The 72,089-nt window shown below is 37.6% G+C and overlaps 1 protein-coding gene and 1 long non-coding RNA gene across 6 annotated transcripts; both read right to left on the bottom strand.

Annotated features, from left to right (window-relative positions):
- Positions 1 to 7,888: 7,888 nt before the first annotated feature.
- LOC107759458 (uncharacterized) lies at positions 7,889 to 20,850 on the bottom strand. The gene is made up of 3 exons (XR_001642198.2): positions 20,649 to 20,850; positions 8,208 to 8,278; positions 7,889 to 8,116 (listed from the first exon to the last, which is right to left on the bottom strand). It is a non-coding gene; the product is annotated as an uncharacterized LOC107759458 (long non-coding RNA).
- Positions 20,851 to 33,815: 12,965 nt separating this feature from the next.
- On the bottom strand, positions 33,816 to 41,709 carry LOC107759455 (transmembrane 9 superfamily member 3). Of its 5 annotated transcripts, none has more exons than XM_016577396.2 (8): positions 41,500 to 41,709; positions 38,823 to 38,981; positions 38,237 to 38,277; positions 37,472 to 38,060; positions 37,241 to 37,378; positions 36,983 to 37,139; positions 36,396 to 36,880; positions 33,816 to 34,441 (listed from the first exon to the last, which is right to left on the bottom strand). In XM_016577396.2, the coding sequence occupies exons 2-8, from the start codon at positions 38,969 to 38,971 to the stop codon at positions 34,222 to 34,224; spliced, it is 1,779 nt and encodes a 592-aa protein (XP_016432882.2). In that variant the 5' UTR covers positions 38,972 to 38,981; positions 41,500 to 41,709; the 3' UTR covers positions 33,816 to 34,221. The 5 variants fall into 5 exon arrangements, with proteins under 5 accessions (XP_016432882.2, XP_016432883.2, XP_075108220.1 ...); XM_016577397.2 differs by having other exon boundaries at positions 38,823 to 39,037; positions 41,500 to 41,639; XM_075252119.1 differs by having other exon boundaries at positions 38,846 to 38,981; positions 41,500 to 41,637.
- Positions 41,710 to 72,089: the final 30,380 nt, after the last annotated feature.

Raw genomic sequence — 72,089 nt, 5'->3', positions numbered from 1 at the left:
TACCTTAAACAATTCAACTTTGCTCATGGAAGCTTAGATATTATAGTTGTGGATACAGAATTGTATGAGGTAAACCACTTGTTTCTTTTATCTATTTAATTGGCTTTCTGTGCCTGTTAGCATTATTGGTGTCTCTGAGAATTATAAATTAACTGCATTTTTTCTTTCTATTTTGTTGCTTTGGTATCTTTACTCGACCACTAATTGATTGCATTATCGAACAGACATATGGTTTCCACTAACTGATAGTATTTGCAAATGCGATTCCTTGTCATGTGAATAGTATGCACTTTCAACTTCTTTGTCGCTTATCCGTCAAACTAGTATAAGGTTATTGAATAATACTTTCAATACAACAGTTAAGAGTTTCAACACCAATATATCAGATAACTTCTGAAATCTGAGCTCGCCTCATATTTGATAGTCATATTAACTTTGCCAAATTTTGGATTGTGTTAGATTTGATAATGTTACAAGTAATTTCGGATGAAAAGGGGGTTGTGATGCCTCCTACCATGGCAGTTAGCAGGGTTCTATAAGCACTTTCGACTGTCTTCTTTGACGTTATTTGGCTTTTATATTTTCACTTGGCATTATACATACAGCCAGGAATTCCCTCATATTCAAATTCAGGATATTAACTTTTTAGTCAACGTTGAACATTAATGTGAATTTGCGAAATGGATAAATATAGAAGAATGAAGATGTTTGTAAACTGCTACAATTATGAGTGCAGAAATGGCTTATGACCTATTGTGTACCATAGCTACCTCATTTCCTGGATTCTGTTTCAGCCTCTCCCCCAGCTGATTCTTTGTCTTGCTTCATTTTTTCTTGTTGGATTGGAATTTGGTTTTCGAGAAAATAAAAATGGATCTTCAAGAAAACTGCTTTTATCATGCCTATATTTAACAAGGCTGGTAAGTTGGTTAGCCTTTTGCTGTCGAGCTTTCTACAGTAAACTTTTAATTTTATTTTTCTTCTTGCTAGGTTACTTTAAATGGTGCTGAAGATAGGCAATCACAATTGTTAAAAGACACACTTGAAAAAAGTGAAAGCAAATGGTACCTTCAAGCTGCATTATTTTACTCCAAAGAGAAAATATGATAATGCATTTTGTGACCTGACCTCCGTATGTGACTAAGTGGTATCGCGTAAATGTATGTGCATTACTATCGGAATTCATCCATTGGTAGCTTGCGAAGAAGATAATACTCTAACAGAACTAAAACATAAATTACAGTATTTACATGGTGTATTCCTGAAATATGGAGTGGTAAGTCAAAGTATTAATGCTAATAGTCCATATCCCCAAGAAGCTAAGGAATACCTAATAACGGATACCATTTTCATCTGCAAATCTGTTTCTCAATATCCACAAAATCTAAACATAGCCCGAGGGCTTTGATTTTGTAGTAAGAGCGCAACAAATGGTGTACGCCACGGGTTCGAATCTTGCCGAAGATAAAAGCTCAAATTTTAAGGGAAAAAGGGTAGAGGGACAAGCACATTATCTAATGAGGTTCGAGCCGTGCGCCACTGACCATCGAAAATTTCTTGTTTATAAAAGAAATTTAATTTACCTATATAACAACTACTACTTCTGGTATACCCTTCTTGGCTCTATCTCTCACCATTTTCGAACACCAGCAACAATAATCCACAATCTAAAACCTCCAAATGCACACAATTGCTTAGCTCTAATCTGGTTCTGATTATATCCAAATTAAGGAACAATTCGGAGTTGAAGTTGCCAGAATTGACAATTTTGTTGAAGTTGTGGGTGGTAAATTCTTGAGAAATCTCCTCAAAGCGCGTTGATTTTTGGGTTGGTGGAATCCATTAGGTCTTTGTATTTGAGCCGTATTTTCTAGGGTTTTGTTCATTTCACCGTGTGCTCAAGAGCCTCTCTATTTGGTCTTTTCTGATTGGTTGTCAGGCAACCTTCTCATAGTTTATCTTCTGTGTACTACTTGCACCATCACCACCAGCCATATTTTCGTTAACTTCAAGGGCTGCAATTCAGGTTCTATTGTTCCTCTCTTGTCTTGATATTTTAGCAAAATTGTATCTCCTTGCCTGCCTATCTTGTTCTTGAATCCTTAGTTAGTATTTGCCATAGCACTGCCAAATTAATTGCATTAGTGATAGCTTTGCCTACTTATTTATATTGTTAGCTACCTATTTACTTCTTTATTTTGAATCTTTATTTCATATATCCCCTAGTAGTTACTGTTCTAGTTTTGCACATTTTCTTTTTGACCTTTAGTTATAGATTATAGCCCACTTTAGCTCTTTTATTGTATTTCTTCACCTATTTTTCTGTTCTTTAGTTGTAGAATATAGTTTCATTTAGTTCCTTTATTTTATTTCTTCACATGTTTTTCTGACCTTTATTGTAGATTATAGTTCCCGTTAGTTCCTTTATTCTTTTTCTTCACCTATTTTGCGACCTTTAGTGGTAGATTATATTTAGGTAATTCATTTTATTTTTGTCGCTTAATTTCGGGATAGTGCTTGCGTAGTGACTCCTAGATTATAGTGGCTTTGGTGAACGATGGTAGGGTAAGGTCTTGTCCTCGGGGGTGTCAGCACGGGGGAGAGGGTGCAGGGATAAGAGGGCAAGAGAGCTACAAGGCTAAGAGTGGGGTCTTGGAACATAAGAATTTTGACTAGAAAATTTGTAGAGTTAGCGATGATTCTCGAGAAAAGAAAGATTAATATAGCTTGTGTACAAGAGACTAGTTGGGTAGGAGATAAGGCGCATGATATGGACAGGTTCAAACTATGGTATTTTGGGAGGGTGAGGGCAGGAATGGGGTATGTATCTTGGTTGATAATGACCTCCGTGAACTAGTGGTGGAGGTTAGGAGGGTGAATGACAGGCTGATGACTATTAAGGTAGTTGTTGGAGGTTTTAATTTGAACATAATCAGTGCGTACGCACCCCAAAAAGGCTTGGATGAGGAAGTCAATAAGCGCTTATGGGAGGATTTGGATGAGATGGTGCATGGTATCCCGCATACTGAGCATCTTTTCATAGGAGGATATTTCAATAGCTACATTGGAGCGACGTCTGTGGGCTATGATGATGTGCATGGTGGCTTTGATTTTGGAGATAGAAACGGAGGAGGAACGTCTCTGTTGGACTTTACTGGAGCATTTGATTTGGTGATAACAAACTCGAGTTTCCCGAAGAAGAGGGAGTACTTAGTCACCTTTCGGAGTTTGGTGACCGAGACGCAGATTAATTATTTACTCTGCAGGAAGTCCGATAGAGGTTTTTGCACGGATTGCAAGGTCATCCCGAGTGAGAACCTCTCGACCCTTCATAGGCTCCTGGTTATGGATCTTGAGATCACGAGGAAGAGGAGGAGAATGGCGATGTATAGCCAACATAGGATCAAGTGGGGAGCCTTGACGGAAGCTAAGGCGCAGGAGTTAAGGGTCAAGCTGTTGACTATGGGGGCATGAAGGAGTAGTGGGGACGCAAGCGCTATGTAGACCACGGCTGCGCAGTGCATTAGGGAAGCCGCAAGAGAGGTATTAGGGGTCTCAAAGGGTTATTCTGGTGGTCACAACGGAGACTGGTGGTGGAATGGAGATGTCCAAGAAAAAGTGAAAACCAAGAAAGCAGCTTATCTGAAGCTAGTGAAAAGTCTAGACGAGGAGGAGAAGATGGCGAATAGGGAGCATTATAAGTTGGCTAATAAAGAGGCAAAGCTAGCAGTTACGGCAGCCAAGACTACAACTTTTAGTCGTTTGTACGAGGAACTCAAGGGCCGAGGTGGGGAAAGAGGTTGTTCAGGTTCGCCAAGGCGCGAGAAAGGTAGGCGCGTGACTTGGACCAAGTGAAGTGCATCAAAGACGGAGAAGGTAAAGTTTTGTTGGATGAGGGGCATATCCGTCGGAGATGACAGACCTACTTCCATAGTCTCTCGAACGAGGAGGGGCACATGAACATTGTACTGGGTGATTTGGAACTCTTCGGGAGTCATTGTAACTTTGGGTATTGTAGACGGATTAGAGTTGATGAAGTTGAGGGGGCTATGCGTAAGATGAGCAGGGGAAAAGCAACCGGGCTGGATGAAATTCCGATGGAGTTTTGGAAGAGTGCGGGCAAGGAAGGCTTGGAGTGGATCACTAGGTTATTTAATGTCACTATTAGAACGAATAAGATACCCGAAGAGTGGAGGTGGAGAACGATGGTTCCTATATAGAACGAAGAAGATGCCCGTAGAATTGCAATAACTATCGGGGTATCAAGCTGCTTAGCCATACTATGAAAGTCTGGGAGAGAGTGATAGAGCTAAGGGTGAGGAGAAGTGTGTATATTTCTGAGAACCAATTTGGGTTTATGCCAGGGTGTTCGACTACAGAAGTCATCCACCTTGTAAGGAGATTGATGGAGCAGTATATGGAGAGAAAGAAGGACTTGCATATGGTGTTCATCGACTTAGAAAAGGCGTACGATAAAGTTCCGAGAGAGGTTTTGTAGAGATGTTTGGATGCTAGAGGTGTACATGTTGCCTACGTTAGGTTGATTAAAGACATGTATAATGGAGCAAAGACCCGAGTGAGGACGGTGGGTGGGGACTCAGACCATTTTTCGGTTATGATGGGGTTGCATCAGGGTTCGGCACTTGGACCTTTTTTGTTTGCTCTGGCAATAGACGTATTGACGCGCCACATGCAAGGGGAGGTGTCGTGGTGCATGCTATTTGCAGATGATATTGTATTGATTGACGAGACGCGAGACAGTGTGAACGTGCAATTAGAGGTATGGAGGCAGACCCTGGAGTCTAAAGTTTTCAAGTTGAGCAGGATCAAGACATAATACTTGGAGTGTAAGTTCAGTAGCGAGACTCAAGTAGGGGAATGAGATGTGAGGTTGGACTCACAGGTCATCCCTAGGAGAGTAAGTTTTAAGTACCTTGGGTCTATTATTCAGGGGGATGGGGAGATTATGTCACACATCGTATTGGGGCGGGATGGATGAAATGGAGACTCGTTTATGGTGTTTTGTGTGACAAGAAGGTATCACCAAAACTTAAAGGTATGTTCTACAGAGTGGTGGTTAGGCTAACGATGTTATTTGGGGCTGAGTGTTGTCCAGTCAAGATCGCTCATGTCCAGAAGATGAATGTAGCAGAGATGAAGATGTTGAGATGGATGTGCAAGCACACTAGGTTAGATAGGATAAGAAATGAGGTTATTCGCGACAAGGTGGGTGTGACCCCTATTGAGGACAAGATGCTGGAAAAGCGGCTTAGGTGGTTTGGTAAACACAGACGCCCCGGTGAGGAGATGTGAGAGGTTGACATTGGAGGGCCTACAGAGAGGTAGAGGTAGGCCAAAGAAGAGGCCAGGAGAGGTGATTAGGCAAGACATGGCGCAACTTCAGTTGACCGAGGACATGACCCTTGATAAGAAGGTATGAAAGTCGAGGATTAGGGTAGTAGAGTAGGTACTCTAGAGTGTTCATAGCAGTAGTATTGACACACAGTTTCGCTTTCTGTTGGTAATATATTTTTATGAGTAACCGTTGTTTTCTTTCATTGTTGATCACTTTACTATCTTGTTGTTTTTATTCTACTTTTATATGGCTTTTTGGTACTCTCTTCTTGTTTATATTTTCATTAATGTGGTGCTCATGCTTTCCCGAGCCGAGGGTCTATTTGAAACAATCTCTCTATCCTCACAAGATAGGTTAAGGTACGTGTACACACTACCCTCTCCAGACCCTACGGTATGGGATAATAGTGGGTATGTTTTTGTTGTTGTTTTGCTTTTTCCTATTTAGGATGCATATATAAGTGGACAAGATTGTGCTGATAATGTTGAGAAAAGGCCCAAAATTGGAACTCTCAGATATAAAGAACCTTTGCTGACTAAAATGAATCAGAACTTGCCCTACTCTATATGAGTATTTCTCCTGATATTCAGTAGAGTTTTGAGACAAAGTCTACCCTTTCTACTACCATTGTATACATATTCTCTTCATTTTTGGTTTTCTTAGGCAAAATGTAACTGGATTCCTACTTCATGAAGTCAGCGCTCTAAAGATTGTGAGTATCTTGCATCTGGTTCAATATTTTACATAAGCACCTTATATTATGTTGTTGATGTTATAACAATTAGTATTTCTAACCAGAGGCGGATCTAGGATTCTGAAAAGACGGGTGCAACATTTCGGGATGAGAAAATCGAGTAAACTTCATGCGTGTGAAAACTGGGAAGTTTCATGGGAATTGATTGCTATAGTGATTTAAAGAATAAAAAGGAAAGTTACGTTAGTAGAAATAGAAAGAAAAGAAATATTTAAGAAAAAAATTAAACAAAACTTTTGGTTGGGGGATTTGATCCCTTGACCTTAGGTTGGTGGAAATAAGGCGCCAAAGCCAATGAACCACTTCACCTCTTTTGACCTTGGGTTCCATTAAATATGTATATGTAGTTTTGCCAAATTATGTACATCATATATATACTTTAACCCGAGTACCACGGGTTCACGTGAACCACATTTTATACCGTGGATTCGCCCCTGTTTCTAGCAGGTATCCTACTTGGTCACCTTGGAAAGTAATGTTGTGCAGAGAAATTTTCTCCATCAAAGAGGCAAAGAGATTATGTAGGGCATCTACCCCTGACAGAAAAGAAGACGGAAAGAAAGTCGATTAATACCTTAGCAATACCGCGAATATTGATGTTTGTATTTGTTATTGTTGAGAAGGAGTGAATAGAGATCCAACCAATTATTGGTGATGAATCCAGCTTTTCTCCGTTCTTTGGAGTAAGGGGGCGCGAGGGGAAGAGATGGGACCAAAAAAAGTGAATTCATTCGTGATAGTTGCAGTAGTAATCGTTTGATCTGACTAATAAAACTTTTTGATTTTAATCAATTGTTAAAATACTGCAACATAGTTATGTTTTGTTATTAGGTGGTAAAAGTGTAGATTTTATTCGATATTAATGTTGTTTTTTCTTGTTAACTTTTGACGTGTAGAAGTAATTGTAGTAGTAATCCTTTGATTTGACTAATACAACTTGTTCATTTTGATCAATTTTGAGTGCTACACTGAAACTGATTTCAGTTTAACCGCAAGTATTTGAACATTATAATTTTCCACCATTCATAGGATATATAGCACGGGCTCCTCACAACTCGTATAGGAATATATGAGACTATGTAGTCTAACAAAAAAAGATATCTGACTTATTCGCCTTTAAAATTTGACCTATTTGAAATTCTGATTTCAACTTAAAAGCCTAAATTTACTAAACTGTTTTCTCACCCAATTGACTTCCTCATAAATATCCTCTCAACGAATTCTCTTCTTTTTCATGAATGAGTTAAAGATGTAATTAGGAGTTCAAGATGTTGCCATAAACTTATAACTTTAAACGTACGCATATTTAAAGATTCGAGCTTTTCAATGAAACCAAAAGGTAAGTAAATACCAAGTGTCATCAGATAACTCTTATCATAGAATCCATATAATCAACATACCTGCACTCACATGGAGTGGTTTGATCGATTAAGGTAAATTCATCTTTCAACATTATAAACAATAATCTAATAGAAAATGACTGGTTTTAGCTGTTGTCTACGAGGGCACCACCAGATGTTGTAGATAAACCTACTAAAGAAAAAATTGAGTATATCATAGCTGACAGCATCAGTGGAATACAACTTAGTCAAGTAGAAAGGAACAACGAAAAAATTATTTTCAATTAATATAGCATATGGACGTAGGCCTTCGAGGTTAACCCTTGCTATCAAAATCATAGATACCTAAATGAAGCAGTAATGCCAATGCTTTAGGACGCTTCTATATAGTAGAAAGAAAAAGAAAAAGCAATATAGTATAGATATATATGGCATAAAAGTTAAATACAAGATTTGAACAGTCAAATGCCTCGTACGTTTAGGAAAATCATTTAAACTACATCTAGTTTCATTTAACTTATTGCACCAAGTTGTCTATCTTTCATTGACCACTCACTTCATATTTCAAATAAGTTCAGCTTCAAGAAGTTTCTGGCACCTTGTTCCCCTTTCTCTTTCCCCTTTTTTCTTTGGGGCACCAGCTGTTTTGTCTTTCTTCCACATAGCCTATAAGATAAACAAAACAATCCAGTATTAAAATAACTCACTTTAATTTCTTGATCAAAATTTTTAAAAATAAAAGGCTTAGATGTCTAACCTCGAGAGTTTTGACCTTTGTAAGAATATCCTCGGGCACCTCGTACTCCTGTCCCTTTCCCCTTCTTTTGTCTGCGCGAAGATTAAGTGTTTTAGATAAGAGTGAGTTTCTCTAGTGGTAAGTATTTTTCACTTTCAATCAAGAGCTTGTGAGTTCGAGTCATCCCAAGAGCAAGGTGGGGAGTTTTTGGAGGGAGGGAGCCGAGGGTCTATCGGAAACAGCCTCTCTACCCCAGGGTAGGGGTAAGATCTGCGTACACACTATCCTCCCCAAACCTCACTAGTGAGATTATACTGGGTTGTTATTGTTGTTGTCTCCGTTCCAGTTTATGTGAACCTATTTTCTTTTTAGTCCGTTCCAAAAAGAGTGACCTCTTTTTAAATTTGGAAATAATTTTGCTTAAACTTACAATTCTACCCTTAATGATAAGCTTTTATAACCACACAAATACTCTGGACCTCTTTTTGAATTGTTTAGAACCACAAATTACAAAAGTCTTTATTTTTTCTTAAACTCCGTGTCCAGTCAAACAGGTTCACATAAATTGAAACGGAGGGAGTATAAGATAACAAAGCAATCCGTTAAAATAGAATAAAACTCTTTTTTGATTAGAATTTTGAAGGGAAAAAAAGGCAGGGTGACTCAAGGGGAGGCCAATAAAGCCTTTACCTTAGGCCTCATAATTTTAAGACTCCAAAAAAATTATAATAGTAAATTTTATGATTTTGTACGCTTAAATAATATTAAAATTTGTAAAAAAAAAGAAAGAAAAAAAGTACGAAATCTCTATATGAGAGAGAAGGACTTGTCTTTTTTAGCAATAACTACGCTTCGATCAAAATAAAGTTGGGGGTTGTCTTCTTTTTAACAATAGAATTTTGAATTAAACTGCTCAAATCTTCATATTAGTAAAAAAAATAAAAAATTACAATAACATCCATAGTTGTATAGGAAAAAATACGACATGACACATGACCGCTTAAAGGAAGGACACGTAGAATACAAGATGGAGATGGCCACCGAACATAGCTATTCTGCTTGTCACCGGAAGGGATAAAGATCATAAAAGGAGTAGTAAATGCTTTGCGCCCGGTAACATTTAATACAGAATATTTTGCAGCATTAAGGATGATAGCATGCTACAAGGAATTTGGCATTTATGTCTAACGTTACATCTTCATCAATGACCCTCATAATTGACATTAAAGAAGGGCATGATCCTAGGACTTCTTTCCCTAGACATAACTGTAAATAAAGAGCTCAATTATCATTGTAAGGCATGAATTTTCTGGCTAACTAACATTATATTCTATACAGCATTTTAATACAAGTTTATTCTCTCGCTTTTGATCTCATCATTGTTGTGCCCGGAAACCTTCTTCCCGGATTCATTAGCTCTGTTGTTTCATCTATATTTTAAGGCTAAGTATTTTATATTTCATCAGTTATTTCATTACTTTTTGGATCAAATTAATTCACTTGTCTAGAAACCACGAACAAATTCAACAGTACCATTTTTTGGAAAAACAGTTTGGCACCCACCGTGGGGCCTAGACGGTCGTATAGTTAAATTAATCCTTGCCTTTTTTACTAATTTGTTTGATTATTTTGTCTTAGCAAAAATCACAAAAGAAATTGCACATAACACTGTTAACGGCACACATAACCCTAAAATTCAAGGGGAACAACCTCATTTCGAGGATTTAATCAGTGACACTCGCAATGAGGGGAACGTTGCCACATCGGAACGTGACAGGCGGTACCCTCGATAGGTTCGGGAGGCAACTCCTAATGATGCTGATGAGGGGTATGTGGCGGATGCAATAAGGGTCCTGCAAGAGCAACATGCAGTCATTCTAGGCCATCTCACGCAACAGGATCAGGTTATGACAGAACTGAAGCAGGCGCTATCGGGTGCCTCAAATAATGCAAACAGGCAAGATCCAGTTCCTCCTGATATCCCCGCAAATCAGACGACGAAGAGAGTTGATAATAACACTCCTAGGGGCGAAGTTGGCTCCGATGGGGCTGGGGGGAGTAGATCCGGCCTCAACAACGAGAAAGATCCATTCAAGGATGAACTCTTGCGGTTCATGAAGGAAGTAAACACCCGCATGGATCAAATCCCAAGCGCGCCACCAGTATTAAAAGGCCCAAACTTAAAGAAGTATATTCAGTTACCGTACAAGTCGAGTGCAGCCCCGGAATTGATCCCGAAGCGGTTCAAAATGCCCGAAGTGCCGAAGTATGACAGAACTTCAGATCCACAGGAGCACATTACCACCTACACAACAACGGTAAAAGGAAATGATTTAGCTCCTCACGAAATTGAGTCTATGTTGCTGAAAATATTTGGTGAGACTCTCACAAGGGGAGCTTTAACGTGGTATGTATTATTGCCCGAGCATTCCATAGATTCCTTTGAGATGCTCGCGGATTCTTCATCAAGGCTCATGTCGGTGCCAGGAAGGTATATGTCCGAAAGGCCGATATATTCAGGATCGTGCAGGGAGAATTCGAGTTATTACGAGAGTTTGTCACCCGGTTCCAAAAGGAAAGGATGTTTTTACCGGCAGTCCCGGATGAATCGGCAGCTAAAGCATTCACCAAAGGTTTAAATCCTAGAAGTTTGGACGCTTCCCAGAAGTTGAAGGAAAGTCTGCTCGAGTTCCAAGCGACGACTTGGGCAGATGTCCACAACCGGTGAGAGTCGAAAATAAGGATAAAAGATGATCAAGTTAGATTTCCATCGCCGACCAAAGGATGGAAGAAGAACAAAGAAAAAACGAAAGATGATATTAACACAGCTAGACGTACTTCGATGGGACGGTTTTTTCTCTACGAGCGGACAGAAGGTCGTGTCAGGAACTTCCGAACAACAGACAGGCTCACCGTTGATAGAAGGACCGATCGTGGCCGGAACTACAGATCGCTGCAGGATAGAGAAATCTCGGGGTCGCGAGATTCTTCTTACCCAAAGTTATCAGAATATAACTTCAATGTTAGTGTCGTAGAGTTGGTGTCATCCATGAGGAGTATTAAAGAGGCACGATTCCCAAGACCTATGAAATCTGATCCCAGCCGGAGGGACCCTAATTTATAGTGTGAATACCATCGCACTAACGGCCACCTGACTGGGGACTGCCGACACCTCCGGGAAGAAGTGGCAACGCTGTTAAAGAATGGTCACCTCAGAGAATTCTTGAGTAATCATGCTAAAAACAATTATGGTCGGAACAGGAGCGATACGGAAACCTCGAAAGCAGGAGAAGAACCTCCACAGCAAATGATCAACATGATCTTCGGAGGGAATAAAATTAACGGGGTCACCTTTACGGAAGCGAAGAAGACAAAAGTGTGGATAACTCATAGTAAGAGGCTCCGGGAGACGATATCACATTCACGGATGAAGATGTAGACGAATTACTACTCCCGCATAATGACGCACTGGTAATTTCTTTAAATGTGTTAGATTTTAAAATTAAACGTGTTTTAGTGGATCCAAGAAGTTTAGCTAATATCATATAATGGAGAGTACTGGAGCAAGCTCAACTCTCCGGAAGCATTATCCCGGCAACGAAACTCCTCGCCGGATTTAACCTCGCAAGCATGACAACCCGGGGAGAAATTTTGCTGCTCACGAACGCTGAGGGAGTAATGAAGACAACACTCTTCGAAGTGGTAGATGGAGACATGGGGTATAACATCATCTTGGAAAGACCATAGCTGCACGAGATGAAAGCCGTACCTTCAACATATCACCAATTGTTAACATTTCCGACACCTGAGGGGATCAAACAGATAAAGAGTGATCAACCAGCAGCAAGGGAGATGAATGAAATTTCGGTTTCCAGAAGCAAAGGAAAGGAATGTGCGTCATAGCAATTACTGGAACCGGCACCTGCCCCCGAACTAGAGGAAGATAACCCGGGGACAGAAGAGTCGGAACAATATCAGGTACCAAGATATTTTCAAGTAGTGGAAGAGACAGTTGCGACGAAGTCTACGGTAGAAGAACTAAAGCAGGTTGTGTTGTTCGGAGAATTCCTAGAAAGAAAATTTCAATTTGGGAACAGGATTACACCCTACTTTTAGTGAATTCCTTAAAAATAACACTGATTTTTTTGCATGGTCGCACGAGGAGAAATCCCGATGGAGATAGTCGTACACAAGTTAATCTTGGATCCCAACACACCTCCAGTAAGGCAGAAAAAGCTCACTACTGCCGAAGAAAGGAATAAATTCGTCAAAGAAGAGGTAACCCATTTACTTAAGATTGGTTCAATCTGAGAGGTAAGATATCCGGATTGGCTAGCAAATGTAGTAATAGTTCCTAAGAAAAATAATAAATTTTGCATGTGCGTAGATTATAAGGATCTTAATAAGGTGCGCGCGAAAGACTCATTCTCATTGCCAAATATTAATCAAATGATTGATGCCACGACCGGGAGCAAGTTAACGAGTTTCCTCGATGCTTATTCTGGGTACAATCAAATCAAGATGAACCAGAAGATCAAGAAAAGACTTCGTTTATAACAAATATTACAATGTGATGCCCTTCAAGCTAAAAAATGCCGGAGCCACTTATCAACGGCTCGTGAATAAGATGTTCAAAAAACAAATAGGAAAAACTATGGAAGTATATATAGACGATATGCTCGTTAGGTCTTTGAACGCAGGTGACCACCTGAAGCATTTGCAAGAAACATTCGACATCCTGAGGAAGCATAATATAAAGCTTAACCCCGAGAAGTGTGCTTTCGGGGTCAATTCGGGTAAGTTCCTAGGGTTCCTAGTCTCTCAAAGGGGAATTGAGGTAAATCCCGACAACATCAAGGCCATAGAGGACATCCCAGATCAATTGTCTAACGTAAAAGAAGTCCAAAGTCTCACAAGGAGATTGGAAGCTTTGAGCAGCTTCATTTCCCGTTCATCGAAACAATGTCATCGCTTCTTCGCACTACTCAAAAAGAAAAACAAATTCGAATGGACACCGGAGTGTCAGCAAGCCTTGAAGGAGTTGAAGAAATATTTGTCAAGCCCTCCGTTGCTCTCAAAACCAAAAGAAGATGAAACATTTCTAGTCTACCTCGTTGTTTTAGAAGTTGCGGTAAGTACAGTTTTAGTCCGGGAGGACGAAGGTACGCAATCTCCCATTTATTATGTTAGTAAAATTTTAACAGGAGCATAAACTAGCTACCCACATTTGGAAAAGATGGCCTTAGCTCTCGTCGTCGCCGCTCAAAAGTTGAGGCCCTACTTCCAATGCGACCCGATAGTTGTGGTGACTACTTTCCCTCTAAGGAATATCCTTTATAAACCTGAGCTCTCGGGTAGATTTGCCAAATGGGCCGTCAAAATGAGCGAGTTCGATATAGAATATAAATTGAGGACTGCAATTAAGTCGCAAGTCTTGGATGATTTCGTGGCCGGTTTCAGTCCGGGACTATTGTCTCTAGCAGCCAAGGAGGCAATAATGGTGTCAGAATCGACATCGGGGGTTTGGACCTTATTTATGGACGGAGCTTCAAATGTAAAAGGGTCCGGGCTCTGAATAGTCTTAATCATGCCTTCGGGGGAAACCTTAAGGCAAGACATCCAAATGATTCCTTTAACTAACAATGAAGCAGAGTACGAAGCTTTGATTGCAGGGCTCGAATTGGCCCAGGGGCTTGACTCCGAAGTCATCGAAATCAAATGTGATTCGCAGCTGGTGGTAAATCAGGTCTACAGAATTTTTAACACCAAAGAGGAACGTATGCAACAATATGTGGTAAAGATTCAGACTATATTGGCATGATTCCGGGAGTGGTCAATAACACATATCTCGAGGGAAGATAACGCGGAAGCAGATGCATTGACAAATTTGGGCTCATCAACAGAAATCCAAGGATCAGAATCAGGGACAGTAGTACAACTGATGAACTGAGCATTAGACACAGATGGTTACTATGGGGTGAATTCGATTATTTTGGTCTGGGACTGGAGAAAAGAAATAATCGATTATCTCGAGTATGGAAAGTTGCCCGAAGACCCCAAAGCATCAAAAGCGTTGCGCGCCAAAGCTGCACGTTATAGCTTCAAGAAAGGCCAATTGTACAGAAAATCCTTTCAAGGCCCTTTGGCCAGGTGCTTAGGAGAATCATAAGCTAACTATGTCATGAGAGAAGTCTACGAAGGGATATGCGGCAACCACTCAGGTGCAGATTCTTTGGTGCTCAAATTAGTTCAGGCAGGATATTACTGGCCTCGTATGGAACAAGATGCGAAAGACTTTGTACAAAAATGTGATAAGTGCCAATTCTACGCATCACTAGTACATCAACCGACAGAACCCTTGCATTCAGTTATGTCCCCGTGGTCGTTCATGAAATGGGGGATGGACATTGTCGGATCCCTGCCGTCGGCTCCTGGAAAGGTAAGGTTTCTTTTAATTTAGACTGACTATTTTTCTAAATAGGTGGAAGCAGGTCCTTATCAAAAGATAGGAGAACGCGAAATTGTCGACTTTCTGTTGAAAAATATAATTTGCAGGTTTGGAATACCAAACGAGATTGCATGCGACAATGGGTCGCAATTTATCGGTGCAAAAGTTACAAAGTTCCTTGAAGATAAGAGGATTACCTCTTCACCTTATAATCCGAGCGCAAATGGTCAAGCGGAGTCAACAAACAAAGTGATTATTCAAAACCTCAAGAAAAGATTGGAAGCAGCAAAAGGCAGCTGGCCTGAAGAATTGCCTGGGGTTCTATGGGCCTTACGAACAACGTCCAAGTCAAGCACGAGAGAGACCCCTTTTTCCTTTGTATACGGCGCAAAAGCTTTGATACCGGTGGAAGTTGGGGAACCAACCTTAAGGTATTTTGAGGTGAACGGAGGATCGAACAACGAAGCAATGCTAATCAACTTGGAGCTGCTCGAAGAACACAGGGACTTGGCGCATGTCAAAATGGCGGCTCAAAAGCAAAGAATGGAGCGATATTATAATCGAAGAGCAAACCTTCGATATTTCAAAGTAGGAGACTTGGTCTTGAGGAAGGTAACTCAAAACACCCGAGGACTCAACGCGGGCAAGTTAGGCCCAACATGGGAAGGCCCTTACCGGGTTTCAGCTATCACTAAGAAAGGATCATACGAGTTGGAGAACCAAAACAGAGACAAGTTGCCCAACAACTGGAATGTAGCTCACCACAAAAGATATTACTTCTGACGAATAACAGTCAAACAGAAAGTATGTGTTGCACTCTTTTTCCCTTCGTTCAGCTTTTGTCCTAATTGAGTTTTTTCTAGCAAGGTTCTAAACGAGGCAGTGACAGAAAGCATACTACGAAGCAGTGATAAGACCTTTGATAACAAGGCAAACAAGCAAGTTTTCACTCGGGGATGATTAAATAATATTTTCTTGGATAGCAAATTCCCACCGGTAAGTTAAGTTTTCTACCGAAAAGAGATTACCCGATCGTTCACGAGCACAAATCACTAGAGGATTTTTAGGTATTCTTTCGCTCGATAACATGAGTTCCTAATGGGAAACAAGATATGTTGCTGAGTGAACGATTACCTAGCAATTCATTGGTGGGATGTTCAAAGATACAATGCTTCCAGTGTTCCAATTCGCATTCTTCGCATTCGAACACTGGGGGGAATGATATGAGGTTACGACAACACTGAATGCCAGGCAACATTGAGTGCCACGTCAATCGGGGAACAAAAATTCGGAACAGAATACATCATCGGGACCGGGGACTGTGCAGCCAACCCCGTAGAAACAAGTTGTACAAGATAGCCACAAGTCATGGCAATTTCTTTATAGCCACAAGTCATGGCAATCTCTTTTCTGCATAGCAAAATGCTTATGTACTTTTGAAAATAGAAGGAATTAAATGAAATGAAATCCTTTTGTTTTTATCTTGTTTCTTGTTTGAACGATGAGCCAATTTTACCATTTGAAAGTTAAACAAGTACTTCAAATAATTGTGCCGTAATAAATAGGATACGTCCTCTTCAAGAGCATCGTAAACATAAGAGGGCCCTATCTTATAAATACCCTCACGTTAAAAGGTTGGTTCCAGAAGGATCAATGCCCGAAATCCATAATGGATCGGGGAAAAATACACCCGAAGCTGCATACGAAAAAGACGCAAAAATAATCTTGCACAAATACTTATTGAAACCCTCATGTAAAAGGGATAATTCTTGGAACCAAAATGCTTCGAAGAAAAAGCATCCGAGATTACACATGATAAAGTGCGAATAGAACAACATGCGCTGAATACGTAAGCAAGTACTAAAGACTTGCATGAATATTCAAAACGAAAATAAGACTCAAACGATACTTGAGCAAAAAATATGTTTTTATTTACAAGGGCGCGTAAGAATGATGAAGGTACAAAATAGAAAAAGATAGAAAACGCTAAGCTGCATCGTCTCCGAAATCAGGAGGAAGAGAAGTATCTGCATCCCTGAGAGTTGGTTCCACTGTTGGCTCAACGTTTTCCCCAGCTTGGTCTTCAGTATCATCACCTTCCGATCCCTCTTCAGTTTTCGAAAACTCAAAACCGGAATAAGAAAAACCTGAAGCGTCAGACTGCGCCGGGAGTCCATTTTTTGCGACCAACTCAAGCTCTCGGGCCTTAGCAATTTCGGCATCAATGTCAATGATACCAGTCTTGGTCTCTTCCATAGTTTTTCTCCTCATGCTATACATGGAATAAGTTTTTTCAACAATGAGGGAAGCCACTCAGTGCTTGAGTTCTTCTTTGAGTCGAGTAATTTCGGCGAAAAGGTTTTCCCGGGCGGACCTAACAGATTTGAGATTGACATCGAGCTTACAGACAGTTGAACTATAGAGCCTATTATGATCGATAGTTTTCCTGTACTACTCTTCCAACTGGGCATGTTTCTTCACCACACCAGCAAGCTCTTCGCTTTTGGAGTTTAAGGTTGCTTCCAAATTAATCACTCTTTCAGTGGAGGCAGCCTCGCGCTCGGTCGCAACAAGAATGGCGTCCTGGACTTCAACCCATTTAGCCTTGGCTTCATCAAATCTAACCCTCAACGGGCTAACTTCTTGGCTGAGGGTTATCACTTCTTGCTCGCTTTGCTGCAAACGAGTTTCCAAAACGTCGGCCTTGGCAACTCTGGTTTCCAGTTCTGAGAGACGGAGAATGGTTTGGTCCCGTTCTAACAAAAGTTGATCCCGTTCAGAAGTAAGTCTTACCTTCTCCCGAATCAACCTTTAAAGGCCTTCAGAAGTAAGAAAGTTGGCCTGCAAAACAAGAAGAGGTAAAACTCAAACACATTCAAAAGTAGGGGAAATAACAGAGGAAGAAAGAAACGTACCGCTGCAGCGTTATGCATAGCATTGTTCAACAAACACTCTTCCGAGAGTGTCTAAATCTTTTCCCAATCCTTCTTTGAAGCCAAAGGCTTCAGATAGTTAGCAAGCTCCACCGGCCTCGAAATCAAGTTACACCCGGTGGATACCGAAAGGGTAACTCCCTATCCTTTGTAGATCTTCAGAAGGGGCAACATAATTTTGCCCTAACTTTTCATGAACTTGGGACTTTGGAGGAGAGATACCTTCTTCATGGTCAAGTGTGGCCGAGGGAGATGATGTTGCTGGTGGAAAAGTGGATGAAGATGGAAGTGATGTAGCAGTTGCTGGTGTTGGAGAAGGTGGTGATGAAGCTGATGGGGTAGAAGAATGAGAAACAGCTACGTCAAAAGCAGCACTGGATGTTGGGTGCTCGCCAACCGAAGACGGCAAGGACTCGGTACTCTGCTCACAGTACCAGGCACAACAATTGGGGCTCGAGAATGGGAGTTGGCATTATCTACCAAATCAAATTCTTCCCAAAGTGCCGAGACATCATCCTCGGTTGGTATGACTGTCTCAACAGGTTGAGCATCCTGTTGAGATGATAAGGATCGTCGCCTTCTATGTAAAGAAGCTCCCTCATCACTAGCTTCTTCATCATCATAGTGTCTATGACCGGCCCGGAAGGAGGACCAATCATCATCTCCACCGGAGATGACTCGGGGGCAGCAACCTTTGCCCTCTTATTCTTTTCCCCGGCCGCAGAAGATCATCTTCTCTTTGGTTGCTTGTTCTCTGACCGGGGATTCCCTGAAGAAACGTTTGCGCCCGAAGCAGGCTCGGAGACTCCTATTCGAGTATGTGCCTCCTGAAGAAGCCTCGCCGCATCAGCAGGGCCATCCAAAACATCCTACTCGGGTACATCAACTGAGCCCGCAGGTAGACCTAATATCATGAACAAGTCAGAAGAATTAAACCAAGTTCTTCGTATACAATGAATGGAAACAAGGTACTTTAAAGTTACCATGAATTTTGGCCTTCCACCCGTATTTAAGGGACATCTCTTTCCACAAACGAGTTTCGGGCGTTGTGATGTCCAAGATCTTCTGAACCCACCAGACCAAGCCTTCTATCACCGGTAGGATCCATCGAGTTGCTATAATAAACGAAGGTTGAAGGATCCATATGAACATGAAAGAATATTTAGTAGGAAAATATTTATTAAAGGGAACTTACGAGAGCGGTTCCAAGAAACCGGAAAGGATGAAGCCGTTGTTGGAATAATGTCACTGGTGGCAACTGCAACGAACTGTTTCATCCACCCACAGTTGTTGTCATCATCCATGCTAGGTAGTAAAGCATGGTGGCCACACTTGAAAAGGTTTATCATTCCCTCTCGGGAGATTTTGGGGGAATAGGGATTCATCATATGAGCTAGGGTTAGCTCCTCTCCAGTTTCTTGGCACAAACACCGAAGGCAGGCGATCGTCCTCAACACTGAAGGACTTACCTGTGCCAAGCACACTTGGTAGTGAAGGCAAAACTTGGCGATTACGGAATCAAGCTCTTCGCTAAAAAAAACGCACCCAAAGTAAAGGGATACGTGAAGAAATATATAAAACCTTCTTTGGGAAGGGTCACTCTCTCCGATAAATCAGGAGCAATAATATTTAACTCAGGGAAACGACAGTCCTCCTTCATAGCAGGAATACTGGAAAGGCGAATGGAAGAAGGTTATCTACTAACGACCCATGTACGAGGGTTAGCAGTAGGAAATTTCTCTTCAAGATCCTTCGAAGTACTAAGCCTTTTTGGGATGATGGAACCCACTGTTAGAGGAACATAATCCTCAGTTTTATTCTTGCCCTTTGAAGATCTAGCACGTTTTGAAGAAGAAGCCATTGGAATAGAAGGTAGAAAAATTTCTGGTTCGAAGAAGATCAGAGAAAATTGGGAAACAAAGATGCAAGTTAGAAGTTTGAGAAATTATAAAGTATATAAGAGGAGGAGGATGTGTATAAGTAAAATTTTGGCGGCTAAATTCATGGCCATGATTACCTTGATAATCGATAAAAGTTGTGCTGAATCGTGGAATGACGCATGTTCGGGACATTAAATGCGGAGAGGCAGGCGTTTAATCAACCGTCACTGGCCTTCAAAAGGAATTATAGTAATTTCCGCCAAAAGAGTGTTTCTACCAACTTTCCGGTAATACAAAGTTATGCCATCGGAAAGCAGGGGGACTATCTGTATAGAGAAAAATATGACATGACACGTGGCCGCTTAAAAGAAGGACACATAGAACACAAGATGGAGATGGCCACCGAACATAGCTATTCTGCTTGTCACCGGAAGGGATAAAGATCATAAAAGGAGTAGTAAATGTTTTGCGCCCGGTAATATTTAATACAGAATATTTTACAGCATTAAGGATGATGGCATGCTACAAGGAATTTGGCATTTATGTCTAACGTTACATCTTCATCAATGACCCTCATAATTGACATTAAAGAAGGGCATGATCATAAGACTTCTTTCCCTAGACATAACTATAAATAGAGAGCTCAATTATCATTGTAAGGCACGAATTTTCTGGCTAACTGACATTATATTCTATACAGCATTTTAATACAAGTTTATTCTCTCGCTTTTGATCTCATCATTGTTGTGCCCGGAAACATTCTTCCCGGACTCATTAACTTTGTTGTTTCATCTACATTCTAAGACTAAGTATTTTATATTTCATCAGTTATTTCATTACTTTTTGGATCAAATTAATTCACTTGTCTAGAAACCACGAACAAATTCAACTATACCGTTTTTTGGGTAAACAATAGTAATATATTGCAAATATATAGCTAATATCTTATTAACTTGAAGTAACAGTAACGATATAATTTATAATATTAGTATGTGAAGTTAAACACTTGTCTTTTAAGACTATTATACTTAAAGAAAAAGTGAAAAGGAAAAAGAAAATTAGCTTTTTCATATTTGTATTCGGTTAAAAAGTTTAAGGCCTGTTATTAATTTGGCTTTAGGACACTAGTTTTATTAATTGAAATAGAATTACTCACTTTCTTGATCAGAATTTTGAAAAATAAAAGGCTTAGATGTCTAACCTCGAGAGTTTTGACCCTTGCAAGAATATCTTCGGGCACCTCGTATTTCTGTCCATTTCCCTTTCCCTTCTTTTGTCTGCGCGAAGATCAGCTGTTTTGACTAAAGTTGTCCATCTATCCGGTAAGAGAACAAAGCAATCCGTTGAAATAGAATAAAATTGTTTCTTGATCCGAATTTTAAATAAGGAAAAGGAAGTGGCTCAAGGGGAGCCTATTAAAGCCTTTTCTTTAGGCCTCAATATTTTGAGACTCCAAAAAATTATAATAGTGAATTTTAAGATTTTGTTTACTTAGATAATATTGAAACTTTTAGAAAAATAAAAAAAAACGGAACCTTCACAAGAGAAAGAAAGAAAGAATGTCTTTTTTTCTTTAACAATAACTATGCCTCAGTCAAAATAAATTTGGGGATTGTCTTCTTTTTAATAGAAAAAATATTTTAGAATTTTGAATTAAACTACTTAAATTTTTATATTAGTAAAAAAAAATTACAACAACATCCAAGGTAATATATTGCAAATACATGACTAACATGAGTAACATTAACGATATAATAATAATATTGCTATGTTTAAGTTAAAGACTTATCTTTTAAGACTATTATACTATAAGCAGAAAGTAAAAAAGAAAAAGAAAAAGAAAAAGAAAGACTACATTAACTTTTTCTATATTTGTATTGAGTTAAAAAGTTTAAGGCCTCTTATTAAATTTATCTTTAATCCACTATTTTTATTAGTCGTTCTTGACGGTTATGTAATATCACAGTTACCTCCTTACAGCCAATAACAAACCAGTTAATGATAAAGTAGCAAACTGTAACTACATAGAAAAAAAAATATAACATATGATGACGCAACTATGAACTAATATAAAAGTTAACCTCCTTGGTATTCACATATTACATAACACCTAATTCGGATTTCAACTCTATGTCTAATTTGATCCCACGCAATGGGATATGATGTGACAAGTTACCTTTAAAGTTTGATCTTGTGAACCATTTATTGATATAGTCCATACAAGTGACTCCACATCATGTCCATCCAAATTTGAGTCAACTTGAGTGGAGTCCGAGGTTCCAATCTAAAAAAACATGCACGATCATTTCAGACATGTCATGTTAATGTTGTGAACAAGTTTATCCCAGTGGAGAATGAGGAAGATAAGGGAAAAACCCTAACCTTCACAATTCTGAGAGATGCACTGACAAACTTATTTGTATTTTCTGGATCAAATGTGACTTGCATCACCTTATTGGAATGACCAGGATAATAACACCAAGAAATTATAGTGTAGCATAATAAAATTTTGAAGAATTAAGTCAAATAGCCACCCATCTAATCGCTTAAAATTAAAAATAGTCGGCCGATATATAATATACGGCAAAGGGTCTGATATGCCCCTCTACTATCATCAATAGTTTAAATAAGCCCTCTGTTATACTATTAGAGCAACAAAGCCCCTGGCGTTATACTATTAAACACAAATACCCATATTTTAATAGATGGGTACCAAAATCATCCGGTTAGATTTAGTATAGATCCGACCTAACCCATTACCCAACCCGACCCAACCCTTCTCTAAAATATGGACTGTCACGGACCATTTGGTCAATTTCCCTCTTTCTTTTCACTCTCTAGAAGCTCTAAGAGACCGGCGGTAGTGGTGACTCCAAACTGCCGATTTTATATGATCTTGGTGTAAAGGTCAGTCTTTTCTTTTGCTTGATTTTAGTATTTGTTGATCGATTTTGCTGATTGCTTGTTATATTATTCTTATTTTTGTGGTCTAGGATTTCGGTTTGGACAATATCTAGGCTTTATCTTTCATTTTTATGTATATACTTTATAGTTTGTCTTCTTGTAGTTGTTGCATGTTTCAGTTTTGAGGTGGTCCCGATTTGTAGTGGTTGCATGCTTCAGTTATGCTAATAAATTCGTACGGGTATATATCAAGGTCGATTTATTGTCTTCTGGTTTAGAGTTTTTTCTCAAAGGTGATTTCTTAAGTGGATTATGATTTGTTTTTTTGTCTTACTGGGAAAATGTGTTAGTTTTCTGTGATGTTGACTAAGATTTAGTGCTTTTTATTTGTTTATTAGCTAAGGTGGTCCTAAATGTAGGACCCTTGGTTTAGTGCATCTTTGCTCTCTTTATCAATTTTTTATGAAGGGGAGGCCCATAAACTGAACTTTTTATGGATTCTTTTGTACATGTTGTATTTCTTTATTCATGAGACTCTCTGTCTCACATGTCATTTTCTGCCTAGATTTATTCCTCTTTTTTTACTTTCAGCTTATATTGGTTCTTTTACTGTTTGCTAACCATTGTTATTTGCTATATTTACTAGATTATTGGAGATGGTTTTAGTTAATTTAATATTCAATTATGAAGGTGAATGGGTTACATATCCTAAAGTTATGTACACAAAGAATAAACTGCACACTTTATCAGGGTATGATTCAGACTTGATTTCTTATATAGATATAGAATCTGAATTCATAGTTGAGCTAGGGTTTGTAGGGGTTCAACAACTTATAGTTGCTGGACCTTCTAGTAAATTGTATAAGGTTCAAGGGGATGTGGGGATTAGACAGTTGATATCCTTGCTTTCTAATGAATATAATGTAGTGAACCTATATGTTGTGGATGAATGTGACCCCCATATTGAGTGTATTCCCGGTATTGTTGATTATAGTAAATCATATCCTTGTTTAGATGAGGCTGGTACTGACTATAGCTTGAGTGAATTAGGATCTGACTCTAGTTCTGATTCTGAGGGATGTGATTCTGAAGGATATGATTCTGAAGAATTACATTTACTCAAAACACACAAAAAAAAGACATAACTGAGAATCTGAATGATTACAAGGAGATATATAAAGGTATGGCCTTTAAGGACATACCAGAAGCTAGGAAGTTTATGAAGTTGTATGCTCTAGCCAACAAGAAAGTCTTAAAATTGAGGAAGAGTGAACCAATGAGGGTTAGGTATAGATGCATTGTGGGTTGTCCCTTTGTTTGTTTAATATCCAAAGATGGTAATGCAAGGGTTACTGTAAAGACATTAGAGTCATAACATAATTATGGCACTGCATATGATAATAGTACAGTTGATTTCAATACTATTACATATTACTTTAAGGGAAAGCTACAGGATAATCCTAAGTATAAGGTAAGGGAGATGGTACTTGATTTGAAAAAGATTTTTGAGTTAAATGTGAGTCATGAGAAGTGCAAGAGGGCAAAAAGAATGATATTGGAGACCTTAGATGGGAGTTTTGTAGATGAGTACAACAAACTTGATGCTTATGCCATTGAATTGAGGAGAGTAATCCAGGCAGTGATGTACTGATTAACATTTCAAAAAATGCACTTGAAAATGGGAAAAAAAGATTCTTGAGGATGTATGTTTGTTTCAAAGCTATGAAGATGGGTTTCAAGTTAGGGTTAAGACCATTTATTGGTGTAGATGGCATATTTTTAAAAGGGAAAGCGAAGGGTCAATTGCTAGTTGCTGTTGGACAGGATGCACAAAATCATTTTTATCCTTTTGGCATGAGCAGTTGTTGATAAGGATACAAAGCATTCTTGGAACTGGTTCCTACAATTACTTCAGGGATCTCTAGACCTTAACGAATGAGAAGGAATCACCTCCATGTCAGACATGCAAAAGGTACTTCTGTCCAGTTTTTGTTTCTGAATTTTTATTCTTTCTGTTGTCATCTGCTTCTGTCCAGTTTTTGTTTCTGAATTTTTTCTTTCTACATGTTTTCTGAATTTGTTATAGAGATTAATTGAGGCAATTAAAACTGTTCTACCACAAGTACATCATAGGGTTTGTGTTAGACATATCGAGGCTAACTGGTGCAAGACATACAATACTGGAGAAAGCAAAAAACTGCTTTGGTGGTGTTCATGGTGCACTTATGAAGAAGACTTCAAAGACCAACTAAGCAAGCTAGGAGAGTTGAACAAGGATGCAGTAAAAAGTTTATTGAAGTACCCACCACAGTCTTGGTGTAGAGCTTATCTAGATACATTTTGCAAGAATCAGTCAGTTGATAACAATTTGACTGAATCATTTAATTCATGGATTTTGGAAGCAAGGCAAAAGCCAATCATTAAGATGTTGGAAGACATTAGACTCAAAGTTATGAACATGATAACAAAACATGAAGTTGAAGCTAGTACATGGAGTAATGAGTTTAGTCCAAAGAGCCTAGAACTATACAATGAATTTATGGAGATTACTCAAATGTGTAAAGTTAATTCCAATGGAGAAGGAGGATATAAAGTTAGTGAAGGGGCTGACAAGCATTGTGTCAACTTAAGCATAAAGAAGTGCACCTGTAGGGCATGAGACCTTACAGGAATCCCATGCCCTCATGCTATTAGAGTTATACTTCACAACAGGGGTGACCCTTTGACAGAGATGCACTGGTGGTACATTAAGGAGGCATTTCTACTTACTTATAGATATAAGCTTCAACCTGTTAGAGGAGAAAAATTTTGGAAAATTGACCCATCACAAGCAATGGAACCCCCAGAGTTGGTGAAGTTGGCTGGCTGGCCAAAAGTTAAGAGGGATAGGTAGAAGGATGAGGCAGTTAAAAGGTAAGGAGTGTGGTCACAGTCCAGAAAAGGTAGAGTCATGACTTGTGACAAATGTGGATAACCAAACCATAATGCAAGAACTTGTGCTCAGGTAATCTACAATTTGCATATATGTTGAACTTGTACCTATTTATGTTTTCTAACTTTGTTTTTTAATAGCAACCAAAGGGAAATCAGCTAAGCAAGGGAAAATAACCTTTGAAAAGGACAAGAACTTTGTTAGATTCTGAAACAGAAGATGAAATACATTATTCAGCACCACAAATGACTCAATCAAGTCAGGAAAATGGTCAATCAAGTATGGTTCCAAATTTCTCAAAGATGGAACATGATGAAAATGTTGTGGTTAGGCCAATGGTGATATCAGAAGTCAAGATAAGACTTCAACTGAGGCAGCAAGTAAACTTACCAGCTGGGACAAGATCAATCAACTTTACTGGTGATCACACTGGTGTTAGTAAGCCCAGAGATCTTCCATATTCACCAGCATGCTTGATGTGGAAGGGTAAAGCATCTACAACTTCAAATCAGTTAGAAAAACAAAGGCAACAGAAGATTGGGAAGTTGCAGATAAGAAAAGGAAAATGATCAAGTTGTTTTATGTAGTTTTGTGTTTATTTTGGGATGTAATTATTGCAAACTTAATCACAGTCTCCTGTTTAATGTTCTGTTAATATCGGTATTGGTAACTGAATTGGATGTCATAGTATGATTTTGGTTGTGTTAGTTTTTGGGATTATAGTTTGATATCCAATCATCAGTTTCACCTACTAACTTTACTATTTTTGGTGATATGTAATTACTGCATTGACAGTACTTCTGATATGTAATTACTGCATTGATGATAACTATCCAGATTTTACTGCATTGGTGATATGTAAAATGAATTTACTGCATTAAAGTGATGCCCAGATTTTTACTGTTAGTGAATTGCCCAGTTTTTTAGCATTAGAGCCATAACTGCCCAGTTTTTTCTGTTAAAATCTACATTATTCTATTCTATTAAATTGGGCATTAACATGCCATATGAAAAACTATATTTAGTGATTACAACCAAGCTGACCAACACAATAAATCCGAAAATGAAAGGTATACTGCACTACACAAAATGCCATAGTGCACTACACAAAATGCATTCATGAAAATTTGGATTACAACCAAGATAACCAACTTTTTCCATTCATGAAAATCTGGATTTTACAACAGTTAACTTCATCAAAACCCTACTGCACTACATAAAATGAAAAATTCATTTCATCAACAATGCCACAACACATCCGACTAACAGTGCAAATACAACCATAATGAACATCTTCATGTGAATAACTTTCACTTCCATCTCCCTTGCTTTATTCACTTCAACATCATTTATAGCCTCCAAAACATCAACTTTTCCATCAATTTGTCTCTTTCAAGCTTGCACACATCCAACAACATATTCAGCGTCCTGATTTTGACATTGGCAGCATCTAATTTAGATTGAAATCATTGATTACTGTCAACGCTTTATTCGGGAGGGATTCGTCTTGCCATTCTCAATATCCACATGACTCGTTCTTACAAATACAATCAATAACTATGTTAAAGAGCAGAAAAAATAAAACTTTAAATGCATCGACGAGTAATGAATCACCAACGAAATTCACACTTACTTTAGGTTTAACACACTTGTAGAATCTCCTTCCGGGGTTGTTTGTAGTCGTCGAATTGAAGTTATTCGCAATCTCCCCACAGTAGCACCTCTTTCTCGATGTAACACTAGAACTAGACATCGAACTAAGACTATCAGATGTGTTGGTCGAAGAAGAACAAAGAAATTTGAATGAGAAGTTATAGCATTTGAGTTATGAAAGAGAGGGAGGGACATATGCAGTTATGAGTGAACATATTAGGGTTCACACACTAATAAGGGTGAAGGGTCTAGTATTTTAGGGTCGGGTTGGGTAATGGGTTGGGTCGGATCTATACTAAATTTAACCGAATGATTTTGGTGTTGCCACGTGGTCCATCTGTTAAAATAAGGATATTTGTGTTTAATAGTATAACGGCAGGGGCTTTGTTACTCTAATAGTATAACTGAGGGCTTATTTAAACTATTGATTATAGCTCAAAATAACCGGCCGAGTCTTATATAATATATGTATAATTCATGTGTAATATATGTATAAATGTATATAATCAAGTATAATTTATGTACTAGAAAAAGTAAACATTGAATATGGTCGTCTATTTATAAATAGCCGGCCAGATTCAATATTTACTTTTTCTAGCCGGTATACATAGGTTATGCATTGATTATACATGTACAAATAGCTGTCCAGATTTAATGTTTATTTTTTTTAGCCGCTTTATATATATTATAAATTAATTATACATAGTTATACATATATTACACGTGAAGTATACATATATTATACATCCACCAGCTATATTTAATTTGAGAGATTAGGTGGATGACTATTTGGGTTATGAATTAACTTAAATAGCTGCATACCCATGTGCTTAAACTTAAAGTAGCCGGCTGATATATAATATATGTATAATCCATATATAATATGTGTATAATCGTGTATAGTTATTGTATAATATATGTATACTTGCTAGAAAAATAAGCAGTCAATTTTAATGGCTATTTGTGTAAAGATCCCTTGATATTTTTCTAAAAAATTTGTAAGCTCACGAATTTTATCCCAATCAAACTCAATAATTTGATCAGCAGGGTTAGCATTATGTGCGTTAATAGCCATTTGTATAGGCAACCGATAGACATAAGCAACTTTTAGCATTTCGTGAGTAGAATTTCACCTAGTACAAACATCTTTTGGAACTTTTCTAAATGGAAGTTCATCATATACACATCAATCTTTAAATTCATGAATTCTACTCTCTTTGTTAGCACGAAAAAATATAGGCACAAATATATTGTAATTTAGCACAAGAATCAGAAAATAAATTAATACCATCTTTTACAACCAAGTTAAAAATATAGCATGCACGTCTAACATAGAAAATTGAGTCATTAAGTGGGCAAATTCTAGCTTTTAAGATATTTGTTGTATTGGTATTAGCAGAAGCATTATCTAATGTGATAGTTAAAACTTTTAAGACCACAAAATTGAAGAATTTCTAAATCGGTAGACGCAATATATGCTCCAGTGTGTTTTGAATCAACAAATTTATAACCTGCAATATATTTTTCATGTTCCGGGTATGATCAACACAATGGCATGTAATAGTTAAATAATTATTTTCATTAGGAATATGACCTATATCAGAAGTGATAGACATTTTACGGTCAAAGTGATAAAATACATAATGTATATACTGAAGATAGTCACTTTGAAATTTAAAAATATCATTTCTAACTCATATTTTAGGAAAACCTTAAAAAGCAAGACTATAAGTTTTTTATATATAAAGCACAAAAGCAGGGTGAGAAGAAAAAGTAAAAAGTAAGCCATAGATAACGACCATTTTTGCTAACTTTTTGCGATCTCTTTCTTTGTTATAGAGACGTAGTGTACCACCAGTATAGAGTTAAATTGTTGTTGGAGATAGTTAGAACCCTCAACGAATTTAGTAGGAGCACCAAAACTGGCGCTAGGATCTAGTATTTTTCCGATATCTACTTGAGTTTTTATCCATAAAGCTTTGTGTTTAGTATTCAAGTGTCTGCTTAAATCCCCCGTCCCACCGAATTTTTCACTCATCCCATTTGCAAAATTGTGTTTTATATTTTTTACAAGTAGCAATAAAGCTTCTTTAACGAAATCAAAAAAAATTATACAAGTGATATTCTCCGACGTTCTGCCTTCATCTTACCCCTAATAGGAGGTACAAGTGAGGTCCCGCTCCAGATCGAGATTGAGTCTGAGTTGGAGCTTCTGATACAGGACTAGTGGGTATTTTATCTAAATCAACTTCCTCATTTTCTTCTTTATCTTTTTCTTCTTCCTCATTAAAATTAAAATCATTGCCAAATTGTCTTTGTAAAGTTTCATGATCTAGTGGTTCTTTTGGATTAATATCATAAAATCCGGAGGGTTGGTTAATGAATGTTTCATCAACATGAGTCATATCCTCTATATATTTTCTAACTTTAGGAAGAGGATTAGGATTACTACAAGAATTAGTACTAGCACCATACTTTTTTTAAATGGGTTGATTGTGCCTAATATATTTTTGGGAGCCATAAATTAAACAAGAAAATTAGACACAAAAATTAACCAACAAAATTATAAGCAAAAATTAAATACAAAAATTAAGAGAGAGAACGATGACACAGTGATTAAATATTAAAAGTTGATAAAATTATCTAGATAATTACTTCAGATACTTGACGAATTAATTTAAAGTTTAAAACTTGCTCCCAAAATTTGCCCAAATATTTGAAACGTAGATGATTATGAGAAAATAGAGAAGAAGAGATAAAATGTTAGAGATTAGCGAGAGAATGATAGGATTGAAAAAAAATATAAGGATGGAGGGTATTTATAGTTAAAATTAGGGCCAAAATATAATTAAATAAACTTGAAGATTAAATTAAAAGTTTAGGATAGGGGGGAAATGGCCGTTTTGGCCGTTGCCAAAGACTCTTTTTGAAAGAAAGAAGCCGTTGGAAATCGGTTAGATTTTAAAAAGAAAAAAAAATATAACTAACGTGCTGTCGGGCCAAGACCGGTCCTTATCCGGACTAGGCCGGGCCGTTGGGACCAAATGGTAGTCCCGTCCCATCCCCTATCCCTTTCCCCCTAAACCCCATCCCATTTAAATCTGACAGGTTGGGCCGGGCCGGGACGTCTCGTCCCGTTGAACACCGTTAGTGGAGATCACCGATATTGGTTCGAATGTTGAATTCGATACCATGGAACTATATGTGCCGGCGTAGGAATACATTCCAAAGCTAAGCCAAGGTTTGTAGAATAAGTCCCGCAAGTGGGGTAAATATGCTATATTAGCATGATTGAGTCGATTCGTGCGACACTACGATAAGACGACTTGAACAATTAAATATATAATACTTGCAATTCGGTTGATCACCTAGACCTTGTTGACCTTATTCTTGTATCGACAGTGCTCCCGGTGAGGTTGTTAGATTGGACTTATTTTTCAGACTAAAGAAAAGATCTCAGCATTAATCTTTCGCAAAGTTTTGGTTGCTAGTCCAGCAACCACTCAATGTATTTTAAGAAATGCCATTAAATTTGGATGAAGTCATTGTTGATTGCTTCTTCTTCTCTAGAAAAGTTCCAAAAGACAGTTTCCTGCTAACATCTTGCGTCGTTCTTTTTTGGATTGAGTTGTGTTAATCTTGGATTTCAACCCTTAGGCAAGTATTGAGTTAGGTGTCATGGTCCGCCATATTATCATGCCACGTAGGTGCCACTTGGTATATATTTTTGCCATATGAAACGGTTACATAAGTTAGGGACTAGCTCATGGTGGAATATTCTAGAACTATGGAGAATTTTCTTGGGAAAGCTCTAGATACTTATGGACTTGGTAGGAAGACTCTTTTGAAAAGCCTTGGAATGTCCTAGTCATGTAAAAAATTCTAGATGATGTACTTATTTGTAAATATGGAAGGACTTGTGGAACAATTATTATTTACACACTAGCCCCTAGGTGATTAGAATAAATAAGGGGGCATTCATTTGTAAATTCACCAAGCAAAACAATCAAGATCTCTCTAATCTAATACAAAGCTTCCTTTAACAATTCTCTTATTTTCTTTCTACCATTCTCTTAGCGATTTTGAGTGTAGTAAGGCTGACTTGGCAGAGCAAGAACGCGAGCAAGTTGTGCAAGATCGTGAGCGAGTTGTCAAGTGCCGCATGTGTACTTAGTTAACGACTAAGGGCGTGACAACGTGGTATCAGAGCAAAGGTTATGACTAAGAGAATGTTAGAAAAAAATACAAGAGATTGCCAGAAGGAAGCTTTGTAGGGAACCATGGTCGGGATTACCAAGCGAGTAGTACTTGCAAAAGGGAAAAATGTGACGGTCCCTAAGCAAAAGGAGTATGGCGGTGCACGAGACGCATACGAGGTGGACGGCTTACTTAGGATGGGCAAGTACTTTGAGATAGTCAAGGAGGATGACGATGTTGTTAAGGTACGCAACGCCTCAATGTACTTGACCGAAATTGTCGCGCTGGGGTAGCGTCGAAAGTGTGCCAACATGGGAAAAAGGGCTATGCAAGATTGAGATGTGGGAGCAGTTCAAGAAGGAATTGAAAAATAATTCTACCTGATGAATGTGGTGTATGAGGCTAGGCGGAAGCTAAGGGAGCTCCGACAGACGGCCACAATTCTGGAGTATGTGTGCGAGTTCACTACCTTAATGCTGCAAATCATGCCATTGTCCGAGGAAGATTCCTCTTCTACTTCATGGATGGGTTGTAAAATTGGGTAAAGCAGGAGTTAAAAAGACATCAATTAGCCAACATGGACGAGGCCATAGGGGTAGCTGAGTCGCTCGTTGACTTCAAGATGGAACCTTCCAAGTCCAAAGAAGACAGCGCCGAGAGAGGTAGGGGAGATCATGACAAGGACAATGGGAAAGGCATAGTCGAGGTATACAAGGGTAATGGCAAGGGGCCATCCCATAATGGACTGGGGTCCAAGAGAAAGGGCAAGGGGTCGGAAAAGGTAGCGAGTACGTGCCTAAGGGAGGGTGTTACTTCTGTATAGGATCACATCGGGCAAGTGAATGCCCAGATCTGGAGTCTCGCAGCAATGATCAGGAACTTTGCTCAAGCACACAAGGGTGACACAGGAGGGACCGCCTGTATTGGGGGGATGCGCTTGGAATCTAAGCCGAAAGTAGGGGATTCCAAAGCCTATCTTGGCACCATGCAAATGGAGCATGGTAGCAGCAAGAAAAGTTGGGCGGAAATAGTTGAAGAGGATGGCGAATTACAAAGTGATGGCACGCTATCAGACTTGGACGATGCACCAAGAAGAGGGGTTAAGTTTTCTAGCAAGGCCGTGACCACGGAGAGCAGCAAAATAGGGAGTGGAAGCATGGACCCGATGCTTCAGAAGCTGCTAGACTTGGTTGAGTCATGGGGAGATTCAGGCCAAGAGCAAGGAGAGGCATCCGATGGGCGAAGGATCGAGGTCATCATTGCTAGCCGTCCAAAGTACAAACGGGGCAAGAAGTAAGGTGACCAGTACCTTGTGACATGGGAAGGCAAACTACTCTATAGAGCATCATGGCTAATGGACAAAGATCTCTGGCGACGCCAAGGCGAGGTGCACGCGTACGTGCCGATGCTTTGTGCCGAGGGCAACACAAAATTGGGTGGGGGAGAATGACATGGCCCGCCACATCATCATGCCATGTAGGTGCTACTTGGCATATATTTTTGCCATATGGAAGGGTTACATAAGTTAGGGACTAGCTCATTGTGGAATATTCTAGAACTATGGAGAATTTTCTTGGGAAAGCTCTAGATATTTATGGACTTGGTAGAAAGACTATTTTGGAAAGCCTTGAAATGTTCTAGTCATGTAAAAAATTCTAGAGAGTGTACTTATTTGTAAATATGGAAGAACTTGTGAAACAATTATTATTTACACACTAGCCCCTAGGTGATTAGTATAAATAGGGGGCATTCATTTGTAACTCAACAACCAAGAAAACAATTCAAGTTCTCTCTAATAAAAAGCTTTCTTTAACAATTCTATTATGTTTTTTCTACCATTCTCTTAGCGATCTTGAGTATAGTAAGGCTGACTTGGCATAGCAAGAACGTGAGCAAGTTGTGCAAGATCGTAAGCGAGTTGTCAAGTGCCGCACGTGTACTTAGTTAACGACTAAGGGCGTGACATAGGGGTGTCAAATGGGCGGGTAGAGCTGACTTTGGATAGGTCAAATTCGGTTGAGTCAATAAATGAGTAAGCCAATGACCCGTCCAAAAGTTATTTGGACTGAGATGGGTTGGGTCAAAGATGAGCTAAAATTTGGACCATAACCCAACTCGCATCAAGCTTTAGTTATTGTGTGTTGTTTTCTTATGAATTGTTTAATTACCAAATAAGACTTCTTCTTTTTTCTTTTGTTACGATCATATATAACATTTCAAACACAAAAGAATTATTTTAAATATATTTTAACAAAGTTGCTTATGGATCAATTTTAGCTAAAAATCAACCCAACTTTAGATGGGCATAGATGGGTTGGGTCAGGTCAAGATGCGCTGAATTCAACAATGGGTGGGTCAATGAGCCGCCCAACCTTGGGCGGATTGAATGGGTTTGGGATTAAATTGCCTCCCCTATATTAAGCCATCGTTGTTGAATGCTTAACCTATTAGTCTGCGTCCTCCACTTGTTGAGACATATCTTTGTTTACATCCCTCAAGTTACTTATCTCTTCCTTAACTTTGGCTATCAATTTTTCTGCAATGGAACGAAAGAAAGAGAACAAGAAAGTGAAAGTGTTACAGGAATTGTGGTGATAGTAGTAATATAAAGCACAAATGTAATTTACCTGTGCTGCAATATGTCAAAACTTTGTTTTGTCGGTTAACTGACTCTTTGAAATCTACCACCGAACCGAAGAATTTGTTATAAAAAGATTAACTGTAAACAAACTGAATATTCAGCCATCAGTACATGCCATTAACTCCATGCTAAATTGGGAATGCTGGCAACACAAGGGTACTAAACTATACGCTAGCAACTAGTAAAGGCCCCAGTTCAAGGAGTAAAACAAACTATGTTGCCCTCATTGAGCTAAACTTTGAATAAGAACATCTTATTGTTCTCACATTTAAAGTACATTGTGTCCTTAAATCAGAACAGCCTATTAAACTTTGCCGACATCCCAGAATGTAATGACATTAAAAATTTTGATTCTTGACTTCGAAATCCAACTGAACTGTTAGCTACGAAAGATATGGCATGAATATTTTCTCCAAACAAGCAAAGGATGTTCTTGAAAGCAACCAGCTATTCGCATTTGATACTGCCATACAGGAGACGGACAAATAGCAAACAGGCACGAAAACCGATAGTGCCTAGCATGAGAAAGACGCCATAGCTAACGCAAGCCATATACCCGAAGAAGAATGAGGTTTGCATGAAACCACTCATGTCTGACCGCGAAAAGTAATAGTAAAAGGAATAACCAAATATGTACAAGCCAGTCGATCCACCACAAAGAAAAGACCTGTTTCAAGTGAGCAATAAGTCAGCCATTAAAGGCATAGCAAAGTATTTCAAAATGCATAACAATTAGCGTTAACTACTGACATTCAAGCATTTTTAGGTGACTAAGACAATGCTCTAGCAAAGTCCAAAGATAATTCTACATTGGAAAATGCTAGCTATGAAGATTAGTACAGCCTACAGACCAAAACTATTCAGTGCATTGCTGTCCTCATGGAACTGGAAGGGAGTTATTATAGTGCAAAGTTAAGGCAACACTCTAGGTGCTTATATCTTTACCTTCTTTTTTCTTACCCCTCACTTTTTCTTTCATCTTACGGGAATAATTTATGATAAACAGGAGAATCTTCAACAGAATACCTAGACCCAGTGGTGTATAGCAGAGACCTCATGGGAGAGGAAAGGGAAAAAGAGTAGTAATAGCCAATGACAAGTTGAATTTGTAGTTAAAGGAATAAAAGAATATATGATGGTCAAGGTCGACCCTCTCCAATAAGCTAAATCGCTAAGATGGTCAAATTAGATATCCTCAATAACCACTATAAGGTAGGCCAAGATTCCGGCACCTCTTGTACAACTGGTAGCAGAAAGGTAGAGATTCAGGGCGGATTCAATATTCGATTACTTAGAAAAATCTACTCACAGTCTTCAGAATGTAAAGAAGTAAATGAAGACAAAGAGCTTCTCATACGCTGGTCAAGCCCCTCAATTCTCTAAGAGAGGTTGGAGGTTCAAACCTCGGTAGCTATATTTTGGAAAAAAATACAAGCAAATGAAGATTAGGGAACTCTCCTCTTGATGTAAGGCTGGAAATAATCACAAACTAAACTAAATCCTACGCTACTATGGCACTTAAAATTCTGACAAATGCTCGCTATTGCCTTTGTTTCAAGAGACAAGGACTAGAATGGAGACCTTAAACAGAAATTAGAAATTAAAATTTTAGTGCATACTGCATGGGCAGTAGCACTGCAAACAAAATTTAGGGGAGAGAAAGAAGAGGAACATATTTTAAGCACTCCTAAGCTCAAGCCCTCTTTCACGTGAGAAACTCATCCTACGATGTTCCTATAGCACTATCAGGCTGCAGCCCCTTAGTATTAGATCAATGACAACCATTCATCCAACAGTCAGATGGATGAGCCCCAAAGACTCAGATGCAAGAAGAAATGACTATTCAACAGAAAATTAGATTCATGCTGATGATCGGTCTAAAATCCTGAAACTTTTTTTAAGTATCACATCAGCTGTACTCAGCTTTAAAGAGCCCATACAATAACAGAAAAAATAGCATGAGTCTCTTCAAGTTTTTATTCTTTTTTAGTAATTAAAAGTTTAAGTGAGGGGCCCAGGGCTTTGGTCTAGTAGTAAGAGCGCAACACGTGATGCTTGGGTGAGGTGCACGTCATTGGTTTGGACCCTGCCACAGACAAACGCCACTATGCATCGAGTTTCAAACCGTGCACCACCGACCTTCGGGAGTTTCTCGGTTATCAGAAAAAGTTTTGAGGGGAGATTACCAGCAGTCCAGTGTCGTGGCATGCCACAGCCTAAATGAGAACTTATATCAGATTTATGGATCACCCACCAAGAGAACTGCTGAGTGTTGACAAAAGACTCGAAACGAAGCCTTTCAAGCAAAGTTTTCGATCCTTACCAAATGAGCTTCTATGTGAATAAAGAAGAAAATTATCTTAGAACTATGAATTTGCACATACGGTATTAAAGAGCACTGACAGTGTACGATCATAAACCGCAAATATAGAAATAGAACAAACTAAAGGAAGACGCAGAAACTTCAGGGAGACAAAGATGTGGAAATCCTCCCATCAGTTCCTTTTTCATAAGCAAATCAATCTGCTATGGATTAGGAGATCATGATATTTACACCTTATGAAAAGAAGGTAATATTCAAGAAGAAAAGCATCATAGTAGTCAGATGAGAAAGGCTGTACCTCCACCACCATTCATGATCTTCTGCGGCAAGTTGGAAGTACGTCATAGCAACAGAGACAAGGGCAGTTGTAATCAGGAGAAGGATAAATACAACAAAAAGAATGCCATATATTGTGTATATCCTGTGACCCCAAACACTTGCAAATATGTAATACAGCTCAATATAGATGACAGCAAAAGGCAAAATTCCTGCCAATGCCATTTGCATTATGATACTCCTGTACCAACGCTGTGGTGGAACCTCACGAGGACACTTTGTGGTGTGACAAGGAGCTTGAAACTCAGACTTTATTCTCTTCCCAGATAATGCACCTAACAGAAGTGAAGGTAACGCTAGCAAAACCCAGAGGAGAAGTATAACCACAATCGTGCCCAAAGGAAGTGCTGCAGTTGATCCATATTTGATGGCAACAGTATTAAGGAAGAAAAAGGTTAGGAACAAGGGGCAAGAGAATATTCCTCCCGTCAGCAATAGAATTCTTAGCTGCCATGCCAAAAACAAGATAATAAGGTTATATGTACAATCTTCTATTAAGCGCGCAATTTGAGAGAAGAGTTAAAGTAGGCACAATCCTGCAGTTCATACCCAGTTGCTTCCTTCGAGCTGATGATAAAAAGATACAGCGGAAAATCCAGCAACTGCAGAAGTTATTGCATATATTATGATCAAAGCAGTGGGCAAAACTCCTCGATCATACGGTTGAAAAACACCAAGCACGCCTAAACTTAGAATGGCCACCACTCTGCAGAAACATGATCAAGAAAGAATCTCTAATGAACATAATTTTCACAAATAGTTCATACTGCTTCTACTTAAAACAAGATGATCTCAGAAATTACTGACACTGCCAACAGCTGTGTTCCACAACCAAGCGCTGAAGAAAGCAAATAGGTGCACTTTGGGTACCGGAAGACATCACCATGGAGGCTTTTCCACCCAGTTTCTTCTTGGTTATCAATGAATTCCTCATCCTGCGCAAGCCTTCACAAGATTGAGCAAAAAGGAGTATTTTTAGTCTGATACTAAGATCAAACTATATCATAGTGAAAGAATACGGAGGATACATCTTCTTACTTATAAATATCTCTCCTCAGGACCCGCATGTAAATTGTTCCCAGACATGACATCACGATGAAAATTGTCACACATGAGTTCATAATTGAGAACCAGTGAATTTCTAAGTGATGGGGCAGAGAAGAAGACATCTTGTATTTGTCCATTCTCTTTTCAAATGGGATGTTAGTTGCCTTCCACATCACTGTGTACAGGAATTCTACATCAACTTCCTCATCATTTGTTACATTAGCTGTAACATACGGATCGGCTCGAAGGTTAATTTCAATAACACGGTCCTTGTGGTAAAATATTTCAAAGTGAAACATCGTATAAATGTGATATTTGAACTCATTAGGGTCATAGCTTCCCTCCTTATCGATCTTCCCGATGAAGGCCCATATTGGCAAGTCATCATAGTACATCTGGATGTAGTAATCCAGTGCAATAGCGGTTCTGAATTGTGCAACTTCCTCCTTTGTCAACCTTTTCTTACATACAACTTTGGCATCTTTTTTGTCCGCTAAAAACTCCAGCTTATATGGAGCAAATGTAAGGCGATCTCCATTCAACACTTCACCCAAAGATTCTTTCTTCTTTTCCATATTATCTGCCAATGTTTCAGCACAATAGGTAACAAATAAGATTAACTAGAAAACCTTAAGAGAAGATTGACAAAAACAAAAGAAAGGAACGAAAGAAAAAATTGTGATGTGCGATAAGAATAGAGGATTCTTATTCAGCATAATAGGCAATCAAGGACTTAACAAAAGTGAAAAAGAAAACCTGGTCGACAAAATGGAAGATCGAAATAAGCATAAGTTTCACTGCAATAGGAAAAATGAATAATATTAACAGTAAGAAACATTAGAGAAATATTTCATTTGTCTAAGGCCTTTGATGACCGCCTGATTTTCACAAAGAGAGAATCTGATTCATTAAACTATATTGTGCTCGTTTTTTATCACTGACCAGTTCCAAGGGTTTTAGCAGATTTATAATCAGGTAGAAAATAGACTCAAAATCTGCTCGAGTCAACCATCCACCTCAAGCAGAAAGTAAATATTATACTAACAAAATCGATTAGAAAACAATTGTAGGAGCCAGATCAATTAATATTTATTGTGCAATCAAGAAAGTGCCTTCAAATAGAAACTAGGTGGATGGTGGAATTTTTGGGGAAGGGGACAGGAATTTCCTTGTTTTTACGTGATGCGGAAGTGCTGATGAAGTGATTGTTTTAGCAAGTGAACTAAACCAATTAATGAAATTATATTTACCTGATACAAACTGAAGTATGGATGATATTTCTTGAAAGACATAAGTCAAAAGAAAAAAAACACATAGTGATGGAAATGTTTAAAGCATCTACCTGGGATTAAAAAATGGGCCAACCTTGTTTGCATAGAGAGGGACTTCCTCTCCACTTTTATACCGATGTGTAGAGGCATCTGATTGTACTAGGCATCCAAGACTCATGATTACAGTTGTAAAAATGAGTCTTACCACATGTGTCTCCATTCTTCTTTGGCTTTTAAGAAGATAAAAATATGAAATCAAGTAAAATGACTGCTGACTGATACCCAGCTGAAAAAGAGCATGAAAAAGGAAAAATGATGCAAGGCACATGAATTAGTTTAAAATTTAATCTTGAAAAATGTGTGAGTCCCTATGTAACACTCCGTCCATTCTTGACTATATATATACAGCATTAGAAAGTATGTGTGCTTGATGTGTTGGTGTTATTTGTATTAAGCTAAGAGTACTTTGGAAACAAGAGGAGTTGGAAGCTTGTACCTATGCTAACAAGTGAAACATGCCTTAACATGAAGGATGCACAAGTCTTAATCTATAAAGAATTGATAATAATTTAAGAAGAAAACGTGTAACCCTCGAAGTCTAGTTTCCAACGGTTCAAACCATTCATCGTTAGGACTTTCCTGCACAAAGTTATGATCATTTCAATGAAGGTGAACACCACTGAGGGATAACCCCTGACACGGCACAATGGAAAATGTTGATGCAATGCGTCAGAGGCTACTTTGGCCAAGAAACTCTATGAAAAGCTTGATGCGTCACATCAAAAGCGTCCGGAGGAAGGTACTTGACCATTTCGAGTGTCTCCTAACCCTCTACTATATAAACCACAAAGCCCATCTATTTTCTCAATGTTAGCACGACCTAAGGATGGGAAAAATACGTTTAACTCACACTATCCAAAATAGGATTTGTCTCTGGACACGGCTTTCCAACAGCGGTTGGAAAGGTTAAGATACTAACCCACAGAGCTGTAAGTGTTTTTGGTCTGGTGTAATTGTACCATCTTGTTACCTTCATTAATAAAACTTTACCTTATCCAAGAAAAACCACAGAGCGGCAGCTAAGTAGTAAAGGGAGAGAGTGGAGCTAGACCCGATGCCCTTGATTCTAATGGAGGAAGGTCCACAGGAAAGAGAATTGCTTTTGTTGAAGAAGCAACATTAAAATAAGCTCTAGCTCATCGAATTGAGGAGAGGGGTCGAAGGGGTTAACATCCCATCAAGATTCTCCATAAGAATAAACAACAACAACAACCCAGTGAAATTCCACAAGTGGGGTCTGGGGAGGGTAGTATGTACGCAGACCTTACCCCTACTCCGGAGGAGTAGAGAGGCTTTTTCCGATAGACCCTCGGCACAAGAAGATGGAAAATTACACATAAGAATTCAAGGTAAGAAATCAGTTATATTCTTAGAAAGAGTTATCTCACATAGGTTTATTACATTAATGGAGTTTGACTACTGCAGATTTGGAGTGTATTTCTAACCCTATTTTAAGCATTGCGATGCTAGATTATTGATGAGTTAGCCAATTTGTGATTATTTTTCTTTACCAAGTATTTGTGATTATTTTTTCTAGCATAGCCATTGTTGCATAGTAAAGTGATGTTTATCAAGGTTTGGGCTAATAAAGAGGTTAGAAGTAAGTAATGCTTGTAACCTTAGCATATTTTGAATATGGAAATGGTTAATGTGCATAGATGGAGCTACGTGATATATATTTCCATATACTTAATTGTATGCTGCGATTGTGTATCAATTGTTAGTTTCTGAAGTCTTTAACTTGTCTCTTAAATTTGGATGTACTTATCAATTGTTGAGTCGATAGAAACACTCCTCTACATCTACAGATCCAGGTGTTGAAACGCCGCGTGAGAGCAGAAGCATTGTTGGCTTTGAGATGGCTATCTTGGTGAGCCACACTTTTTAATCCGTGGGATGCTGGGAGCCCTTGAGCTGTGTTTTGCTTTTACTAGTTTCGTCATTTTGCATTGAACTCTTGCTCGTTCTATGGACTAACTTAGATTGTATCTGTTTTATGGATTGTTATGATTGTATCGGGGCTGTACCCCAAACTTTATGATTTATGCATTGATAGCTGATACACTCCCTCACAGTGCTAGATGCATCAATGGCAATAGTTCTAAAACGCTCAAGATTCCATCAGATAGAGAGAGCATAATCATAACTTACAAAAATCAGTTTTTTCTGGCATCTAATATCTTCCTATATTTGGTGAGTAATTGTGATAAACAGTAGAAATTGCTGTATGTAGTAAGGTTAAATCACCAACTATTATACTTCTCGCTACTATTCGTACTGCTCGTCTATATTTACCATTGTTATTGAATTTCAACAAACACCATAAAATAGTCAAGAAACCGGAGTTTCTCGTGAACTTTCACAGATGATATATGCCATTGACAAAATCAAGACATAATAGAGCACAGCTAGTTCTTAGATTCAATAGATTTTGTAAGTCAACTAATCCCAGTCGAATTAGCAAAGTAAACATAAAGGAAGGAACAAGTGAATGAATCCAAAACGCTAGCTAGCTAGTTACTACCAAAATCCTCCTAATTTACAATTTGTGGCATCATATATGCAAATTGTGAAGAATTCAGATATATAGCCATCCAGCAGAAAACAAGAAGTCATAATTGAGACTACCTAGAGAAGAAGAGGATTTGACAGCAAAAGTAACAAAGAAAAAGCTTCAGAATTGCTTACAGAGAGAGAGCAGTGGCAATTATTGCAGAAATTTGGTGAAGAAGAAGAAGAAGGATACTCCTTTAGTCTTTACATGAAAACACTTGGAAGGTACTTTGAAGCGCCGAGTCAACTCAAATGGTGTTAGCTTTTTATTTCCGTCAAAGCTTTTGGAAAAAAGAAAATACTTACGTATTACTTTCGTCAAAAGTTTGAAAATGATGCCAAACCAGGTTTGGACCAATACAGCGACTTGCCAGAAATAGCCTTTTTTTCTGGGCCACCGTTTCTATGTGGCTTATTTTGGATTAATGAATAACAGATTCTTGCCATGACAATCTCTAAGCAGCAATTGCAGAGAGAAAATTTCCGTGAAGGTATTTTGGGATTAATATTATAATTAATTTTTTTTGTTCAATAATCAAAACGCGTTCCTGATGAGTAATTTCATTTTCATGTGAATATTTATTTATATGTTAGATAAAATTAGACGGGCTATAACAATTGGAAAAACTCTCATCCTTGAAATTATATTGGAGAGACTGCTACAACAACAACAGCCCAGTATAAAGGGTAATGTGTACGCAGATCTTACCCATATTTTAGGATAGAGAGGCTGTTTCCGATAGACCCTCGGCTTCCTCCCTCCGAGAACTCCCCACCTTGCTCTTGGGGTGACTCGAACTCACAAACCTCTTGATTGAAAGTGGAGGGTGCTCACCACTAGAGCAACTCACTCTTGTCAAAAGATATGTCCATTTAAACTGGAGAGACTGCTAATTTTCATTATTGTCTTACTATCTCTTTAAACTTATAAGAAAAATTATCAGATATGTCCATTTATAAGTAGCTTATTACAAAAATTGGTCAATTCATAAAATATTACTAATATTAGTCAAATATTACCAATATAGCCAATTAGCTATGTGTAACAAAATAAAAGGTCAAATATTTGCTTTCTTTTGAGTGTGTGTTATTAGAATAGATTGAGTACATCTTAAAGAACTTGAATCTTAATTTTGGGATGATTTGGTGGAGTTTTGAGGTGGTTTGAATTGAAAATTCGAAATAGAAGATGAACATGAAAAAATAATAATATGTGTATCACACTGTATATCACATATGTATCACATGTATACACGTGTGTATTCATGTATACATGTGTGTGAAATATATGTATGATATATGTTCGATACATGTGTCGTAGAAGAATTTTTTAACTCAACTTTAACTACGAATTTTGATACCAAATCAGTCCAAATCACCTCCAACCTTCCTCCAATTTTGTATATTGACTCATCTAACTTTCCTCTAACCTTCCTCCAACCTCCTCAAGGTAGGGGTAAGGTCTGCGTACACACTACCCTCTTCAGACCCCACGGTGTGGGATAATACTGGGTATGTTGTTGTTGTTGTTATTGTTGTTGTTGTTGTTGTTGTTGTTGTTGTTGTTGTTGTTGTTGTTGTTGTTGTTTTCAATGAATTTCAACCATACCCATTGAAAAATGTCCTTTTTTGCTTAGATGTGTTGGAATTTTGTATATATATTTTCTTGTATTTCATCACCTTATTTGCTAGCTCATCCATGAATTTTCCTTTCCGTCTATTATTTAATGGAAGGAGATTTTTGTGTGTGATTCTTGGAGAGAAAGAACCTTATTTATTTGGGTTTTCAATTTTTATATGTGTTTGATTAGTTTTGATAAATTTATGATTAATGGCCAGAAGTTGGTAAGTTGGGATTATTTCGGACATTTCTGTAAGATTTCCAACTTATAATACTTGCTGAAGTCTCTCTTCTTATTTCCAATGGCACCAAGATTTTCAATTTAAAACACATTAATTCTAGTCAACCAACAAAATGAAAGCATTCTTGTTATGTTCTTTCAACCTTCAACTAAAACTTAACATAAAATTACTTACGGATTTTTTTTTTTTTAAAAGATGCTTCTGTCATGATGTAGTAAATACTTTTATTTCAACAAAACACGTACATTCATGAAATCATGATGTAGAAAAAGTATTTTTTTTTATTTCAACAAATTAAGTATTTTATTTTTTTGATGCAAAAGAAATATTTTCTTTCATTTTAACAAAACGAATACTTTCTTTTCATGATGTAGAAAAAAATATTTTCTTTCATTTCAACAAATTTCATAATGTAGAAAAACTATTTTCTTTTATTCAATAAAATGAGTAATTTCCTTTCATGTTGCAGAAAGAATATTTTCTTTTTCAACGAAATAAAGTATTTTTCTTTTTAGTTATCGAGCTTAAATTTTAAAATTTTCTTGTGTGAAAAAATAAAACAACACATTAATTCATTTGGGTTTGTGTGAATTTTGAAAAGTATAGTTACATTCTTAAAGAAGAAGAGTCCGGGGGAGGGGGGAGTACAGGAACACATGAAAATTTTGGGAAAGTCGGATTGAAGAGAGTAATATAAAAAATTATTTTCCTAATTATATTTATACTCTCTAACCAAACACTAGAAAATATTTTCTGGAAAAAGTGTTTTACTCACCAACCAAACTAGGAAAATATTTTCTTTCATACCAAACACACCTGTAATCCTAAAAGTTTTCCCTCCCGGGATAGTTATGGCTTTTTGTAAATTCTGGGGATGGTTCTTTCATTTTGTTGGTTAATTTTTGTCACGACCCAATTTTTCCTCCGTTGGGTATCGCGATGGCACCTAATCTTAGGGACTAGGTAAGCCTAACATTTATTTAACAACAACGATAATTTAATAATATCTAACAATCTTTGAAATGAAAACATCCATAAAATTTATAATTCCCAAAACAAGTAGTACAAGTCATAAGTTCTACTGAATTATTAGAAAATCTACAAATACAAATATTTTGAAATAGAGATAAAACAGTGCAAGTACAATATCAGAAGGTGACTCTAAAGCGTGCAAATGCAACAACGGGTTTACCTTGAGTCTCCACAACAAAATCCGTACTGCTGGCGAGCAGTCAACTGACTCCACATTACCTGGCTCTGCACAAAAATGTGCAGAAGTATTGTATGAGTATACCACAGTCGGTACCCAGTAAGTATTAAGACTAACCTCAGTGGAGTAGTGACGAAGTACAATCAAGACACTCACTAGTCAACTAACCTGTGCAATATAGCAATATACAATAGTACTGGAAAATAACTATCAATGATAACAACAAAATCAACTAGTGATATAACATCAAGGCAACAACAACATTATAATTATTGCTCAGACGAATAAGGAACACAGGTACAATCAATTAATCAAGTCCTTCACATATTATTCTTTAAGATAAATATCTTGCGAATATACTTCTTTCAAATAAATATATTTTTCAAGTAAAAGTCATCATGTGACACCTCATTTCACAATCATAAATATTACGGGTCTCAGTCCACTTTCATATTTTCCACGGCACCTCGTGCCCATATTTATATCACAACCACACGGACAACTCACGTATCAATAATAAAAGTATATAAGATCCGCATGATCAATTTATTTTCAATAAAGTAAGTTTATAATTTTTAAATCAAGTAAGAAATCAACAAAGAAATGAATTTATTTTAGAAATCATTTGGGAGAAGAAAATAACATTGTACTTAAATTAAAGCATCAGATAATTACTGATTTAGATGTAAAACTATTTAATTTAAAACATAATAATTTTTTTTATTTAAATCAACTCAATCATCAAAAATCAGTAAGTAAAACCAGAAATATACTTCTTAAGAGTCACGTGGTAAAAAGCCAAAATCAACATAATATAACTAGGAGCACAACACATATAATAATAAAGTCAACTAGTATACCACGGAAGAAGACAAGAATTTACTTATTTAATGAAACAAAATTACCCAAAGACAAGAACATAAATAAAGAAATATCAATAGGGCACTCCCGAGGTACCGCCTCGTAGTCCTAAATCATAAATAAATTCTCAATATCTCATTTCCTTATATCACGGCGGGAGCCTTCACATTTAATTTTTTAAAGAAATTATTTTTTTCGAAATAGCATCTCGCGTTTTAGCCACCCTTATCACACCACATGGCTTCTAGTAGTTTCTCTACTAGCCACGCATATCAAGCCCCCCTCATCTCATCGCATGCGTTTCAACACCCAGACCTTATACCACCGCATGCGTATCAATATCACAATTCGCACCTCAAGTGCCCAATTATCACAGCACACCATAACTTGCACCTCAAGTGCTCAAATATCACAACATATTATAAATTGCACATCAAGTGCTCAAATACCAAAACATATCACAAATTGTACCTCAAGTGTCCCAATATTACAGCATATCATAAATTGCACATCAAGTGCTCAAATATTACAACATTCCACAGGAATCAACAATACATTATTTTTCATAATAAGGAGTCCATGGCTCGACCAAAATGTGCACAAAAATCTTAACAAAATATTCGGGAATGAACAACTCAACAAAATAATATTTCACAATTTAACACTTTGACTCAGTATGATTTACGGCCTTTATAACTCAATACCAAATTTTCAACAACGTGAACTGAAAAGTAATTCATCAAGGAACAACACCTCTTTTAAATCACAACTTCAAGAAATAATAGATTTATTCATCTTATTAACTAAATTTTTCATTTAAATTATCTGTAGGTAAAATCAATAATGAAAGTGTTTTTCATAAAAATGGCAACTCAAACAAACACAGAGTTCACATAAAAGTCAAGTGGCAATCACACCAAATTATCATATAAAAACAACCTCGGCAAACAAGGAATGAGGCCTGACAATTAAGGGATTTAATAAGTTACAACAATTTTCTAATTTAATATTTAAGGGCGTCTACGAATTTCAACTAATATAATTTGCACATATAAACCAAGTACGTACTCGTCACCTCACGCACATGGTTTCAATTACACATTTTTTATATAAGACTCAATGCCTAAGGGTTAATTCCCCCACTCAAGGTTAGGCAAGATACTTACCTTTTTGAAGTTATGCCAATATTCCATAACCGCCTTCTTGCTTGAATTGACCTCCAAACAACTCGAATCTAGCCACAAATAATTCGATTCAGTCAATAAAATTTATTGGAATTAATTCTGTAAGAAAGTACTAATTTTCTAATAAAAATCCGAAATTAGCTCAAAAATCGCCCGTGGGACCCACGTCTCAGAACCCGACAAAAATTATAAAATTCGAAAGCCCATTCAACCACGAGTCTAGCCATACCAATTTTACTTAATTCCGACATCAATTCGACCCTTAAATCTTCAAATTAAACCAAAAGGGTTTTCTAATCTTTCCGACTTAATTCACCCATTAAATATTAAAAACAACCATGGATTCGGGTAATTTAACCAATATTGAGTTAAGAACACTTACTCCGTTGTTTTCTCTGAAAATCTCCCAAAAATTGCCTCTTCCCGAGCTGCATTATGTCAAAAATGGAAAATGGAACGAAGTCCCATTTTCAGAATTTAAACATTCTGCCTAGTGATTTCTTCTATGCGATCGCAGACAAAGTCTCACGATCGCGAAGTGAAATTGCAAGCTGCCCAGAAAGGACCCTATGCGATCGTGAAGCACATGATCCCCATCCTTACGCAATCGCGGACAGCCACACGCGATCGCATAGAGCAAACGCGTGGCCCAGCCTTCTGCCTCATTCCTCTTCGTGAAAACGGCCTAGCCCACGCGTTCGCGATGCACAATGTTCTTAAGCTACGCGATCGCGGTTCCCTACACGCGATCGCATAGAGTAAAATCTCCACTGCCCACTTAAGCCTAAGTGATCGCGGACCTTCTCATGCGATCGCGTAGAAGAAAACCAGACCTGAGCACCAGAAAGTTTCAGCAAAACAACAAGTCCAAAAATTGATCTATTAACTATCCGAAACTCACACGAGGCTCTCGGAACCTCAACCAAATATATCAAAATGTCCTAAAATATAATACGAACTTAGTCGAAACCTCAAATCACATCAAATAATGCTAAAATCATGAATCATACCCCAATTCAAACCTAATGAACTTTAAAACTTATAATTTCTACAAACTACATCGGGACCTATCAAATCAAGTCCGATTGATCTCAAATTTTGCACATAAATCATAAATGATATAACGGACCTATTAAAATTTTCAGAATTGAATTTTGACCCCGATATCAAAAAGTCAATCCCCCGGTCAAACTTCCCAAAAATTTGACTTTCGCCATTTCAAGCCTAATTCCACTACAGACCTCCAAATAATTTTTCGGCCACGCTCCTAATTCCAAAATCACTATACGAAGATATTGAAATTATCAGAATTTGAATTTGAGGTCGTTTACATATAAGTCAATATCTTGTCAACTTTTCCAACGTAAGCCTTAAATTATGAGAATTGTTCTTTTAATTAAATTTGGAATCTTTCGAAAATCAAACTCGACCACACCCACAGGTCAATACTTATTACGAAGTTGCTCGAGACCTTAAGTCACTGAACGAGGCGTAAATTTTTAAAATGACAAGTTGGATCGTTATAATTTTTGGGATTTTTACCTTCCTATACTCTATTTGAAATCTTATTACCCTCCCTACTCAAGTTTCAATTTAATTACATTGTCATATACAATTTATCAATTATATACAAATAAGTTTTAAATGAGTATCCGTTTATATTAGGAATTAAATAAGAAATATAAAATATTTTCTTATCCCTTTATACTTGCTCTCTTTTTCTCTCTCTATCTCTGTCTCTGTCTTCTCTCCCTCTCTCTCTCTCTCTCTCTCTCTCTCTCTCTCTCTCTCTCTCTCTCTCTCTCTCTCTCTCTCTCTCTCTCTCTCTCTCTCTCTCTCTCTTCGTCTCTTTACTCTCCTTCTCTATTTTCCCCCCCAATTTTTCTTCATTTGGTGGTCTCTGTTTTTTTATGCTTTCTTGTTGTATATAGTTTTAATGGAATTCATCAATGAATTTCAATCGTTTTAACTTAACAATTTTCTTTCATGTTGCACATTTGGTGTTCAAATTTGAATTATCAATTAATAAATTTTTAAGGTGCTTGGCTCTCCACCATTGACAGGTATTAAAAAGCTTTGAAATCGATTTTGGGTTTTTAAAAATTATTATTTATTTGGATTGGGTTTTGATGAACGTGAGACTTAATTTTAGCTGAATTTCAGATTGAAGAAGAAGAAGAAGAAGAAGAAGAAGAAGAAGAAGAAGAAGAAGACATGACATACAATATACTTACAAAATTATAGTATAATTGTATTATGTTGTAGTTATATATATTTTTTTATTTGAATGTTGTATGAAAGTTGAAAAATAGTTGTATGATATATGAATCGTTGCATAAAATTTGTATTTAAGTTATCAATACTATCTTTTTACATAAAGTTATTGATATGTATCAAAATTATATTAAGAGAGTAAGTTTTGATTGGAATTTTAGAGAGGAAGAAGCACACACCACGCACAAAATATATACAAATCAGATACAAAATATACAAAAGAAATATTATATAAAAATTATATTTGAGTTGTATGATATTGTAGTTGTATTTAACTGGGTAGAAATAATGTATGAAAGTTGTAAATAAGTGTATACTGTATAATTAGTTGTATGAAATTTATTTTTAGTATGTATGAAAATTGTAGATAAGTTATAAATAAGTTGTATATTATATAATTAATTGTATAAAATTTATTTTTAGCTTATTATGATGTTGTAGATGTATCAAATTTGTATTAAATTTTTACAAAATTTAGTTTTTAATTTGCATATTGTTGTACCATACAATTTTATCATTTCTCTATTCTACTTACACTTCAACTCCAACTAATCTCGAGATCATTGATATATATGTCCTGTTTGTGGTATGTGCTTCTTCCTCTCTAAAATTCCAATCAAAACAGAGCTTGGTGAAGCCGGAATTAACTTTTCAAAAGTTGAAAATATTTACAGAAGCTTTGAAAAAGGACATGGCGGATAGCACAAATCTGTTCCGAATTTCTGGGATGAACTAGGTGAAAAAGAAGATAAGTCAATTAAGAAAAGCAAGGATTCTGCAATGAAAGAAATAATTTATATTCCTTAAGGAAAACCATGTTCGCAACTTAGAAATGCAAAATAATTCTGCAATTAAAAGGAATAGTTGATATGCCAACTATGGAAATAGAGGATAGGGAAACGTGACGAAGATTAGTTGGAGTTGAATAGGGAACGTGCAATTAAAAGGAATGCAAAATTTTGGGTCAGAGAATAGGGAAATTGAGGGAAAAAAAAGGAAAATGGTATAACTAAATCCCCTAATTTAAAGTATTAATAATGGATTGAGAGTCTTTTGATGTGGAATGTATATAATTTATAAGTAATCATTGTTTAGGACGGGTAATATACAAAATTAGAATAATTTTGGTAAATAAATTTCAAATATTATATAGGAACCAAAAAATCCCTTAATTTTTTGGTCAAAGGGAGTTCTTTTTCCTATTCATAAGGTAAGAGGGTATTGCTTTTCTACACTAAAAGGTTAAGGGGGTAAAGGAGGAAAATAAAATTTATTATTTTTTCGATAATCTAATCATCATGAATATACCTTTATTCTAAGGAAAAACAATACTCAGTTTAGTAAGAAATCTTCATCTCCCAAAAATATTAGTATTAAAAGAATGATACATATCCTAAAATATAAGTCCTACGGAAGATAATGAGGATGTTTGGGTTAGCTTTTACCTAACTTTCAAATATTTTTGGCTTATTTTGATGTTTACTAAACACTAAAAGGGCAATCAGTGTTAAGCCAAAACATGTTACAGCAAGCCAAAAATTAGGGGCGTACATAGATATGATTGGTTTGAATTTTTCGATTACCAAATCAATGATGTCAGATTTTTGAATCTATAAACTAAACCAAATCAAACCAAACCAACAAAGTTGAGTTTTTTAATCTCGATTTTTCTCGAGTTTTTCGGTTTCGGTAAAGTCATCATAGCACAAAATATATAACTTGTGCTCCAAATATATCTTTAGTCCTAGTAAGATACAATTATATAATGTATTTTCCAACAAAATAATACAATAACATGAGATAAGTCATAGCATCATACTAAAATATTCAATAACAAAGATAATAAAATTTCATAAAGCAAATATTCTAATTAATAAGCCATAATAAAACTTAACATAATCTAAAATACTATATAGGTCGTGCTAAAATAAGTATAGTTAATAAGTACTATTAATTACATAACTAAGCACTAAAGAAAAAGATAAACTAAATTATGCATTTTCACTATAAACCAAAGTAAAACAAAAAAATAGATATCCAACACTATCATCATTCCTAGTATTGAATTGAATTTCTTTTGTTAGCATTAGTATTGATTCGAACTTTGTTTGAGCTACATTTATGGGCTATAAAATTTATTTAACATTCAAGAATGTTAAGTCCAAACTTGAAATAATACGTTAAAAGATAAAACTGTAAAAAAAAATTAAAAAATATTTAAATTACTTTACAATAAATATTTTTTAAAATTGTATAAATGTACTCGGGTTGGTTTGGTTTCGGTTTGACTTTTTTTTAGTTAAAATCAAACCAAACCAATTATGGTCGGGTTTTTTTCCCAATAACAAACCACAATCGGATTTTTTTCCCGATTTAACTCAGATTATCGGTTTGATACGATTTATCGGTTTTCTTTATACACCACAACCAAAAACCATAAATTGAACACCCCAAGTTATAATTTTTTTTGAATTAAGTATATTATCCCTTATATATTTTTATAATCCGCATAGTATTTCCCCTTTTATTTTTAGTTTTGTTATCTAGGAAGCTCCCTCTTCCCAGGCAGCCTATTATTTAATCTAAGCAATTGATGATTACTCGTAAAACAATGTATTTTCAACGATGAACAATAGAAATTCACCATGAAACAATTACAATATATTGGGAGGTGCATTTTCTGTTGAAGATTCTTTACGTGACTTCAGAAAATGGTGGTAACTTGGTCCTTTTCGTGATACGCCACACACTGGGTTTTAATTCTTTTTATATCCCGTCTTAATTAACAATATCCCGCCTTAATTAACAATGTATTAAATCGTTTCAAATAGCTAGGAAGATAAAAGGAAAAAAAAACAGTTTATTTTTTAAATGCATATTATGTTAAATCAAATGTTTATAACATGCGGATCAGACTAGTAACCAAATCCACACTCACCAAATCTTAGAATAATGGTATTGTATACGGTAAAACCGAGCCCTCCCCTTGCGTGAACTGATCGAGACTGGAATATGATAGATTAAGGTTCGACCTCGAACCCATACCGAATCGAGATCCGAGGTTACACCGCCAAAGCTCGAGCCTCCGGGACCAAATAAAATCGAGATCGAAGGAAACTTGCCGAGTTAGATAACAGAAAGACGAAATGTCCGCGACCGAGTGTAGATCACGGCGGAGATCTCGACATGTATCAAGGATAGGCCGATTAATTAGCCAATCATAAGATTTCTTACTTCATTTAGAATTGTACCCAGAGTAGGATTCCCCTAATATATAAAGGGGATCTGATCATTTGTAAAACATATCACATTTACGCAATACAAAGCAATACACTGTCTTTTTTCCAGCTTTCATTATCTCGCTACTCTATTCTTATATCAGTTGAAACTTCTCTTGGTTCAAGGGTGATCAGACTCGAGGGCCAAGGCTATTCGATTCGTTTGGTTTGCATTTATCTCTTTTACAGTTAATCCCAATACTAATATATTTTCTTAATTTGTGCCAAGTTATATCACGCAGTGTTTTAAAAGGCGTGGGCGTAAGGCGATGCGTTTTACATCCGAGGCGTGGGGCGTAAGCCCCATAGGTATTTATTTTTTAATATTTTATAAAATAATATAATGACAGTAAATATTTATAAACAGGTAAAATTGCATAAATATTGAAGAAAACTATATATATGTATGCTTCATCCCCACAAAAAACTAATCAAAACAATCTATTATACGTTACTTACAAGCACAAGTAATTTGAGTCAAAGAATAAAGTTTTCTATATGGAGGAACAAAAAGGATGATTAACCTGCAATTTGAATTTTGAATTTGCTGCTATGAAGAAGAATGTAGTTTTCTTTGTATTTGTAAAAAAAATTAAATATTTGTTACTTTTGGGAGATATTAGCAGACTAGCGGACAAGATAAAATATTGAAAAAATCATGAATTAGGGCTTAAATCAATAAAACAGATCTTTACTGTTAAATTTAATACTTTTAAATTCCTTTTTAGACCTTTTGAGTAATTACCAAACTGACTTTTGAGAATTTGGGTATTATATGAAGGACTAATTCAACAAAATTTGTTTTAATTTGAAAAAGTCTTTGGGCTTACTCCTTACTAAAAAATCGTGCCCCGAACGCCCGGGAGTACGCCCCAAATTGTGGGGCATACGCCTCTTGAGACTTTCGCCCCAGACCATCGCCCCGGGGCTCTCCCCAGAAACGCCTTTTAAAATAGAGATATCACGTATCCTTAAAATCGCGTATAAATTCAATTGTTATCTATTTTTAGGGTAAACAGTTTGGTGCCCATCGTGGATCTAAGGATAATAGTGATTGTCTGGTACTAACTTTCGTAACATACACTATTTTACACTTGTTCTTGTAAGTATCTTTGATTCCAGGATTAAAATGTCGAACTCTCAAGCAGCACTCGTACATGTGGACAATGACTTCGGTCACCATGACAAGAATGACAACATAGCACTAGGGAACGGCGTACCTCCAGTTGGCCTCGATGGAGTTTCGGCTGTAGATCCAATTGACGTCAGCTCGCATGTAGCCATCAATGCAAATTTGGCCGTCGATCCCGAGAGTAGCATCCGTAGGGATGTTCGATCGGCCGCTCAGAGCACACATGGCAGCGAAGAGGGCGGAATCGGCCTTCGGGTGATCTTAGAGATGTTACAGGCTCAACAAGCCGCGATAGCCCATCTCCAAAACCAGAATCATGCACCAAGCAGGATCGAGCCCGAGCCATCCCAGGAAGTTGTTCATAGGGTCGAATTTGTGTCAAGGAAATCGAACGGGAATGAATAGGGGCCGATCCCGCAATCATAAATATGCTTGAGGAACTAACAAAACGAGTTGAGTCGAGGGAAAAGAAGATCGAAGCAAACGACAAGAAGGTGGAAACTTATAGCTCCAGGGTTGATCAAATTCCGGGGGCACCACCAATATAGAAGGGTTTGGATTCCAAAAAGTTCGTACAGAAACCTTTCTCCCCGAGCGGCTCCCAAACTGATCCCTAAGAAATTCCGCATGCCCAAGATTCCTATGTACAATGGGACGACCGACCTAAACAAGCAAGTCACCTCTTACACATGTGCAATTAAAGGGAATGATCTAGAGGATGATGAGATCGAATCCGTGTTACTGAAGAAATTCGGGGAGACCCTGTCAAAAGGAGCTATGATATGGTACCACAATTTACCACCTAACTCTATTGATTCTTTTGCTATGCTTGCAGATTCCTTTGTAAAGGCACACGCCGGAGCCATTAAGGCCGAGACTAGGAAGTTGGACCTCTTTAAGGTAAGGCAGAAAGATAACGAGAAGCTGAGAGAATTTGTATCTCGGTTCCAAATGTAACGAATGTATCTACCACTGGTCGCCAATGATTGGGCCGTTCAAGCTTTCACTCAAGGACTAAATGTACGAAGCTTAGTGGCTTCACAGCAATTGAAGCAGAACTTGATTGAATACCCAGCTGTTACCTGGGCCGATGTACATAATCGGTATAAATCGAAGATTAGAGTCGAATACGACCAGCTGGGGGCTCTTTCCGGGTCCGTTTATCCTATCAGGCCTGTTGACAGAATCAAGAGGGATATTGATCGAGAACCAAGGTTGAACAGGTATCGATACCGTCTATGACTTGTTTGAACTTCATATTGGTGTAATGGCTATCTTGTAGCAAGTTGGCTATCACCTTGGAGTCAAGTTCCAAACTGAAATTAGTATAGCCTTGTTGGTTACACCATTTCACTCCAAACTCCGCTGCCAAAGCTTCTGCCATATTATTGCTTTTGCATTTGATAGAGATAGAAAATGCCATGATAAAATCCCCATTATTATCCCTAACTATGCCACCAATTCCAGCGTTGTCGTTATCCCCGGAGAAACTACCATCAGTGTTAACTTTTACACATCCTTCTTGTGGTTTATTCCAAACAACTTGCCTCCAACTTTGTAAAGGTTTTAATGGTTTATTCCAAACAACTTGCCTCCAACTTTGTAAAGGTTTTAACCTTTCAACAGTATCACAAATGATAGGCCACTGGTTGATAGATTCCAAGCTGGGAAATGATTTTGAAATTATAACCTTGATATTCCAGATGCATTGATACACCATCCTATTGTATCGAATATTTTTTGATCTCCATATCTACAAGCACACCTTTGTTTTCATAATTCCCAGTAAATCATAGGAGGAGTGATTTGCAACATTGTTTTATGGACCGTCCATATTGGAAGGCTTCCTATCCTATCATTTCTTAAAGACTGCAATTATTGGTTGCATATAGTGTTGGATGCCAAGAGGATTGCCCATGACAACCCATCTATGTTGTGTTGCCTCACCTTCGATAAATACATGTTGCATAGTCTCATTTTTTGCAACCCGACAACAAAAACAGCTAAGCATAATATTAGTGTCAACCCTGTTAATCACATCGTTAAAAGGAAGTCTTTTATTAATGAGTCTCCAATTTAAAAAGAAAATCTTAAAAGGAACTCTATTATGCCAAATATTTGAGAAGAAAGTTTTTTTTGTCTATGATTTCTAACAGAATGCCAAGCAGAATTGTTAGAGAAAAAACCATCATATGAAGCATTCTAGATAGGGAAATCAGGGTTGCTTTGATTTCTAATGGAAATATCAGCAATGAATTGAGTTGTTTGATTAAAAACCACATTATTAAGCTTCACCTAATCCCAATCATTATTGGCAATGAAGTAATCAACAGTGAGCCTAGCAGACTTACCTGGGCCTTGGTATATTTTAGCCAAGGCCCCTTTACCTGTCCAATTGTCCCACCAGAAGCTGGAGTTGCTTGATTGAATCTTCCAGTGAATGCCAGGTTGAGCTTTGATCTTGATTTTTATAAGGCTCTTCCAAGCGTGTGAATCAGTAGAGGTTGCAACTGTAATGACCCAACCAGTCATTTTGACTTTTAGAACCCAGTTTTCCTAAATAAAAACTTTCAGTATATGTTTTTATTAATTTATGACTTACGAGGATAGTTGGTTCGGAATTTGGAAGTGTTCAGGTTGAAATCGAAACACTTGGTTCCTTAAGTTGGTCTTAAAATGCTAAGTTTGACTTCAGTCAACATTTTTAGAAAATGACCCCAGAATAGAATTTTGATGATTCCAACATCTCTGTATGGTGATGTTGGACTTAGGAGCGTGTTCGAAATTTTATTTGAAAGTTCATAGTTAAATTAGGCTTGAAATGGCTAAAATAGGAATTTAAGTTTGGAAGTTTGACGGGGGAGTTAACTTTTTGATATCGGAGTCGGAACCCATTTTTGAAAATTTTCATAGCCACGTTATGTCATTTATGACTGGTGTGCAAAATTTGAGATCAATCGGACTTGATTTGATAGGTTTCGGCATCGAATGTGGAAGTTAGAAATTTTAAATTTCATTAAGCTTGAATTGGAGTATGATTCGTGGTTTTAGCATTATTTGATGTGCTTTGAGGTTTTGACTAAGTTCGTATGATATTTTAGGACTTGTTGGTGTATTTTGTTCAGGTCCCGAGGGACTCGGGTGAGTTTCGGATGGCTAACAAATCATTTTTGGCCTTTGGGAGATAACTCATAGCTGTTGGTATTTTTCTTCTAGTTTCCTTATACGCGATCGCATAAGTTCATCCGTGATCGCGCAAGCTAATTTGGGGCAGAGGTGACTTTGTTCTATGCAATCACGTAGACTTGTTTGAGGCAGTGATGATTTTGTTCTTCGCGATCGCGTGAAGAGGGCCGCGATCGCATAGCTGTGGGAGTTTGTTATTCACGAACGCGTGAAGAAGGTCGCGTTCGCGTAGAGTAAGTAGATCAGAAGTGGTGGTCACGCATTTGTGCTTCGCGATCACATGGATGAGTTCGCTATCGCGTAGGCCTGTGAGTTCGAGCTTCGCGATCGCGTAGGGTTAATTTAGGCAGTGGGAGAATATTTCATCGTGATCGCGTGGACAAGTCCGCGATCGCGTAGAGCAAATGACTAGGGAGAGAGTTTAAGTTCTGAAAATGGGACTTTGTCCCATTTTCTATTTTTATCGATTTGGAGCTTGGATTGAGGCGATGTTTGGGAGATTTTCAGAAAAAACAATGGGGTAAGTGTTCTTAACTCAATATTGGTTAAATTACCCGAATCAATAACTGCTTTTATCAATTAATTGGTAAATTAAGTTAGAAAAGTTTGAAAACCCTCTTGGATAAATTTGAGGATTTGAGGGCCGAATTGTTATCAGAATTTAGTAAATATGGTATGTCGTACGACCTCGGCATAAATCGTGCCTAATAATAATAATTACACGATACGTTGATATTTTATTTATAGTTTGTGAAGTTAATTAATAGATTGGAAATTGTCGCATTTGAAGAAATTTAATTATTTCTGTTGGTTAAAAAAAATTATTGTTAATTCTATAAATCATGTTGATTTAAATATTTCTATTTCTATTTTATTTATTATTATTGACCCTTAGTGAGTGTCAAAGTCGACCTCTCGTCACTACCTTTTCGAGATTAGGCTTGATACTTACTGGGTACATGTTGTTTACGCACTCATGCTACACTTGATGCACCTTTTGTTCAGGACTTGAGACAGGTGCTATAGTTGGACCTATCGGTGCGCACCCACATTATCCAGATGCTTAGTGGTGATCTGTCTTTCTGAGCCGTTCTGCAGCAACTAGTGTCTCTTCTTGAAATTTTATTATGTCTATTTCATTTCAGACAGTATTTAAAATTTTTGTATAATCTACTTGATGCTCATACACTTGTGACACCAGGTCTTGGCACACACTAGTAGAATTTTTGGATTTAAATATTTTTTTACTTGATTATTTTAATTTACTAGATCTTTTCATATTGTCTTAATTCTTGCAAGTAAGAAGAGTTTAATTTCTCGGTTAATTTTTAAAGAGTTGAACATGTGTTTAAATCACTAGTTCACTTGCCTAGTTGTAGTGTTGGGCGCCATCATGACCTATAGGCAAAATTGGGTCGTGACAGCAACTTTAGCCACCAGATAAGATCTTTTACAATATTTACTCCTGAGGAAACTGGACCATAATAATGGTTGTGTTCTAAACCTCCGCCATCTCTTGAGGCTTAGAGTGTCAGATAAATCTTCCATTCTCCTTATGTCTACACCACCTTTATCCTTAGGTAAACAAAGCTTACTCTAGGCTACCCAGTGGTACTTATTTTTTCCTTTAGAGGAATCCCAAAGAAAGTTAGCAAAATATTTTTCCATCAGATAAAATGTTCCTTTAGGAGGGTTCATAGCTTAAAGAATGTAAGTGGGCATAGATTGTAGAACATTTTTAATTAAAACCATTTTACCACCATAAGAAAGAATTTTGCTCTTCCATCCGTTCAACTTCTTCACAACTTTAGCCAACATACCATCAAAATGGCTGGTCTTTTTCATGCCGGTAAAAATTGGACATCCTAGATAATTGAAGGGAAAGTTCGTATCCATATAACCAGAAGCTTGCCTCATTCTATTAATTCTACCGGGAGATGTATTAGGGGCAGTAATAAAGAAGCTCTTGTCTTTGTTAATCTTATGTTCAAAAGCTTTTTCATATCTCCTCACCGGATTTTAGATGAGTTTGATGGACTTGTTGTTGCCTCTACTGAATATCACAATATCATCAGCATAAGCTAAATGATTTATAATGGGGTCATTCATGTCCATACTGAAGGGAGTAAAGTTCTCATTATGATTCAGTTTATTAAGAAGTCTAGTTAAGACCTCAGATCCAATGATAAATAGAGAAGGTGATAAAGGATCCCCTTGTTTGAGCCCTTGAGCAGAAGTAAAGAGGCCTTTTCTTGTTCCATTAATAATAATAGAATACCAAACATCTTACATGAGTCGCCAAATGATATCTAGCAACTCTTCGGAGAAACCAAATTTTCTCATAACAACAATGAGAAAGTTCCATGACATTCTGTCGTAAGCCTTAGCCATGTCCAATTTTATGATCATGTTACCCCCTCTATTCTTATGATTGATGCCTTGAATAATTTCTTGAGAAGAAGGATATTTTCAGTAATTAACCTTCCTTTGACAAAACCACTATGATTTTCAGAGATAAATTGTAATGACCCGATCAGTCGTTTTGCCTTTTAGATCCCCGTTTCCCTAAATAAGACTCCATGTATGTGACTTTACTATTTTATAACTTGTGGGGATGGTTAGTTCGGGATTTGGAAGGGTTCAGGTTGAAATCAGAACACTTGGTTCGTTAAGGTTGGCAAAAAAGGCTAAGTTTGACTTTGGTCAACATTTTTAGTAAACGATCTCGGAATCGGGATTTTACGGTCCCAATAGGTTCGTATGATTATTTTGGACTTGGGCGTATGTTAGGATTGGGTTTTAGATGAACCGGGAGCGTTTCGGCGCTTAATATTTGCAGTTGACATCTTGAAAGTTTTAAAGTTCTTTAAATTTGGTTTGAAGTAGGATTTGGTGTTATCGAGGTCCAATTGGGATTCTGAGAATAGAAATAGTTTTGTATGGTGATTTAAGACTTGCACATAAAACTTGATGTCATTCCGAGTAATTTAAGTATGTTTCGGCGCGTTTGGAGTAAGTTGGAAGAATTTGAAGTTCATAAGTTGATCCTTTTGGTTTTGGGTTACGATTCTTAGTTTTAATGTTGCTTTCCGCATTCCGAGGGTGCGAGCGAGTCCGTTTTATAATTTCAAACTTGTTCGTATGTTTGGATAGGGCCTCAGGGGGGCCCGGATGCCATTCAGGCGATGCGCAGATTGAGTTAAGACTCAAAAGGGTTGTTGGTGCACCAATTTTGGTATGCACGTAGGTGCGTGATTTTGGCCGCAGAAGCATCTTAGGAGCGTTTGGCCATGGACCGCATATGCGGGTGATTGTGCGCACCTGCGAAGGCGCATGTGCGATTGGGGAATCTGCAGGAGCGACACGCTCTCCGCAGAAGCGAAATCATAAAAGCGGGATCCCATCTGCAGAAGAGGCCATCGATGGGCCTGAGGAACTCCACAGATGCGGTACTACAGATGCGGCCCACTGACTGCAGATGCGAAAGTCCTGGAGGCAGAAAGCTTCATTTATTACGGGACTTGAGCCATTTCTAGCCCAATTCTCTCACTTTTTGGACGATTTTGGAGCTTCTTGAGAGGGGTTTTCACTTAGCACTTTGAGGTAAGTAATTTATACACAATATTTGTTTAAAACATAGGTTTTGAGTAGATTTTAACATGTAAAATTATGAGAATCATGGGTTTAGATGAAAAATCTAGGTTTTGATAAAAATGAGATTTAATCACGAAAATGGCTATGGAATTAAGTAAAAATTATATATTTGAGTTCATAAGGTTATGGGTAATAACTTTCTTCAAAATTTTCTGAAATTTGGGCACGTGGGTCCGGGGAATGAATTTTAGGAATCTTTCAATTGGGGTATGATAATCACTTTAATATCTACCGTTGCGCATCCTAGATATCCCGAGGCCTAGTGGCGAGCTGCTTCCTGAGCCGTTCCGCAACCTCTAGAGTCTCTCTTTTGTCATTATGTTCTGTCTATTTTATGTCCAAACAGTAGTTAGAGTTTTGTATATTCTACTAGTTGTTCATACACTTGTGACACCAAGTCTTGGCACACACTAGTAGACTTGTAGTTTTGGATTATTTCTATGGTTATGATTGCACTTAGTTGCTTTCGTGTTATTTATTTAAAACCTATTGTTTTCTAATCCGTTAAATTAAGGAAAGTTTAATTACTTGGAAATCTATTAAAAAGGGAAATCACGTGGTTAGTTCATTATTGGCTTGCCTAGCGGCGACGCTGGGCGCCATCACGGCCTATAAGAGAATTGGGTCGTGAAATAAGCTTTCCCAAAAATGGATTAAGCCTTTTGGATAGAAATTTAGAAATAATTTTGCAGGAGAACTTGCTTATACTTATAGGTATAAATTCAGAGAAATTACACGGGGAATAAACTTTGGGAATGAGAACAAGGCAAGTATGCGAAAAGAATTTCGTGAGATTCTTCCTGTTGAGAAAACCTTGGACAACATCCTTAATTTCTTCAAGATCAGGGATGGCAGGTAGCTCATTATACTCACTAGTAACACAAGTGGGGATGTGATTCAGAATACCATAGTCCCTAAATTAATGAGGTAAGTTGAAAATGTGTTCGAAGTGATGTACAACTACTTTAGAAATATTGTCATCACCTTGGACCCATCTATCTCTATGAACTTTAATGCTATGAAGTTGAAGCCTCTTTCGTCTGTCTCTTATTGTACTGTAAAAATACTTTGTGTTGTAATCACCTTCCTCAAATCAATTGATTTGAGATTTCTGTTTCAAAAGAGCCTCATGAATACCTATCCATCTAATGTACTCAACTTGACCCTTATTGAGGTCCTCCCTACTCTAGTCATTATTATCCAAAAGATCCAGCTCTTCAAGATTGTGCATTTTGTTCTCCCAATAATGAACCTGATCAAAGACATTGCCAATACCATCTCTGGACCATTGACTAAGTTTTCTGCTTAAGAGCTTTAACTTCTGTTGTAATATCCATATTGGATTACCAGTGATATTAGTATTCCAGGTTTCTTCAACCAGTTGCATAAATTTTGGTTGGTCTGTCCAAAAATCCAAAAACCAAAAATATTTGATGCCACTATACACATTGTCATAGCATTGAAGCATAAGAGGTCTGTGATCTGATCCAGTTCTAGGCAAATGTTTAACAAAATTTTTCTGGAAGATCTGAGCCCATTTGTCATTAACAAAAACTCTATCTAATCTTTTCCAGATTCTTTTGACAGGTCTCCAGTTGTTGTACTATGTAAATTTAGGACCCGTAATGTTACAACCCATATTTTTGTACGTTCTAGTACGTCATAAGTCAATTGATGTAAGCTTAGAAATGAAATCATATTTGAAAAATTTACAAAGTAAGTTAATCATATTACCTCGGAGGTTACAAATATTGAAGATCATGAACAACAAGTACAAAGAGGGTTGGAAGGTTCAAAAGCTAAAGGAATTGAAGAAAATAATGTTTTGTCGAAAGTCGACAAGTTGGGAATATTATAGCATGTACTTTTGGGGTGAGACCAGGGTGCTTAACATGATAATAGGGTTATTTTATGAGTTATGGTAGTCTTATGATAGTCATGTGTTATGTTTTGAAGTCAAGCAAGTGGTAGGACAAAAGTCGATGGAAGTCATCACAAGTTACGTTCATAAGTTTTACTAAAACTTTTGGTCAAATATAACTATTATTTTCTCCAAATATACTTAGATTTATGGGGTGTTCCACCCATAAAATTAAATATCTATGAGTCTATTTTCTAACGTATTAAACCATTTGTCAATACGATATTGGGGTAGAGAGATATGGGCCTTTTTGCGAGACTGCGCAGACTGTCACCTACTTGCTTAAACGAGAATCCAAAAATGGGCCAGTTCGGGTCGTCCAAAAATGGGCCAGTTGGTCATCTAAAGAGGCATTTTTAAAGGCCTATCCCCTTCATATATTAGACTGATAATAGGGTAAGATAACCAGATATAATATCTGCAAAAACCCTCCCAAAAATTGGCCACAAACCCCAATTGATTTTCTCCCCTTTTCAAGTTCTAATTGGAGGTAAAGCCTAGAGTTTGATGGAACAAGATAGGAGTTGAGTTTCCAACAAATAAGGTAAGTTTACTGCTCTATTTCATCCATTTTTTTCTGCTGTAGATGCATAGTAAGTCGTTCTATATTTGTAAGAACTCACGGGACGGTGATCGGAAGTCGTGAGTTCAAGTTATTCACTTGTTGCGGATTATTTTATGGACTGTTTTGTGAACTATTTTGTAGGGCTGTTGGGCTGCGTGTTTTACTACTATTTTGTGGAGTTTTGGAGGAGGAAGGGTGTGGAGAAACACCATATAAATTCAGGGTGGTGGGCTGGTCGTTTGTCGTAATATTTTCGGGTTGTTTGACACTACTACGGTGGTCGTTTTGTGTATGAAGAGATTGGAGTGTGTTGGGATGTTTTGTAGTATTTTGTGGTGTATATAAGGTTGGAAAATAATGTATACGTGTTGATATTGTTATATTGTTGTATTCTTGTCTTGTTGGTGTTATCTTGAATTTGGAGGAAGTAAGGATTATAGGGGAAATGCTGTCCGTTTTAATACAAAATAAGCTTGTCGTTCGTTGTGCGATAGTTGTACCTTTTGTAACTTAATGATAGTATTATTATCGTTGTTGTAGATTAAGGTACGAAGAGGCGAGTTCAAATTGGTGATTGGAAAGATTGTGATAAGGTATATTAAGGTTAAACCTTTCCTTCATTTGGCATGATCCCGTAACTACATATGTTTGACAACGAGACATAAAGAGAAGTTCGTATTCATGAATTTAGTCACATTATCCTAGTCTCAGAAGTTACAGTATTCTCCCTTATCGTGACTTTATATTCAGTTAAGTATTATTTTCTTCCAGTCAAGAGAGCAGTCTCTCTCTCTCTCTCTCTCTCTCTCTCTATATATATATATATATATATATATATATATATATATATATATATATATATATATATACACACATACACACACACACACACATACATACATACAATATTATGGTATTTTCACCACCATCGAGCTATAATCTATGGGCAGGCCCCTATTGGGAAACCTCTGATCAGATGGTAAGTTAGATACTGAGCCTACTGTGGTCGAACGCCTATGAGCGAGCCCAGAATGGCTGAGATACAGAGCCTAGTATGGCCGAGCACCTATGAGAGAGCCTACTACGGCAGGGCAGTTACACATACCGAGCCTTATAGGGCTGGACAACTATTTTACATACTATATAGAGAGATTTGAGTCCGTATCAGTAGGTAAGCATATCTTCAAATTATTTTTGACTCCCAGTTATATTTAGTTATTATATCATCGGTTCAGTTTCAGCTTTCAGTTATTCAATTGCCTTACATACTCAGTACATTATTTTGTACTGACATCCCTTTGCTGGGGACACTATATTTCATGCCTGCAGGTCCTGATAGACTGCTAGATAGACCTTCCCAGTAGAAGAGCCAAATATCAGCTTGGTTGGTAAGCTCCACTTCCCAAGAGTTATCGGGTCTAGACCTTGGAGTCCGTTTTATATATACAGGTTTGATGGGTAGGCCGAGGCCCTGTCCCGACCATGATACAGTCCAACTATATCTAGAGGCTTGTAAACAAGTTCTGTGTAGTTTGCATATCATTAGATATTTATGACGGCCTCGTCAGCCTGCACATTTATATATATAAATATATATGAGTTTTTAGGTATGTTTACCCCTCAGATGAGAGAGACGATATTTTCAAATGATTTAGAATATGGCCTCATCGACCTAGGTTGAGGGTTACCCCTCTAGAGTTTACAGTTACAGAGTTGTACGCTCGGGCCGAGTATGGTACCGGGTGCCGGCCACGCCTCTTCAGGTTTGGGGCATGACAAACTTGGTATGAGCGCAGTTCTATCCTAGGGAGTCTATAAGCTATGTCTAGTAGAGTCTTGTTTATGGGTGTGTTGTACACCACACTTATAAGCAGGAGGCTACAAGGCATTTAGGAGTCTGTTACCCTTCATTCAAATCCAAATCGTGCTATAGAGCTGAGTTATAAGAGTTCGAGCCAAAGCTTATGTTTGCTAATGATATAGAGATGCGTTCAATTAGAAAAGTTATAGCTAGCTAGAGGGCTAATACAACAGCAGGTAAGGGCATTAGTAGAGAGAGAATTCTTGACTACGTGGCCCTGTTTGAGACCCTATTAGATCGTGCTTACCATATGTGCGAATTTCCCATTTACCCTAAGACGGGAATATCTAACATACCCATTGAATAGCAGGCTATGGGAGTATCAGAAGGTAAAAGTATAAGTTTCAACAGGTAACAGAAGCAAGGTAAAGAAGGGTACGAGGTATCTAGTTAATGAAGATTATCCGAATTTCCACGTCAGGCAGAGAAATAAAAGGATTCTAAGTTACCTTCAACAGAAATAGAGGTATGTACAATTGGCCACACCCATCTTAGTTATGCCCTATGGGAGCTAACATATATAGTTTAAGAGAAGGACAGGATATCAAGATCCAGCTTGGGTTAGAGTAACCCGAAATGGTGGATTGAGCCAGGGGAGCTAAAAGTGAAACAATATTTTGTTAAAGTTTTTAGAATAATGCGATGGACAGAAGTATTAGCAGGAGAATAAGAAGAGAGTGGATGAAGTATTATGAGTAAGATGTGATAAATGGGCGATAACGGTAAAACAAAATATGATATGATGACAGAGTCTATAGTCAAGTAAAGGAAAAGACAAGAGGTGACAAGCCTTGAGACAATAAAAGAGTATAGGCCAAAATTCATATCCTCATTTCAAGAAATGAGTTGGTACGTCTAACGTGATTATCAAAACAAAAATATTTAGACCCTTGGAGTAATAGAAATCAGCATGGGCTAGTGAACAAGATAAATAGAACATCAATTAGGGATCGAATGAGGTGATGATAGCCGACATCAAGAGAATTTCAAAGATCGCATTCCAGGAATAATACAATCGACAACAGAAAAATAACCTTTAAAGGTCACTCAGGAAGACGCTTCCCTAAAGCAAGCACTTTGAGCAAAGTTAAGCTTAAGGGGCTAAGTGTACCAGTTACACTAGGTATCTGATACCGTCATGTGTAAGATATTCAATTATCCTTGGTACATAAGGGTTATTGCAAGGCGAGTAAGAGTCAATAAAAAAATGAAAAGACATCGAAGATGAAGAGGTAAAATATTTATAAGTCTTCATAGCATTAAATGTTAATACTCCCCTAAAGAGGGAAGATGGTATAATATGGTATTAAGTCGAAGTTAAGTGGATCAGGTAACTATGGAATACTAAAGGAAGAATGCAATAAATGGCGAAAGGAATGATATTGCATTTATTCAGATCCTACAGACATGATACGACTTTAGAACATTATGCAAACACGATGCCGGTGAGAGACAGTAAGGGTTCCCACACTAGATGTTATTGATAAATAAGTACGAATAAACACTTGATATATTAGGAGCCAGTGCAAAAGTTAAGTTAAGACAGAAGACATAACCCAAGAGAGGTTACCTATAATGTAAATATGAGCATGGACTGACGAGTAGTTAGTAGTTCATTCAAGAATTCAGGAAGAGCATAGTCATGGCTAGACAAGAGGTCTCAGACAAATCAGTAGATTATGCAAGAGAAACGAAGTGAAACCCAACATAGGTCTCATAGATACGACATCGTAATCCTTGAGAAATATTCTGATAGGAGTTGGGGTAGTAAAAGGTACTGTATAAGTGTTATGAAAATAAAAGAGAGAGTGCCACTAAAGAGATAATAAAAATTTGAGTGCAGAAGTAACCCTACGAGCATAAGGGCGCAGAGATAAGTAACTAAGGATAATTATTGGCGAGTTAGTACATCAAAATTTTCATCGGGTATACGATGTAAAAAGCTCCCAGCTTTACAAGAGTCATAGGGTCTTCCCTAAGTGCAACAACGAAAGACTAGCTGCGGAAATAAGGAAGAAGGCTTTAACATAAGCATAGTGACCTAAAGAAGAAATGATCTTGTAACAACAGTCTCACTACAATATTGTATACACTCCATAAGAAAGTGGCACCTATCGTGGCTAATGAACGGGGAGTAAAACCCAAAAAGTAATATTTGAGATTATATGAGTTGCACGAAATTCCAATAGGTGTGGGCACTAAGATAAGCCAAGTATTCATGCAACAAGTGGCAGAACGACCAGGATAAGTAATTGCGCACTTTTAAAGAAAACTAAGAAGGCACGAAAGGAATTATTCAATCAATAAAACAGAGTTAGTTACGTTATGACCGCACTTAACATTTTAGAGTATTATCTATGCAGCATATATGTTGACATTCCTACAACTATAGGAGACTCCGGTATAAAGTTAAAAGAGAGAATTGAGTCCACCTCACAAACAAAGGCTTGAATTGTTAGAAGATTATATTATGGATGTTCCATGGTGTCCACCAAAGGCAAAAGTAATAATACCCTGAGCAGCAGATCAAAAGATAGCTTAAGTCTACTTAAAGGCTGGGAGAGAAGAGGAAACTAACGAGTTACATCAGGTAAGTGAATCAGGAGTCGGATTATTAGACCAATATAATTATAGAAATCATGATTCTGAACATTGCAAAATCACCCTTAACATTAGAGGTACAAGAAAGATAGTACAATAACCATATTCTATCACGGCTCTACAATAAAGCTAAATAAAAAAGGAAAAAGTACCAGCCTCATAAGGAGTAAGTATGAAGCTCCCGCCAGATTGTGTACGCACTAGAGGTGCAAGTTTATAGTAGAGCTTCAAGTTGTGGATGTGAATTCTACCTATGTGGAAGGGAGGTTATGATAGAGACAGAATATACAATGCGAGATTAAAAGCTAAGTAAGGTAAATGTTAAGAAGATACGAGATGCTCAAGTGTAGAAGGTTGTGAATAGTCCATACATCAGATAGAGGGCTAGAAGTGCCGTGATTCAATATCCACAAATGATAGTGGTGTTGTCAGTGACATATCTTCTAGCCTATAATTTCTAAGTACTGAGAGGTATAGTTAAGAGAGTAAAGAAGAATTAGAGATGATTTTATGTCTCGCTTGAAGTTTCAGAATAACATAAGGAAATGTATGGTGCTAGAAAGTTAAAGGAAGGTTGTGAGTACTATAAATATATATGTGTAGGTCGCAAGCTAAAGTACGGTAGAGCAACAAGGTTTTAGGTGGACAGGAGTAAGGATAAGTAGAGGTGATTGAGAAGGTGACGAGAATAGGTAAGGCCTCAGAATTAAGCCCATCAAAACAAGATAGCTGATGGTTTCCGTAAGATAAAAATACTCAGTATAGCCTGAATGAACTCAGAGGAGTCTAAGACTATGAGTAATTTGAAGAGATGAAATGTTGCCCCGGTAGTAGAATAAGGGTGTAATTGTGATAGATAAGAGGATGACGTTAAGGCCATTGATTGGTTAATGATTCAAAAGGAAGGGATTTCATGAATTGCATGAGATTAGAATACCCCTCATAAGATGAATCACATTGGATGCGATAAAATACGGTTATTGAAGTATAGTATCATCCCTAGGTGGATCAAGCAAATAACTTCAGATGTTCCCTGATGAGACGTTATCCCTAAGGACAATGTATTACGTAAGAGGTTTCAAGTTATCAGTGGTAGCTTATAGATTAACATTAAGGTAAATCAATAATAGGCAGATAATTATATCCGTGGTTATAGTTATAACTCGATGCAGCTTATTCGGACTTATACAGTGTGTAAATGTAAGATTCGTGTCTTGAAAGAAATTTTAAAGGTTGGAAATTAAACTCCAAGGTTTATGGGCTAGGGTTAAATTAATGATTTTCAGTTGCATTGTGTAGTCAAGCCTATGTGGGATAAGGTGACGTGGGTTCAACCCCGGGTTCGTGTGTGGTAAGATGGAATAGTGATTTGATGGCTTGGAAACAACTCTTGACACGTTCGAGGACGAACGTATATTTAAGTGGGGAAGAATGTAACGACCCGGCCAGTCGTTTTGAGTATTACAACCCCGCTTCCTCCTTTGCTGCTCAAATTATACTTTACAGTTATTGTGTGAATTTTCGGGGTAATTGGTTCGTGTCCGGTGAGGTTTTGGAATGAATTAGAACACTTAGTTCCAAGGTTTAAAGCTTAAGTTAAAATAGTGATCGGATGTCGACTTATATGTAAACGACCTCGGAATTTAATTCTGATGATTTCAATAGCTCCGTATGGTGATTTTGGACTTAGGAGCGTGTCTGGAAAATTATTTGGAGGTCCGTAGTGGAATTAGGCTTGAAATGCCGAAAGTTGAATTTTTGAGAAGTTTGATCGGGGAGTTGACTTTTTTATATCGAGGTTGGAATCTGATTCTGGAAATTGGAATAGCTCTGTTATGTCGTTTATGACTTGTGTGCAAAATTTGAGGTCAATCAAACGTGATTTGATGTGTTTCGGCGCAAGTTGTAGAAACTAAAAATTTCAAAGTTTATTAGGCTTGAATTGGGGTGTAATTTATGGTTTTAGCATTGTTTGAGGTGATTTGAGGGTTCGACTAAATCCGTATGATATTTTAGGACTTGTTGGTATATTTGGTTGAGGTCCCGAGGGGCTCGGGTGAGTTTTGGATGGTTAACGGATCATTTTTAGCCTTGGTGAGAATGCTAATATTTGTTGCTGCATTTTTCAGATTTTCTGTTTCGCATTCGCGAGTGGGCCCTCGTATTCGTGAAGAGGAATTTGTGGCTGGCAGGATTTACTCTTCGCGTTCGCGAGGGGGTCTCGCGTTCGCGAAGAGAAGCTGGGTTGTGCATCGCGTTCACGTATGGGGTATCGCGTTTGCGAAGGGAAACATAGTGGGCATGGACTTTTGCCTTCGCGTTCGCGAGCAGTGTCTCGCATTCGGGAAGAGAAAATGTTGGGAAGCACATTTTGTGCTTCGCGAATGCGAAGGACCTGTCGCGTTCGCGAAGAAGAGAGCTCTGGACTTTTTAACGATTTGGAGCTCGGATTGAGGCGATTTTTGTGAGATTTTCAGAGGAAACAATGGGGTAAGTGTTCTTAACTCAATATTGGTTAAGTTACCCGAATCCATGGTTGTTTTTAGCATTTAATTGGTGAATTAAGTTGGAAAAGTTTGAAAACTCTCTTAGTTTAAATTGAGGATTTGAAGGCCAAGTTGTGGTCGGATTTGAGTAATTTTAGTATGGTTGGACTCGTGGTTGAATGGGGGTTCAGATTTTGTGAGTTTTATCGGATTCCGAGACATGGGCCCCACGGGTAATTTTTGGGGCGTAATTTCGGATTTTGTGGAAATATTAGTATTTTGATATGGAATTAATTCCTATAAAATTTGTGGGCTGCATCAAATTAATTGTGACTAGATTCGAGCCGTTTGAAAGTTAATACACGCAGAGTGGAATTTGCTGGAGCATTGCTTAACTTGCTCGATATTGGATTTGGCTTGTTCGAGGTAAATAACTCTTCTAATCTTGGAGTTGAGGGTATGAACCCTGAATATATGTATTTTGTGAATTGTTGGGAGGTGACGCACATGCTAGGTGACGGGCGTGTGGGCGTGCACTATAGAAATTGTGACATAATTATTTCTTTAGAATTTTATAGTTAAATAATCTTGGCATTTTCCATGCGGTTTTATGTGTTAAAGAAATTGAGCTGAAAAGTATATTAAAAATCATGTTGAGGCTATGTGCCATTATTATTGGGACCCACAGAGGTCATATTATTGTGAATTATTGTGTTAAATTGAAAAATTCATACTCTGTCATATTCATTTCATTGCATATCATAACTCAGTTTTATGACTCTATTTTGAGGCATATAAATATTTTGGGCCGAATGGCCTGTTTTACTGAGATGCCCGAGTGGCTTCAGAGGTTTATGACTGAGTGAGGCTGAGGGCCTGATTTATGTTACATATTTATGGGATCGGACTGCATGCCGCAGCATGTTGCATATTTATGGGATCGGGCTGCACGCCGCAGCATGCTGCATATTTATGGGATCGGGCTGCATGCCGCAGCATGTTTGATATCAGCTGAGGGCCTGATTTGTGAGGATGAGTGTGGATCGGGGCTGCCCGCCTACAGCATATTTATGACTGAGTGAGGCCGAGGGCCTAATTTGTGAGGATAAGTGTGGATCGGGGATGCCCGTCTATAGCATACTTTACTATTATAGTACGTGAGTTGTCCATGCAGCACGTGAGTTGTCCGTGCAGATTATAGTGCTTGGGCTGTAGGAGCCCCTCCGGAGTCTGTACACACCCCCAGTGAGCGCAGGTACCTACTGAGTGCGAGTGCCGAGTGACTGGGAGGCATGAGCGATTGTGAGGTATGCCCGAGTGGAAAGAGTTATTGGGAGGTATGCTCGAGTGGCAAGAGTGATTGTGAGGTATGCCCGAGTGGCACGAGTGACTGTGAGGTTTTGCCCGAGGGGTTGTATATGAGTGATGTTCTACCCGAGGGGCTGCTTATGATTTTTATCATTGAGTTACATCGCATTGGCATGCACACATGACATACATGCATAGAGATGTATTTCCTCGTGTTGTACTGCATCACATCATTCATGATTTTTCACACATTGTTGACAGATGGGCATAGTGATGCATTTGTTTTTACACGGGTTATCCGGAAGGAAAATGAAACATCTTATTTATTATTGACAAGATTTTGGGAGAAATTTATTGTTTTCAAACTATTCATATTTTTGGCAACTCCAGCAAACGATTTGGTTTTTTTTTTCACTGATGTATTTGAAAGAAAGAACTATTATTTTTGAAATCATGATTTGGCTGGGTATTTTATCCCTGAGTTACTTCTGGCATTATTTTCTTTATATTGTAATGGATTGTTGTGGACTATTGGTTTTGGACCCGACCTTTGGTGGAAGCTCATCACTACTTTCAACCTACAGATAGGTTTGTTACTTACTCAGTACATGGGGTCGGTTGTACTGATACTACACTTCTGCATATTGTGTGCAGATGTTGGCTGTTGTTGTTGCTGTGTTGAATGGTTGCGGGACTTGAAGATGTACCTGTGTTCCTGTTGTAGCTGTCTTTTGTTCAAGGTAGCCTTAGATTTATAAAAGCTCTGTTTATGTATTATTCAAATAGCCTATGTATTATTTCATTTCCGCTTTATATATTCTACTCTTAAAAGCTCATGATTTGTACTACCAGTTCTTGGGGGATGTATAAGATTAAGATGTCTATTCACTTAAATTACTTTAATAATTATTATTGAAATTGGATAATCGAAAGTTGGCTTACCTAGCGGGTTGGGTTAGGTGCCATCACGACTAGTAGGACTTTTAGGTCGTGACAAGGTGGTATCAGAGCTCTAGGTTCATAGGTTCTACAAATTATGAGCAAGTGTCTAGTAGAGTCTTGCGGATCGGTATGATGACGTCCATACTTATCTTCGAGAGGCTACAGGGCATTTAGGATATATACTTCCCATTTTTCTTTCCTTATCGTGCGAGATTGATTCAGCTTAAGATATAAACTCTTTGAATTCCTTCCACGTATTCGTATGCGCACATGAGTGCTCAGTATCAGTTGTGCATCGCCGGATTGTGATTCTATGAACGAGGTTCGAGGTGAGTATTCTGTGTTTTGGTAGTGGGCCAGTCTGGAGGACTTGAGGACAGGTTTAGACCGCAGCTTAGG

The sequence above is a fragment of the Nicotiana tabacum genome, chromosome 4 (assembly GCF_000715075.1).
Source record: "Nicotiana tabacum cultivar K326 chromosome 4, ASM71507v2, whole genome shotgun sequence".
NCBI classification, from domain to species: Eukaryota; Viridiplantae; Streptophyta; class Magnoliopsida; order Solanales; family Solanaceae; genus Nicotiana; species Nicotiana tabacum.
Note: the sequence above shows the minus strand (reverse complement) of the source record. Positions and strands in the feature narration are given on the sequence as shown.

What these genes read in the sequence shown, in the direction of transcription:
- LOC107759455 (XM_016577396.2), bottom strand. Translation starts at nt 38,971, where the DNA reads ATGGAGACACATGTGGTAAGACTCATTTTTACAACTGTAATCATGAGT. An exon ending in TCTTCCATTTTGTCGACCAG is followed by an intron (nt 38,061 to 38,236) that starts GTTTTCTTTTTC and finishes AAACATTGGCAG; the next exon opens with ATAATATGGAAAAGAAGAAA. An exon ending in CTGAGGAGAGATATTTATAA is followed by an intron (nt 37,379 to 37,471) that starts GTAAGAAGATGT and finishes AATCTTGTGAAG; the next exon opens with GCTTGCGCAGGATGAGGAAT.